Raw genomic sequence first — 68051 nt, forward strand, 5'->3', positions numbered from 1 at the left:
TCCAGTCTTGGACCTAACCCCTCCAAAATGAAGTAAATAGTTAATCAATCATCTGCCATGGAGTCGGAGATGCAGGAAAATGAAGTGCAGAACTGCTTCAGAGACAACACATAAAGCCATCAGGCATTTTAAAAGTCAAAGTTAGGTTATTTCTCCTGGTCCTTTTTTTCTGACAGACTGTTTAGTCACCAGTTTACATATTGTTCTGCTTGTGTTACTGTGTGGTTTAACTGGACTGTGTTGTTATGTTATGTGGCCCCTGTGCTGTGCTGCTTCCTGTTTTTTTTTTTTGTTTTTTTTTCAGATCTGCATGATGAATATCTCTGAACTGAGTTCTCAACTGAATCTATTCTATTTACTGGTTGCTGAGGCTTGCACTCACTTCACTTCTCATTTCACTCTGTAATGTACACAAGAGGAGAACTATTAAGTAACCTGGGTAACCAAAACTTATGTTCCATGCAAATATTATAATATAATCCACACTGGGATAAATGGATGAAGGGGTAGCAGTGTATTTGTGCAGGTGTGTAGTTAGGGTGCCAGTAGGTTTAACAAAAGAAAGCTATGGTATAATAATCTACTGAGAGAATGTCTGTCTAAATCCTGTCCAGATCTCTCTGACACAGCTGACTTACACTGATATATCTTCTATACTGATATAATTAAAAAAAAAAAAAAAAAACACACACACACACAATCGGACACAAAAGAAAATAGTATAGGAAACAAGTGTTTGTGAAAGTGATATAGTCATGGTCAAGTGAAAGTCATATAAGTCAAATATTAATAGTACCTGCTCCTAAGCAGAGAAATGACAGATACTATTAATGATGTGGAGGCTTTAAAGACCCAAATGGAAAGTAACCTCAAAATGTTAGAATATAAGGATGTGAATAATGAGCTTATGTTCTATATCATATCCTGTATCATAACCTTAACATGATTGATAAACCTGACATGACAGGTACGCATGTGAAGGTATCTAACTGCCACAGAACAGAAGGTGAGTGAAGTATTAAAGTGTTACAAATTTTATAATTTAAAATATACATTAGCTATAACGAAAAGTCGGTCTCCTCAGTGGAAGTTCTCGTCGCCATAATATCCAGAAATAATATATTCTTCATTTAGCATGATGAAAGTCTGACAGCTACATAACCACATAACAGTCTTAATTTAATGCTACTATTAGTATGTTACACACTATGTTATCATGTTATCTGCCGCTCCCTCGCGCGTGAGGAGGAGGGCTCGAGGAGTGCTCGTGCTGGGATGACTACAAATCCGTTAGTAGCCACAGCCTCCTCCTTTTCCATCATGGCTCCCTCGATAGAGAGGCAAGGATACTGGGGGCGGCCGACCTCAACGCTGGACTGGTGTGAAGAAAATTATGTCGTCTCTTTCTACATAGCGGAATTTTGTAAGTAGAGTGTCGTTGCATCATTTAAGCTAAAACGTGTGGTTTTATGTTTTGTTTTCGGGGAGGACAAGCCATACTGTGCACGCACAGCCGCCTCTGAATAACCAAAACATGTAGTATGAGCAGCGGCTGTAATAATAATGTAGTTGATTTGTGTTATCTTGCTCGGCTGATATGAATTTTGGTCACTTACTTCAAGCTAAATGTGTCCTCGTACGACGTTTAATTAGCAAGCGTTACAGCTGCAGTGAAGTAAAAGGAAAGCTGTCCGCCGCGGAGACATAACTAGTCAACCTGGTCTGTTTTGCATACAGCTTTCCCGTAGGTTATTATTCCGCACGGTGCAGCAAGTGTTAGCTAGCGCTGTCATGGACACATCACAACTGGACATTTCTCCACATTACCACTCATTTGTATTTCAGATGGGCTCTGGGACGTGGTCTTAAGTGTTTCCCCACACAAGGTGCCTTAGTCATTCAAAGCCACCGCTTGAAACTTGCTGAAACATTTCCTTCATACTATCAGGCGTCTCGTTGCTTTGTCTACCGATAAAAAAACTGGTTCCTCTGGAGGCATTATCTTAGATTCAAACTTTGTTAGAGTCACAGTGTTCAAAATGCTGCCATGTCAACGGTACTTGCAGAAATGGCATATGAGACAGTCCTTTACTGACATGCAGTGATACATACATACTTTACCTCTGAAGCTTTTAGCCAAGCGACACAGGACAAACATCCCCACTGAATTTAATACTTTAAACTTACTCATTGTTGTTCAGCCAATTTAAGCTCTCAGAATTGAAGTAATCTAAGCTTTAAGATAAACTGTACTTCAGTCCTCTTTACTGCTCACGAATTAATTGGTAATACAAGAGAAAACGAACATTACTGTTACATTAACTTGACATTCAACTACAAAGCTTGTATTATAGTCTAATGTGTAGAATTCATATATACCCTACAAACTCACTGTAGAGTCATTATAGAACTAAAGATAAACTCTTTGGAGTAAACTCGGACTTAGGGAATCTGAATCCACCCTGTGTTTGCTGTTGTTGTTGTTTGTGGTACTAAGTGATGCAACAGTCAAAGGCAGACTCAAGCCAAGTGGGTCAGAGTTTAGTTAGACGTCTACTTTTGCGTCTTCTTTATATTTGTCCATGCTAAGAGCCTTTGTCGTATCATTCACTTGATGTTTTTATCCTAAAAAGAGTAAAAGTGTACTGTAAGCCACTAGTTGTGGAGTACATATTGTAGGCCTATTATATTAATTGATATCATTGAAACATTTATAAACTTTGGCACTGGTGTGAATGCAGAATATCTAGGGTGAAGGTTTTGTTAGCACAAACGGCACACGCTGGCCTAGCTAGGCAGTTGTTTTCAGCCACAGACGAATTGTTTGGCATTTAAACGGTGATTCAGGTTACAATGGTTGGAATGTGGCATTGTTCATGTGGAAAAGGGACACCGTCATGACTTTAATCCTTTTTTGATATGTCCTTTTGTGCACTATTTCTCTTTTAAAACATCAGCACATTGTGACGGCAGAAGCAAACACAGGGCAAGGTTATCAAGAGTCTCTCTCACTGGTGATGAGCAATCTCATCGCATTTTTGCAGTTGTCATTGAAATATGAAAACAAAATATTCACGTGCTGCAGTATTCATGGTTGGTCTGCATTTATTATCAGAGACCACAAAGTCCACACATTTTAAACGGTCACTCCAAGGACTCGCCTTGGCTTTTATCAGACATTCACAGATAAAGGTAAAGTGTCATGCCAGTTATGAAAATTCTAGTATGCAATATTAGTTTTTAAACTACTTAACATCCTGGAAAGGCTCCACGCCCAAAGTGTAGAGTGGAGTTTGCACATCACCACACCCTGAGTGAACAAGGTTAGGATCGGTGTTGAGCTGTTTAATCAGGTTCCCTGAGGGCTTGATGATGTACCTAGAGTAAGTACGTAGTGATGGCCCAGGGGAGGGAGGTTTAAATACACAAACACTGACACCGGTTCAACTGTCAGCCGCTTTTGCAGATAAATGTTTTGAGGCGAATGTCAAGATGGTTGTTGAAGCTTTATTCCTCTCCGCTCCTCAGGTTTTCTCAGTTGCTTTCAGGTTTCAAACCAGCGATTCTCACAACATGGCAACAGTACAAACAGTGCAATACAAAAGGGTTCAACAACACATGACAAAACAGTTATGACTGTAACTAACAACTATTTTCATTAGTGCTTAATCCACCGATTATTTTCATAATTCACTGATTAATTTTTGGTCTGTAACACATTAGAAAGCAATGAAAAATGCCCATCACTGTATCCTAGAGCCCAGTGTCAATACATCACATGTCTCTTTTGTCCAGTCCAGTCCAAAACCCACAGATATTCAGTTCATTTACTGATAGGCAAGAGCAAGAAAAGCTGCTCATTTGCACTTTTGAAAATCTGGAACTAACAGATTTTTTTTTGTCATTTTTGGTTGAAAAACAATTTATACAATTAGTCACTTATCAAAGGAGTGGCTGATTAATTTTCTGTCAGTTGTGTAAATGATTAATTAACTAATCACTGCAGCTCAAAAACAACAGAAACATGGCATTAGAGTCCATCCATCATTTACTGTCTGCCCACTTATCCACTGCCTGTAACTGCAAACCCACATCGTGATATATTACCAGTATTACATAGTTAGAATGACGGATGCACAGTAATTCAAGTACTTCAGTGCTGTGAATCAGCAGTACAATAGAAAGTTGTTTGAGGCTGCAAAAATAGGAGAAGACGTGTGTGTGTGTGTGAACTCCCTGTGCAGTGATCAGGTTTCTGTAATAAGATACCATTCATGCTGTTGTTATCATGATCACAACATGTGACCCAGACGTCTCACCGAACTCTCACTGCCATCATGTCACCCAACCACAGAGACATTCTTAGCTCCTCAGTATCACACAGCTCATGTCATCTGGCTCTAATTCATCTCTGCTGTCTTTTTGAACAGGGAATACTGTGAGCAACCTGATTATGATTCTTCCTCCCATCTGTGGGGCCATCCAGACATTTCGTGACGGCCTCGAGTTTCGCTACATCTGCTCTTTCCTCGGACTAGCAGGTTAGTCTGTCGAGACCACAAATTATCTGGTTCTACATGCAAACACTGCTCATGATTATGTATACTTATTGACAACAGTCTTGTCTTGACCGTGACTTTTAATGTTTTGTGGGGTTGTGTGTCACCCAGCTGTTGGTGTTGGTTCCTGGTGCTTCCATATGACGCTGCTGTATGAGATGCAGGTGGGCTACAGTGCTACAGTGCTAATCTGAATATGTGAACAGTATCTTAAACTGAAGCTGCATGAATCAGACTCACTGTTGGAAATGCGAGGTCAAACATCTGTTGCCTGATTTAACACTAAATTATGCTGTAACAAGATCCTATCGTGATGTAAACATATGTGTTTTCTCTTTATTCTCATTTGCAGCTACTGGACGAGTTGCCTATGATTTACAGTACATGCGTCTTTGTCTACTGTCTGTAAGTGGCTCAGTCTTTTGGATTTATTGTTGTTGCAGAGTTCTCAAGTCTGACGGTCGCTGAGAACAAATTTAGTGTGATTGAGGCTAGAAACGTAATCAGTGAATCCCTTGCTGATCACTTGTGTTTTCTGTTTGTAATGGGACTATTGATTGTGAACTGGATCCGTGCATCTCTTTCCACTTCAGCCCAGCTTGTTATTTGCTCTCTGTTCTTTATGGTTATTCAAACTGAAAATGTAATATGAGCATATTTGTGTCTTTTTGCAGATACGAGTGCTTCAAACAAGAGAAAGGCATTAGTTTCTTTCCTATTGCATTGTTATTAATCTTCAGTGTCTTGGTCACTGTGGTGAGTATTCACTGTCACTGTAACATGACCATTTACTTTGTACCATACTGTAAGTGAAACATTGCATCCATCGTGTCCTCTTGACTAGTTTCTGTATTTGTATTTTGTAGGTTTACTTACAATGGAAGGAGCCAGTGTTTCACCAGGTAAGGGAGTGCTCTGTGTTATGGTCACCAGGCTCAGATTGCTCATTGTTTGCTATTAGGGCTCAGTGTGTCTTAAGTCATTTTTACCTTGTGTAAACAATGGGCTTTCCATCACAGCATGCAACACTTAGTTGGGTTCTTGCTGGTTGTTAAATGTACAGTAAAGTAGCAGTTCATATAGAACCATATATGTAAAATGCAGTATGTAAAAGTATTTGTTAAGGTGTATTATTTTTTAAAAATGCAGATCTGAAGTTCGCCTTCACACGTAAAAAAGTTTTTCAGTGAGAAAACCAAATACGATCTGGGAAGTTTAGTTGGAAGAACAGATTTATTGTGTTTAAAAACTTATTAGATGCCAAAACACAGCACAGTGGTGTTTAATTCTCACAGACGGGATCTTACACCTGGAAAGTTACAACAGCACCAACAGTGTTATCTTCCATCACAACAATATTGGGGTAAACAGCGGAAATACAACGTTCACTTCACAAAGTGATCCAACAGGAATGTGCACTTGCGTGTATGTGTTGTGTTTCAGCGAAAGTTTAACCAGATTCAAATTTTTGCTGCATGACACAGCGTTATTTCACACAACGCCTTCGTTACACACCCTCTTCGATGCCCCGCGCCCTACACCCCATCCACTGTATCTGTGCCCTAACGCCACTGAAAAGAATGAGAAGATTTACTTCTTTTCATGAAGAACAAGACCAAAGCTCAGCACTTAAACCTTTAACTATGAGATCAAGCCACAGTTAACATTTGCTGCCAAGAAGAAGTATCTCATAACCTTAACCATATTACCATAGAGAAATCAAATAAAGCTTGAAAGAGAAGTGCAAAAACGTCTGTTATACCTAGTGTTTGTTTGTAACTGCTGAGAGTCTCACACTGTGTATGTGTTCATTTACAACAGTAAGGACAATGTGACAAAGCTGCCTTTGTTTACTCTTTGGACCTGACTTTGTTTACTAAGCACACTGCTCCAGTGGTGGTTCATAACGAGCCTGATACTGTTCCTGGTGGAGTACAGTGAGCCAATAGGTACACAGAGTTTGGTTCAAATGGCAGCTTTCTGTATGAGTAGCTTATGACCTTGTATGGACATGAGTTGTGTGCGGTTCAACCAAAGAGTGGATTTTTCTTTACATATTGTTTCAGACCTGTGAATCACTGTCCACAGCACCGATTTCCCAGAATCAAAGGAATAATGAAGTGAAAATGAAATGACTCTTCAGTCTGATCATCAGGCAATGTAAAAATATCCAGTATTTCACAAGAAAGACACAAAATGACTCAAATGAAACAAAATGAAAAATCAAAACATCATTCTGTATGAATTATTATTTGGGGTCCCAGACACCAGGGTGGGAAACACAGATGTACTGATCTAGTCAGATAAAATTGGATTTTTATATGAGGAGCAGCACGGTGGTGCAGTGGTTAGCACTGTCGCCTCACAGCAAGAGGATTCCAGGTTTGAAACGTGCGGAGTTTGCATGTTCTTCCTGTGCCTGCGTGAGTTCTCTCCAGGTACTCCGGCTTCCTCCCACAATCCCAAAAACATGCAGGTTAACTGGCTACTCTAAATTGCTCCTAGGTGTGAGTGTGTGCATGTGTTATGTCTGTCTTTGTGTGTGTCAGCCCTGACAGACTGGTGATCAGTCCAGGGTGTACTCTGCCTCTCACCCGTAGTCAGCTGGGATAGGCTCCAGCTCCCCCGCAACAAATCAAGCAGTATAGAAAATGAAGGAATAATTTCTATGAAATTTAGAATTAAAGCTGTGTTAATGGTTCTTCATCAGTTTTCCTATTAATCATTCAGTCCACTGAGAGAAGAAAACTGTGGAAACAGTTCTGGTTAAAGATTTAGTTAAAATCATTTATCCTGTAATAAGACTTATAACCAATAGCACAATAAACAACTCTTACTCTAGTAACATTCTGTAAATTGCTTTCCAGGAAACAAAGTTGTTGGATGGGAAAAAGATTTTAGACACAACTGTGCTTCTGTTGGAAAGGCTGTGCAAGACTGCGTGAGCAGGGTATATTAGCATTTCTCTCAGTGTACAGCTCAGGCTGCCAGCTTTTAACAGCAATTAACAGTCATCACACCACAGAGCTGTGGTGACTTGATGAAAATTTGTAAATGGTTGTCAGATGTTTTATCCTCACAACTTCTTGCTGCGTTTCAAAGCCAAATATCTGCCTCTTCTTTTAGGTCATGTATGGTGCCCTTGTAGCTTGCCTAGTGATGCGATCCATCTTCATTGTTACGTGGTAAGTTTTCAAAGACGACCATTCAAATTTAAATCATTACCATGTCAGAGGAGCTGTTGTTGATTAATATGCAATGAGGTAACGACTGGCTAAAGGGTTTTCTTTGTTGTTTTTGTTTTTAGGGTGTACCCGTGGCTCAGACCTCTGTGCTACACCTCCTTAGGTATCTTTATGTTAGGGTTTCTGCTGTGGAACATTGACAACATCTTCTGTGATTCATTAAGGTGAGGAGGCAAAACACTAACAGTCCTGATATCATGCATTAACTTGCACAAAGTTAATTTTAGAATTCTGGGAGCAAAGTTAATCATCTTCCTTTAAAGAGCAGTGGTATGGAAAATGTTCACATTAACAGTCAGGGATGCTAACCTTTCTGTGACATCACAGCATTAATGTATTTTTCCTCATCACAAGGACAGGTCAGGCCAATTCGAAGTAACGTCAGCGCCTGGAAATGTACCAACTCACTTAATGAGGAATGAGAGACTTAAACTTTAGTATTGATATATGTTTAGGTATTGATATCAACATTTATAAAGAACATAAACATAAATAAAGTAATGATCTTTTAGCCATTTTTCAGCACTGTAAGAGATTTTGTCTTTTTTGTTTGGTCATTTATTTAATTTGTTGGGTCAAAACTGTGTTTGTATCTCAGAGCCAGTAGACAAACGCTGCCCCCTGGTGTTGGAGTAGTAACACAGTTCCATGCTTGGTGGCACATCTTCACAGGCCTGGGATCCTACCTGCACATACTTCTCAGGTAATTTTCAGTTTCAGTAGCAGGACATTACAGCTGGAGTCAGTTCTGCTGTGGTGAGATATGTTCATGCACATTGAAGTCAAATATTTATTTTCTTCTAGCCTGCAGATCAGGTCAACCTACCTCAAGTACAGACCAAAAGTAAAGGTATGTGCTTAGCCTTTGCATATATTGTAGCTTTTATATGTTGTCATTCCCTCTTAGCCTTTTTTATGTTGTACTTGTACTGTTGTTTATTATTATTCATTCTTTTATTCAACCATTCATTTGTTAATTTTTCCTTCCCTGCCGTGACTTTGTTCAGTTTGTGTGTGGAGTTTGGCCCACACTGCACATTGAACCACAGAAGACGAGCTGAAGTGAAGGGACGGGGACCAGCTGAAGGATGGTGACTGCCATATCCACACACCATCAGCACAGGAACCCACTGCTGGGAACTTAGCCCACAGGCAGGGGGTAGGTGGACCCCAAGACACCACCCCAGGGAGCCTTTGGTTCTGCACTGTGGGGATTTACTAAAGTACAGTATAGCACTGATTCCAGTTTTAAGAAATGGAAGATTTTTTTCATCATTCATAATTTATTAGACTAGCTTTTGTGTAACTTTATTGAAATGTAATAATTTTACTTGCTCCTTCACTTTCAATGCAGTTATGATATGTAGTCCACTGCAGTGGTAACTGTTGAAAGAGTTATGGGTGTTAGCTTGATTAGGGTTTGGGAAAAGGGAAAACAGCATAATTAATTATTAATTATTAACAACTAAGAATTCATATTAGCATATTTATCATTGTATCTTCGATTCTGTGAATGTTTGAATCTAAGTTTAAAGATATTTAAATAGACTAAAATATAACTAAGACTATTGCTTGTGTGTAGTTTTACATGTAGCTGAGGGAGCTGGACTTACAACTCAGTGCTGTCGTTTCCTGGATGTGCTCACTAATATGGGATAGTAATTACCAGCTAGAGAGTGAAAGTGGTACGGTGTTACTGTAGCTCAGCTGTCTGACCAGAAGATCTTTATCCATTTGTTTGGCCACAGGCTTCATTTTTCACTTGAAGTGTTTCTATCAAAATACGCCAAGACTGGAATTACTCATTTCTTTTTCTTTTTTTTTTTAGTGGTTGTTGCCAAAGTTGGGATTTTTGGGATTTAAAACGTAATGTTAATGTTTTGACCTCATTATAAACAAACAAGAAATGCAGTGCTAACATACAGTTTGGTTACAGACATCATTACACTGCCTTCTAATTTTGTTTAGGACCAGGTTAAACATCGGCCTGCTATACAGAGCAAGTTGGACCACTTTGTGCGTCTCGAGTTTCTGTGGACACTTTTACAATGCTGACACAGCCGTTAAAGCGATACTCCACACAGATTTGTGGTCCGTGAAGGACTAAGACTTTAGAGCCACCTTTCATGCCCACAGGGGTTTTGTATCGGGTTTGTTTCACAGTGAGCCTCCTTCAAGGTGTGTTAGCTTTAGAGACCACTTTGTTGGGATGACCAGCATCTAGCGAGTGTGTGTGTGATCAGGCATAAATAATGCAAACACGCAGAAACATCACTGGAAATGCATCAGGTCAGTCTGCCTATAGTTCATCTCAAGCCATTACCACTGGCCACATCACTGCAGCTGATGTGTTCAGCTAGCGTAGAGCACAGTATGAGTAAATAAGCTGATAGGTGAAACCCAGCAAACTAAGTTTACCTGCTAAACAAAATAATTTTCCTAAATATCCTAATTGTTAATTTTAAGTGAAAGGACCAAGTGAATGAATGGAGCATATCTGGATGATTCAAGCTGCAGAGAACGGGGTGTACTAGACACAGCCAGTTCTGGGTAGCTGTCTGTCTTTCTGTCTCCTGCTTCATTACAGTAAATCTCATTCATATCTGTCGTTGTAAACAATAATGTGCCCCTTTCAAAAAAAAAAGGATTTAAGTCAAGAGTTTTGAAATCCCTTCATCTATAGGTACTCAAGATTTCCACATCTCCCCACAATACTACTACATTTTATTTATTACTCTGTTATTTATTTGTCCTTTTTCTTTTTATTTATTTGCACCATGGTGTAAAGATGGAGAGTCAAATGGCACATAAACGCACCGCAGTGATATCTTTGTGAAACAGTTCACGATACAACCACTAGGTGGCAGAAGTTCCCAGATTATTTCAGACATTGCCAAGCATGCTATAGTGCATCAACAAACTACCTACCAACTGTAAAACGCTTAGGATGTTTGCCTCAGCTCTCATTTGGTGTTTCATATGTGGTGTTAAATGAAGGGCTTTTTATTTACAATATTTCTTTTGCTGCTGTGAAATTGTGGATGTGTAATGGTAACAGTAGAAGCTGGAGTAACTGGGAAACTGGAAGATGCACAACATTATTGTTGTATGGAGATATTTGTATTTGTGAGGCCTCGTAAACTGCCGCGTGCTGTATTATCTCCTGAGACAAACACATTTATTTTTCATTATGCGTACGTGCTGCGTCATTCTTATTATGCTTGGGTAAAACAACTGCTCGAACCCAGTGTTACAAACATTCATAAGCACATAAATACAATGTATGAAAGCTAAGTATTAACGTTGTTCAAATGTCAAATGTGTGAAACCTTCAGTGTATGTTATCGCTGCTCATCAGTAGAGGTGAGCGGCTGTCAAAGAGGGTGCCTTATTGTTATCCTTGCAGCGTAACCCAAGTTGCCTTGATGTTCGTGATAAACCATTCAAGTTGCCCCTTGTGTTTTTGCAATGTGCCCTTTCCCCGATCATTACCAGTTAAAGCATCAGGAGGACGAACAATAACAGCTTCTAATGCAAAGTCTGTGCCTGATTCTTTGGCCTTCCATTCATTTCATGTGCCCAACAACTAAGTCACAGGTTGTTCTGATGTTGTTAACTGTAACTGAAAGTGAGTATACTCATGTGTTGAGGCCAGAAGAGTTCATTTTTTATGTTGAACTTTGTTGGTCATGTGCCAGTCTTTAATGATGCCCTGTATTGTCAAATAAAAGAAAATGTTTCAGACAGTTTGTCTACAGAAGGACTTTAAGTCATTCACTGTATTTCACTGCATGTTTGTAATATGGTGATATTATTTCTGCTCCAAGCAGCCGCTTACAAGAAATGTATGCTGATAGAGTATGACAGAACTCTGCAGTATCAACAACCACTGAAATACTAACACTAACATGACACATAAATCTTTATCTAGGGTTTTTATGCGTGGTATTTTGATAGTGGTTTGATGTGACTCATACAGCTTTAAGGTGTGGCAGTGCCAATGGCACAAATCTTAGAGAAAGAAAGAAGGGCAAGAAATGTGGTTGTAAATGGAGCCTCCTGTAAGGATTGTTTTGGTAGCCAGAGCTTCCTGTGTCGCAGTCGCAGACGTCATAGTTTTGACACACAGCATGACTGTGCAAGCCACTCGGTGCAGAGTTTGAGGAAACTGTCAGCACTTTGAGGATGTCAGCGTAGACCATTAAAAATCCCAACAGGACACCAGGGGCTTGTTCCTGAGTAAATGCGTGGACTTCTCATTCAGAGATAGCTGAAGTCACTGAGTTGCTTTATCGGTCATGAGCTGGTCACAAGCAACAGGGTTCCAGCGAAGAGGAAGGTATGCTGTTTGTGTTTGTGTTAGTGTGTGGGACAAAGATGCTTCAAGCAACATGTCACAAAGATGAAGCATAATGACATGAAGATAAGATGATGATACACTTTAAAACTCTGCTCCCGTTTAGGCAGCAAAAAGCCCAGACATCTGAACTTAGTCTCTAAGTGCTTGTCTGATTAGAATTGTATTCACTAATATTTACAATTACAATTATTTTCTTTCCGAACATCGTTCTAATATTCAATGGTTTTTCACCTCAGAAGTCACCTGTTTTTTTCTCAGGTCCAAGGACGTGTCTAAATTGTAAATGCCAACATATTTACATAATTGTTTACTAAATAAAGTTTGTGGTGTACTTTTTATAAGTGCTTAATATGTGACTCACAGCCCCAGTTTGTTTACCAAACCCACTGGACACCAACAGGTGACCTTCAAGCCCACTCGAAAGCACTGCAGTGGGTGTTAAACTTCTCCTCATCTCACCTTCAAAATACTTAAGAATCTCTCAAACCATTCTCAAATAATTATTTGTTGTTTACACTATAAATTCATTAGTGAAATTTTTTTTTTTTTTTTTAAAGTGCACAGTTCAGCCTGGGTAACACGTTATCCACCTTCTTTGTCTCCTAAATTTGTGATCCTACTTTTCCAACAGCAAGAGGAGTCTAAGCATGACATGTAAAATAAAAATGCACGTCTGTGCTGTTTATTGTTTGGCTGCAATTGTCCCTGACAGTGAGGGCCTCTTGATCTCTTTCAGCGAACTGGAGGACGAGCAAGTTTTGACAAAGAATAATGACAACATTCCTCTCACATTCCTCTCCGGGTATCATACATGAACTCTGTTATGTAAAGGCAGTCGCTGCTGAATGTTCTATATGTGTCGTTATGTTCTTTCCAGTTATGAACACAAACGCATCCTGTCACTGTCAGGTCATTTTCAACAGGATTTTGGTATTTGATATGCTATAAAAACAGAACTGTCATTCACTGATCCAGATTATGTCATGTTGTTGTGCACGCATCAGTCAGGCTTTGCATAAATAGCATAACACACACACACTCAGTCTCGATCAGGGTATGTAGCAGAGGGGAGGTATCCTGGACTTTACAGAGACAACAAGCTGTCATTACATAAAACACAGAGCTCTGGCTTAAACCTGTCAGTTCAGCAAAAAAAAAAAAAAAAAACCTGGCACAGCCTGATGGACGTATTTGAGGCAGCCTCTTTAGTGTGTTGAGAAAAGGAGGAAAGCACCAGTTAAATGCAGTGATCAATCTATAAAAATTCCCTTTCGCCCGCCCAGTTGCCTGGCACACAATGTTGTGTATGTTTTTCTTTCCAATTGAAACCACACAGGGAAAGGTTAGGATTGTGATATTTGGTTGCACACACCTGTTTGTCAGTGTAGGCTTTTAAATAATTTATTATTTCCTCTTCATGTTGACAAAAGGTGGGAAAAGAGAAATGATTCACGCGTGTTACATGTTCAGATCTTTTCAAATGGATTTTCATTTGAAGATGAGTTGGAGCAGTATGCACTGTGATGTGAACCACGGTGTGTACATGCTGAAAAACATTACACAGAGTCTGAGAAAGAGAACTATAACTTTAAATCACAACTTTAAACCACTTTTGCAACTGGTGTTGCAAAACACCAGTGCTCCATTCATAGGATGTTACAGGTTTAAATAGAAACATCAAACCCATGTTTGGCCTGCAGGGACAACGAGGAGACTGTGAGTCAGTGTCAAGCGGTGTGTAATAGAGTCTTAACGAGTGTGATTACCAGGTTTTTCCCCCGGTCTTCTCACTTCCTTTGACTCAGGATCAGTTGTATTTTCTGAAACTGGAGATTAGATTGCATTCAGACATTCAGGTTATGATCCTGGTTCAGGTGCGTGTCCCAGATGTAAGACAGAGTTAGAGATGACTCATGTTGGGAATGCCCACGTTGCCAAAGAGGCTGATTGAAAGCTGCTCCCTCTGACGTCACTGCTGACTCTTGGCATGGTTTTTAGTTTGTTTTTGTTTTAATGTTACTGTATATTGTAAGGCAGAGTGGGTTGTTGCAGCTTTTCAGTCTATTTCACTTCACTGCGTCTGTGCATAAACAGTTCACTGAAAATGTTCTAACTGCACTTTAGACTTCAGCTGTTGTTGGCAGTTACAATTTATAGTAGCCTAATCATAGCTGAAGTCATACAGCACCAGTCAAAAGTGTGGACACACCTTTTCATTCAGTGGTTTTTCTTTATTTTTATTACTTTCTACATTGTAGATTCATACTGAAGACATCAAAACTATGAAGGAACACATATGGAATTATGCAGTTAACGAAGTATATTTTAGATTCTTCGAAGTAGCCATCTTTTGCTTTGATGACAGCTTTGCACAGTTGGCATTCTCTCAATCAGTTTCATGAGGTACTCACCTGGAATGGTTTTCAGTTAACAGGTGTGCCTCGTCAAGAGTTAATTTATTGAATGTCTTGCCTTCTTAATGTGTTTGAGAGCATCAGCTTTGCAGAAGCAGGGTTGGTACACAGTTAACAGCCCCATGTGACTACTGTTATAATCCATATTACGGCAAGAGCCACTCAGCTAAGTAAAGAGAAACAAATTTGAGATTTTTTGTTCCACCTACTGTGTCTTTGTGAGATGCAGAAAAGGTGAACAGATGATTTCTACATGTGTGGTTCCCACTGTGAAGCATGGAGGAGGAGGTGTGATGGTGTGGGGGTGCCTGGCTGCAGCGACATGCCACCCCATTTGGTTTACACTTAGTTGGACCATCATTTGTTTTTCAACAGGACAATGACCCCGAACACACCTCCAGGCTGTGTAAGGGCTATTTGACCAAGAAGGAGAGTGATGGAGTGCTGCATTGGATAACCTGGCCTGTACAATCACCTGACTAAAACCCAACTGAGATGGTTTGGGATGAGTTGGACCGCAGAGTGAAGGCAAAACAGTCAACAAGTGCTCAGCACCTCTGGGAACTCCTTCAAGACCATTCCAGGTGAGAAGCAGAGATAAATATTTTGTTTTCCACTTAGGTCCACTATCAGTCTGACTATGCTCCCTTCTCCAGAAGGCCCTTACAGTGGGAAATGTGTGTTCCCTTGTGACACACATAGATAACATCAGACAGAACGGAAACTGCAGCCACGCACAGTCAATGTTGGTTACAACATTTGCCAAGTAAAATATTATTTATGACTGTCAGTCCTGATGCTGGAATGACATGATAAGACTTTATTGATCCCACCGAGGGGGAAATTTACTTGTTAGGCAGCTCACAAGAAAAACAGGAAAAAAGGATTAAGTGCAGAAAAACAGTAAGTGTGCATGCAATTCAAGAACAAGAAAATGTGCAAAAAATAATGTATTTACAATCTAAAAAAAAAGTTAAGTTACAAAACCAGAATACAAAATACAAAAACAGTAAAAACTGGCTATGTACAAATGTACACGATGATGGAGAAGTGATGAGTAAGCAACAGTGAGAAAGAAAAAATATTGCACAGTCCTGCCATAGACAGATGAAAAGTTAGGCCAGACCAGAGTACAACTGAACAGCTGAGTTGTACAGTCTGACAGCAGAGGGAATGAAGGACCTGCGGTGGTGCTGAATTGAAGAGTGACTAATCTTGAATGTTTGGAATACATGGTCACCAATCTCATTTCAGTAAATTAACAGTGTCTGCTTGATTTTGGAAGCTGACAGCCCAATAACCATGGATCTCTCACATGCTCATCTTTAAAGCTAGACGGCTGTCAACAGGTCTCAGATCAGTTTTCAGACAGCACAAGGCACAGTACTGTATCACGCTCACAGTACTGCATCCTCAATCAATGTGTGAAAGAGACAGCTCTGCTGAAAACGTTCTAGACTTGTGGGAAACAGTGCCCATGTTTTGCTGATGTGTAGTATGCCTTTGGCACCTTCACCTTGGACCTGTAGAGTTCTTTCATCATGAAGTACACCTCTAACAGTATCACAACAGTTTCACAATAACCCACCTTTGCTATGTTGTTCCCTCAAACCAAAATTTCACTGCAACATACCTCTCTTTGGATCAGAGTCATCAGTTACAATTTAAATGCTTCTACACTTTCAAACCGCATCAGTCCTCTGACTGATTTATCGTATTTATCCCCAGTAGAATAATTATTTTATCTGATAATTTGCTCATCTGACAGGATCATTATCTGTGAAAGAAAAAAAAAAAAAAGGATGCTGCACAATAAATCAGATTTTTTTTTAATAGCTTGCAGACTACAAAGGCAAAGACTATAATTAATCTATGCCTGTAGGCTATAACCCAGAGTGTCTAAGGTTTTAACCCCTCAATTATCTGCTGCCATAAAATAACCTGTAATATTCTATAGCACTTCAAATATTCAAATTCACTGCTATGTCCAACTATGCCAAGATATGTTACAATACGCGCGTGTGTGTGCATGTGAGTGTGTATTGCTTGTATTGTGTTGTATTGTATTATATTGTATTGTATTGCTTAATGATTATATATTTTTGACTCATCCAGCAGCTGAATGCACTCATTACGTTCTTTCTACAATGGAAGTGAACAACACTGTTGCAGAAATTCCATGAAAAAGGTCAGTTTCTATGACATTTACATGATTTTTCAGTTTTCCCTTTTTTTCTTTTTAAACTTTCAGCAGTTTACCACTTACCTTTGTATCATTTAAGGTTATTCGCTGGACAAAAACTTTTGACTGGTAGTGCATTTGTGTGGGTTAAATCTTACTATAATCTCATGTAGTGCTGGGGAAGTTGATGAACACGTGGTTTGGAGCTTTAACGTACAATACAACAACACAGAATCACAATAGTTCCATCTCAAATCAGCGCAATTGCAACTGTAACTGACTGTTTGTTATTGTGAAATGAAAGGAGTTGTTTTCTGCAGAGAAGACACAGTTATGCAGATCCCATAACAAGATTATCCCCGACAGAGTCGTTCAGAAGAATTCTGAATTTAATCTTTGTAGCATCCTTGTTAGCATTTTAATTCAGTCTTCCAATGTGCATATTGTGTTTGTCATCATAGTCCACCTACAGGTTAGGGCAGCTCTGCAGTTCCTATGAACATGATAAAAACATGATAACATGTTTTCACCACTAAATCTGAACGTAGGACCAAAAATGTTTCTGAGAATTCTGGGCCAGTTAGACTGATTTTCTACACTGATAAGCAGAGCTGAGTGTCTGATGTTTCTCTGAAGAGACATTAAAAAAGACCCTGTTATGTGCGGAGCCATCTTACTGTTCTTGTTGGGACAGGAGCAGTCACACATAATTAACAGGTGGTCCCCCACAGAAGCTTTGCACACAACCCTATGTATCAACAGCTGCACATCTCAAAAACAGACCGACTCGCTGGGACTCCTGCCGCGCAAACATGAAGATGCTCTGGTTGAGTCTTCTGACTCTTCTGATGCCCGAGCAGACTCTGGTGACTGGCTTGCCAACTGGCTTGCTTCTCCGAGCCAAAGACCTGCCAACGCAACCTGATACCGGACCATCTGAAGCAGACCAGGATTTTGCAAAGGTATTTATCACTTTATGCATGGCATGTGATCCCTGTAAAAAAAAAAAAAAAAAAAAAAAAAAAAAGGCATGAAAGACAGCCAGGCTTCTGTGCTGGGACAGTGTTGTTTTATTTATAGCCCCATTATCTCAGACTGAGCGGTGTAGTAGTTGTTTGTTAATTCAGCTGCTCAGTGAATTCATGGGAAAAATAAATAAATTGTAGAATTGTTTAAATGAGGATATAATTTAACATTGTGGGAACATTTTAGGGGTAATTCCATGTAAACTATTTTATTTGTAGCTTGTTGCACAGATAAATATTTTTCTAGAGGTATAACTGATTTTATTTTATATGGGCATTTTTTCCTCATGATAGTGAATGATGAAAGAGTGTTTCTATTGTTTTGTTTTTCTTTCCACCACTTCATTTCCAAACGTTCTATTAAAATTAAATGACTTGGATTTAGTATCCACAGTATTTAGTGAGAGCTGCTTATACTGTAAGCAAACTGTTTTCTCAAAGTGCAGACAAAATCACATTCAAATCAGATACCTGTCTGACGCTTCTGCCCCTGTAACATCTCACCTGAACTAAAATGAGAAGCAGAGATAAATATTTTGTTTTCCACTTAGGTTCAGTATCAGTCTGACTATGCTCCCTTCTCCAGAAGGCAGTTACAGTGGGAAATGTGTGTTCCCTTGTGATACAGATAGATAACATCAGACAGAATAGAAACTGCAGCCACACACAGTCAGTGTTGGTTACAACTTTTGCCAAGTAAAATATAATTTATGACTGTCAGTCCTGATGCTGGAATGACGTGATAATGATCATGACGATGGCTTTATTGGCTGAGATAAGAAATTTGCATTTTTCATATTTTTCTTTTCAGTAACATGTTTGTTTTTTCTGTGTGTGGCTCCTCACTCCCAGGAAAAAACTTCTGGTCTCAGAGTCCTTTATATTTATCACGTTTTGGTATGTTTCTCACTTTTGTTCATGTACAAATTCAGTCTCAAACAATTAGCTCTCGCATTACAGAGGTGCTGGAGTAAAGAAGGTAAAGAACATCTGGCCACGAAGATTACTCTACAAATGTTTACAGAGCTGCAGGATTCCTTTAAGTCAGAGTGTTTAGGCTTCGTGTGGCCGTCGTCGACACCTACAATTACATGAGCACAGCAACATTTCTGCAGTGAACTGTTATTACAGGTTTGAGAAAATGTTTGGAATGTTTACTGTAATGACTGTAGTCATTTCATGAATGGCTGAGCATTTGTGTTGCTCCTCAGCGAGTGTGACATTGTGAGATAAAAAGAGGTTTACCTTCTACAAATTGTTTTCAAGCTGCTTCTGTCAGCATGACTGTATTTTCTAAGCTTGACAGACTGTCACATCTCAGACACCATTTTGCACCCTGACTTTTATCATCTTCAGGAATATCTACAGCACTTCTATGGCTACCAGCCCAGGTCAGAGAGACAGAAGAGGACTGCAGACACAGATGAAGTTGCTGATTGGGACACTGGACTCTGTGATAAGCTTCAGCGCATGCAGCACTTCTTTGGTTTACCTCAAAGTGGAAAGCTGACCAAAGAGACTCTGGCAGTTATGAAGAGGCCGCGCTGTGGTCTGTCAGATGTGGAACCATTTGGAGACACAATTCGCTGGACGAAGAAGACTCTCAGCTACAGGTTAGAAAGGATCAGAAAGTGTGAGAACTGTCCAACTGTCAAATTCATACTCCAAACAAATAGGGGGCAGCATGCTGCCAGAAAGTTGGGGTGTCCACCCCTATTGTAAGAAACGAGGGAATGCACTCCTCCCTCTTCCTCCCACCCATCCCGCTGTGCCACAATCGGACTTGGGTGTCGGGCATACTGGGACAAATCCTGGTGGGGCGCTGCATTGGTGTGCCAGTGGACCGTCAAAAAATCCATTAAGTTTTTCCTGGCCCTCTCTGTGGGCCTGTCATTTGGGGTGAACATGAGAGCCTGCTGCTTGTGTGTTCCAGGACTGGGCTCACTGCCCACTCACAACCAAATTTCAACCCTCACCATCACACTGATCTAACGTTAGCTTGAATAAATCTAATCTCAACATAGGGGCGTTGACATGTTGTCAAACCTGCATGTATAAGAGAATAATGTTTTCCTCTCATGTTTACCTTGCCGTCTTATGATGTAACTGGTAGGCCATTTTTCTTTGGATGACTGAAGACAAGGATCTCACACCCAGTCTGTCCACTCAGAAAAACATGTCTGACTTAACACAAGGGCTGTTATTTTTCACATTGTGTTGATAGTCATGCGCCCCTTAAAACATGTCAGATTAATAAAGATGAATAAATAAAGCAGTAAAATTCTACATTTGTTCCTCAGGATCACTGGCTCCAATCTCCCCATCTCAGACTCGAAGGTTCACAAAATCTTCAGGAACGCATGGAAACTCTGGTCCAGTGTTGCTCCGATTAAATTTCGCAAGCGCAGCAGGAAAGAGGCTGACATTACCATCGCTTTCCACCATGGCAGTGAGCTCTGCAGAGATTTCCACAGTCCAATAGCACTGCACAACAATCCTGACATTGACACATGACATTTACTGAATGTAATGGACTGTATTGTTTTTTTTGTTTTTTTTGCAGACCATAAGGATGGTGCGCCTTTTGATGGCAAAGGAGGAATCCTGGCTCATGCCTTTCTGCCTGGGTCTGGCATTGGTGGAGACGTGCACTTTGATGCTGATGAAGACTGGAGCTTTAATTCTACTGGTACTAGAGTTAAAAAAAGAAATCTCACACCTACAGTATGATTTTGTTGACATATAGTAATAATTCAGTATGTAAGGAAATATGCTTATTTACCAACTCGCTGAGAGTCACATTAGAAGATTGATACCAGTGTCATGTCTGTCTTAAAACATAGAGATTGGAAGTGGGTGGGAATTAGACATAGATTTGACATATTGTGTATGACAGTATCAAAGTAATCACACCTGGAGTAACCACACTACTTTTACATTTACGTTTATGTCATTTGTTTTGTGCAGCTTAACAACCTCACACGGCTTGTGTTTCTGATAAAGGTTTCAGCCTGTTTGCTGTGGCAGCCCATGAATTTGGCCATGCACTTGGCCTGCCCCACTCATCTGACCCCGGAGCCATCATGTACCCATCATACAGCTTTGTCCCCAGTTATGAGCTGCAGCTGTCCTTCCGTGATGTCAAAGACATCCAACACCTGTATGGTGAGTCCAGCTGGATATAAAAGATGAAGCAGTGTTTCACTGCTTACATTCAGAAAGGTGGCTGATTCTTTTCCAAAGCAAACAAATAGAAAATGAAGAATGTGTCAAACACTGTGACTGCACTGAGAGATCTCAAACAGTAATTTATTCACCATTTTAAACTAAATGCATACACATAGATTTTGCATGTAGAATACTGACATATCAGTATACTTACGTAATCACACAGTGATTTGTTGTAGGTAACAATAATGAGTGTTGGGAAAACAGACCAAACAGCTACAAACCACAGCATCCTCCTTCTAATGTTTCATCATTGTACTGCTGAAATTTGCTCAGTGACAGTGAAGTCATTAAAAACTGCTCAGTGTCATATATTCATTTCAAAATCTAAAATCTCACAGATTCTCACACAATTTTACTTCCTCATTTCGGCTGTGTGTGAACATGTCAGATTTAGCCTCATTTGTTAATGCCTGCTTGAATTTTTTTAGCCATGACTAGAATTTGTGTTTTACATACTGCTACAACTTAAATATATGATATATATAGAGTCAGTTGTATTGTAAAATAATGTGTACTTGTTAAATCACATCAACATGTGCAGTTTATAACATCAGACACTGAGCTGTGCATGTAGGAATTACATGTGGGCTGATAAAACAGGTGAGAAAAGCAGCTCAATAGGAAGAATGAAATCTGAGTGTCAGTGGTTTTGCAGTAATTAATGTTTGATGGGAAACCACACACAAATGTCCAGTAATTATCATTTTGATAAGCTGATCATATAGACTTATTAAACTCTTTGCAGACATATGAGTCTTTGGCTTGGCTGTGATGCGATTATTTGCAGATGATATACTTTTGTAAATCACAGTACTGTATATATGCATTTTTCAGGGAGCTTTTATTTGACTTTACTTGAAAAGAAAATCACATTTCAAAAGACAGAGTCTTGTTTCTGTTAAAACGGCACCTTTATTTCTTGACTTGCCTCCAGGTGTCAGCTCCAATTTTGCTTCACTACTCTCGAAAAAGCCTCCTCCAAGAACACCGGACAAATGTGATCCAGACTTGTCCTTTGATGCTGTAACAGAATTACAACAGGAAGTCCTGTTTTTCAAAGATAGGTAAGTAAAGCTGTCCCAGCATGCCCACATAATGAAGGGTGACGGATTGGGTTCATGTCTGATGTCTCCTTGATACGGATAATGGAAAAAAACAATAACAACAATAATTGACTTAACTTTCTGCCTTTTCAGATTCATGTGGCGCAAACATCCTCAGTTTGACGAAACAGGAATCACTCTGATTAGCAGTCTGTGGCCAGACACTGTACCTGCCTTTTTGGATGCTGTCTATGAAAATGTGGAAAGGAATGTAGTTGTGTTTTTCAAAGGTAAAGTTAAGCAGTATCCCAAAAGAGCACCATGAGTTGTGCAATATATGCACTTTAATTAAAAAAACCAAACATACCTGAATGGGCAGTGGATATGAAATATACAGTAAAAGTGTGTGTGACAGTAGTGTTTCTGTTTCAGGTCATCAGTACTGGATGCTGAGGCAGCTAGAACTCCAGGAAGGTTTTCCTAGAAATATCTCAGACTTGGGCTTCCCCTCCAGAATAAAATCTGTAGATGCTGCTCTTCATTTCAGAAGTACCCGCTACACTGTGTTCTTCACTGGCCATGAATGTTGGAAGTATGTAAGATCCTACAGTTTCCCACCGGTTTCCAGTCTTAATTTTAAACCAAGCTAACCTCCTTCAGGACAGATATAAGGGTGGTACTGATCTTGCTCAGAGACAAGCCAAATGTATGCAAAACTGTCATCTGCATAGAAAAACGTATTTAAATGGAAATATAGGGAACAGAGCTATCTGGGTAAACATGCGTTAATTCAAGGTCTGGGAAGAGGCAGGTGGTATGGGTGAACTGTAGAGACAAATCTGGCTCACAATACATTTCTAAAAGCCTTCCAGTAAAATTAAGCCAACAGCTTAAATAACATAAACTGTTTCCTTTGAAAAATATCATCAGGTGCACATATTCTAATCATGTTCATGTACTTCGTGGAGCTGTATCAACAACCATGATGCCACAGTTCTTTATTGCTCCTGAAAGATTCTTGCATTATCACCATAACTATGTTGCATATGCACATCAACCAGACTAGACCAGGCCAGACTGCTTCCTTCTAAGGTTCTGATGTAAAGGCAATGACGCAATGATAAATTTCCTGTGTGAGTAAAACAGTGGCTTGTTGCGACTGACTTGGATATTTCTCACCCAATGTTGGTTTAAAGCTGTTTAACCACGATGCCTCTGCTGATGTCAAAGCAACAGCCTGTTTGGGGAATATTGTAATCTGTGTGTGTGTGTGTGTGTGTGTGTGTGTGTGTGTGTGTGTGTGTGTGTGTGTGTGTGTGTGTGTGTGTGTGCACTATGCACAGGTATAATGAGCCGGAGAAAAAGATGGAGGGGTCACCGACACTCATTGAGGAGCTGTGGCCGGGGATTCCATCTCCCATAGATGCAGCTGTCTTCTATGAGGGTACTTGCATCACCTTCCTTTGCTGCCTTCAGTTTCATCAAAAGTACTCCACATAGCACATTAACAGTATCCTATCATCAAATTAGATTTAATAAAAAAGGAAATCTACAGGGGGTTTTCATTGACACCGGGCGGTTTTCTGCTACATTGCTTTGTGAAACAAAACAAATACAATTGTGATTTCATGATTATTTCATGATTTGCTTCCCCACAGGGTTTGTGCACTTCTTCAAGGGAAATATCCACTTCAAATATGACACCAACTCCAAACGTGTCGTCTCCACCAGCCCCGCTAATGACCTGCTGGAATGCAAGAAGCACCTCAATGAAATACCGACAGATAGGAGATAAATGAAGGAAGGCACCCTGTGTACTGTAGCTTGATGGTGATGGTGTTGTGTATCTGCTGTGTGTGCATACAGTACCTACAGTGTTACAAAACTTTGTTTTCAGAAATTATCACAATGTACCTAATACCAAAATGGGAACTGATGAATAATGTAGGGAAGTGTTACCTCAGAGTGTAATACAGTGTTGTAATAATGGCATTTGTACCTTGTATCAAAGTACAGCTTTTTTTGATGTTGATGTAACAAATGTGTTTTTAAATATAAGTTTTGGTTTTTTTTTGGTAACTCAAATTTTGCTGCTAGATATTATTTTTAAAGTTGCTCTATAAATTGCAAAATGTATTTTATGGTTCTGTTTTTGCATCACTGTGACCCTGTGATTTATTGTTCACCAATTATGAGGACAAAATTGTTAAGGTTTATATTTTTCATCATTAAAAAATTCAACTGTTGCTTTTTCAATTACAACATATTCATTCTGTCTGCATTTCCAGGTGTTGCTTAATTTACCTGAGACAATACATTGCACAACAAAATCATTTCTGTTCCTCTTTGTGTCCAATATTTGGTAACACTGACCAAAATGTAGCTTTCCATTAACATTCATGTGTGGTGGAAGTGGTTATGGGCGATTACTGATACGTCTGTAGTTGACTCGCACAGCTCTTCCAAAGTGTATCATTCACAGAAGCACCTCAACAAAACACTAAAATAAATAGTCAAACACATGCAAACGGGCAAGTACTGCTGTAAAGGAGACTCCTGTAAATTGAGAATGTCAGAGAGAACAAATGAAAGAAGAAATCATTCATTTTACTGTGTGTGTTCCAGTATATAAAAACCAGATATTTAATTAAATAATATAAACTTTTCCAGCTGTGACTGCTACCAAAGACATTACATTACATTTGAGGTTGTGATGAAAAAAAGGTCATAAAACAAAGTTAACAAAGTACACAGTATCTTTCTTTTTCAGATCTGAGTTCATTTGTAGATCCAGATATTTTTTAAAGTTTACCAAAAACAAAATCACCATGTTGTCCATTTAATAGTAGTTCCAGAGCAAACAGACAGATTTTTTGTGGCATTCTTTATATTGCAAGACAGGGCATATTTCTAACATATTTTAACATAAATATCCTCAGTTCCTAGCATGGAAATATCTGCTACATCTTTCCTATGTATGCTATCACTGCCTCAAGTATTTTGATGCACATCTGGATGCAAGTACAGATTTGAAAAATCTAAATGTTTAGTTTATGTGGTTAGATTTGGTTTTCATTTCAGTAAGTGACATTAAAGCCATTTTTCTCCACATCCAATTCAGCTGGGAAGATCCCAAACACTGTCTGTCACACATAAACAGGTGTCGTTTCGTCATGATTAGTGTTTTAGTAAAGTTGATCACTGGATGAGTAATCAAAACCTGACTTCCTCTGTTATCCATAAAAGGAATGTTGTCTGAGTCACTTACTCAAGAAGCTAATTGCTCAACATGGCCAGTCCTCAGCCTATATAACAGCTGCCTCCAGCACAGAAAGTTGTATTCAGCAAGGAAACATGAAGACTTTCAACCTGAGCATTCTACTGAGCCTGGCACTCGCAGTTTACTGTGTGCCAGTACCACAGTTTACTGACAAAGATGAGAATTTTGCAAAGGTATGTCTGCTTGCTTTGCTTTTTTATTCAAGTATACAAATTGTGCTTGTGGAAATTTTTGAGTTCTCTTAATTCTCCATGTTAAGCTGTTCAGGACACATAGTAAACTTTAGCTGCTTAATCTCTGTTAACAGATCCCTTCTTTCAACGTGGAGTTCAGCACTGATGCATATTGAAGTATCTAACACTTGTTTTCACTTGTAGGAGTATCTGCACAAATTCTTCAACCTGACAGAGGAAAGCGGGCCAACTGTCAAACGAGGAGGGATCAGCCCGGTGAGCAAGAAGCTGGCTGAGATGCAGAGATTCTTTGGTCTCCAGATCACCGGCACGCTGGATGCTGACACCATGGCCATGATGAAGAAGCCCCGCTGTGGTGTTCCAGACACCAACATAGCTGGTTTCTCCACATTTGGAAACAACCTTAAGTGGCAGACAAACAGCCTTACCTACAGGTGAGGGATCTGAGGACAGAATGTGTGAGCCAGAGTAACTAGTGGAAGTCTATCTAATAATACTGTTGACTGTATTTTTGTCCTATAGGATTGAGAACTACACACCTGACATGTCTGTGGCAGAGGTGGATGACTCCATAGAGAAAGCGCTGCAGGTTTGGGCCAAAGTCACTCCTCTGAGGTTCACAAGAATCTACAGCGGCACAGCTGACATCATGATCTCCTTTGGCCGCCAAGGTGAGTACAGAAGAAACACAACTATTTCCCAGCTGTATGCTCTCTGTCAGAATCACACTGGATATTTCTCATTTATAGGTTTTTATATTATGTCAATACTTTGTATTTCTATCTGTTTAAAAACAAAACCTAACATGAATATGTTCCTGTTCAACAGCCCATGGAGATTATTACCCCTTTGATGGTCCTGATGGCACTCTTGCTCATGCCTTCGCTCCAGCTCCTGGCATTGGAGGAGATGCTCATTTTGATGATGATGAGACCTTCACTTTCCGCTCAAATACAGGTAAGTTTGTTATTCATCCTGAATATAGTGTCTTATTTTACTTAGTACTCTGTCAGTGTATGTGAGATCATTTTACTTGAGCTGTAACCCACCTGTGAATCTGTTTTCTGTTGTAGGCTACGTCCTGTTCATGGTAGCTGCCCATGAGTTCGGCCACTCCATGGGCTTGTCTCACTCTGATGATCCTGGTGCTCTCATGTATCCTGTGTATTCATACAGAAACCCTGACACCTTCGTTCTTCCCCGGGATGATGTCAATGGCATTCAGTCTCTCTATGGTTAGTACTAACAGGCTGGACCGTCACTGCCTGTTTACACAGCATGTAAACAAAATTACTGATGAAGAACTGAGTTGACAAGATATTAATGCAATGTGACACTGATTTTGTTGAACCTACAGGTCCAAACCCTGAGACAGATCCTCGTGAGCCCAGACCCACATCCCCCACCACCCCTGATGCCTGTGATTCAACCATGGTCTTGGACGCTGTTGCCACTCTGAGAGGAGAGTTGCTCTTCTTCAAAGACAGGTATTGGAGACATACTGGAAAAGTTCAGATCTCTGAATGCTGAATTCTATGAAGAGTGATTTTCTTCACAGAGTTCTGGCCTCTGAACTAATTTCTGCTCTTTTGTGTGTGTTCTCAGCTTCTTCTGGCGCCACTACCCACAGAGCAGCACTCCTCAGCAAAGTCTCATCACAAACTTCTGGCCCGATGCCCCTGTCAGTATCGACGCTGCTTATGAGAGCCAACTATCAGACAGTGTCTTACTCTTTAAAGGTATGTGTTCTGAGTGTCCACCTAATGCCCATAATGTTACACTGTTTTCAAATCTAGATCATGTATTCACTAAAAAGTCACTTCTTTTCCTTCCTTCATTTCTGCAGATCGTAGAGTGTGGGCTTTCAGAGGCTACGATCTCGTACAGGGCTATCCTAAGTCAATCTCCAGTTTTGGTCTGCCTAAAACTGTGAAGAAAGTCACTGCTGCTCTCTATGACGCAGACAAGGGCAAGACTCTGTTCTTCGTGGACAGCAATTACTACAGGTGTGTTCAAATCATGTGACCTGCAGTGAATTTAGGTTACTGATTTAGCTGTGATGCTGATGAAGATTTTTTAAAAGTTGGATCATTCTAATTACTGTCCGTGTTTCTTCAGTTATGATGAGGCCACAAAGAAGATGGACGAGGGATTCCCCAAACGGGTGGATGAGACCTTCTCTGGACTCACCAGCAAGGTGACTGCAGCTTTCCAGTACAGAGGTGAGTACCATTCAGGTCTGTTGGCAGCTTTCCAAGCCAAGTTTCCAAGTCATTTGCCAGCCCATACCTCACACAGGAACTAACATGGAACGTCTGTGTCCTGCAGGTTTTGCTTACATCTACAGTGGACCCTACATGTATGAGTACAGCCTCAGAAGTGGCAGGATGTTCCGTGTGCTGAAGAACAACTACTTCCTACCCTGCACTAACTACTAGAGCAGTTTTCTACCTAAGCAGTTTATTTAGCTTCTCTGAGTAACAGTGAAGGTACCAAAGTAAAAAAGTGTCTATATCATGTGCTATTTTCTAATTTATAATTATATTGTGACACCCTCATGGTTATGTACTGGATTCATGTCTTTGCTCAGAACAGCACCTTATTATGTTTTGTCAGCCATTACTGTTAACTTAATTTAACTCCATATTATTTAATGTAATTGATGAAATATTCACTCTTTAAATATTTCTACTTTTGTTGCTGTTTTAATTTTGTGATGAATGAAGGTTAACTGGAACTTTGGAACAAGTTGCATTACTTTATTTGAACACATGAATGTATGTACGGAAATTGTTTACAAAAATGTGAAACAGTCACAATGAATTGCTCCATGAATAAACAAATAAAAGTTATTTAAGAACATTTCAACCATGTTTTGCTGTTATTTTGTACAAATAATGTGGATCAAAAAACAATGCACTGTTTGCCTTGATATGGCTTTATTGCCAGTATTTTATTATTATTTTTTCCAGTTAAAACTGGTCACTCAAATGTACTGGCTTTTAAAATTTAATAGACACATTTTTCATCAGTAAAAATCTGAATGTATAAAGTAATATATGGAATCTGTCATGCATAACAAAAACAATAAAGAAAGAAATTAAAGAACATATAAACACATGCAACTGACTATAGTATAAAGATGTCAAAACTACTACACCTCAGTACGTAATTGAACTGAGACCATAGCAGGCAAAATTTTCACCATGTTCACCATTGTTCAGTATGTCAGTGTGCCATAATTTGCCAAGTAGAACTTAAGATAAGGTAAAACTGATACTGATGAAATGTACATTTTAATTTTTGCAATTATTTAGTCATAAACCAAAGTACTGAACAAATCACAGTTATTGACCTGATGATCTCTGGCTGAAAAGTCAGAGAATCATCAAAGTTATCACATAAAACATGAGGGGTACACGAATGCCTGAACCAAACTTAATGGCAGTTCATCCAAATTATGATCAAATATTTCTCTTTAAACCAAAAATGTCTCCCAATCTCCCCATCTCAGACTCGAAGGTTCACAAAAAAACAGCTTGTGTTCCTGCTAAAGGTTTCAGTCTGTTTGCTGTGGCAGCCCATGAATTTGGCCATGCACTTGGCCTGCCCCACTCATCTGACCCCGGAGCCATCATGTACCCATCATACAGTTTTGTCCCCAGTTATGAGCTGCAGCTGTCCTTCCGTGATGTCAAAGACATCCAACACCTGTATGGTGAGTCCAGCTGGATATAAAAGATGAAGCACTGTTTCACTGCTTACATTCAGAAAGGTGGCTGATTCTTTTCCAAAGCAAACAAATAGAAAATGAAGAATGTGTCAAACACTGTGACTGCACTGAGAGATCTCAAACAGTAATTTATTCACTATTTTAAACTAAATGCACACACATAGTTTTTGCATGTAGAATACTGACATATCAGTATACTTACGTAATCATACAGTGATTTGTTGTAGGTAACAATAATGAGTGTTGGGAAAACAGACCAAACAGCTACAAACCACAGCATCCTCCTTCTAATGTTTCATCATTGTACTGCTGAAATTTGCTCAGTGACAGTGAAGTCATTAAAAACTGGTCAGTGTCATATATTCATTTCAAAATCAAAAATCTCACAGTCTTAAATTTTACTTCCTCACTGTGGCTGTGTGTGAACAGATTTGGCCTCATTTGTTGTTGTAAATGACTGCTTGAAATGTTTTTGTTGTTTTAGCCATCGTTAGAATTTGTATTTTATACATACTCCAGACCTAAACATACAAGAGAATCAGCTGTATTGTAAAATAATGTGTACTGGTTAAATCACATCAACATGTGCAGTTTATAACATCAGACACTGAGCTGTGCATGTAGGAATTACATGTGGGCTGATAAAACAGGTGAGAGAAGCAGCTCAATAGAAAGAATGAAATCTGAGTGTCAGTGGTTTCTGTCAAAGTTTTGCAGTAATTAATGTTTGATGGAAAGCATAACACAAACCACACACAAAGAATAAAATAATAAAATCTGATATCTGATCTGAATAAAATCTGTAGATGCTGCTCTTCATTTCAGAAGTACCCTCTACACTGTGTTCCTCACTGGCCATGAATGTTGAAAGTATGTAAGATCCTACAGTTTGTCATGTCTAGCCCTTAAGTCTGGTCTGATGACTCTGTTCCCTTGTGTTGCCTTTTATGTTTGGTTCATGTCTTCTTTTGAAATCTTTTCCTGCCTGTTTAGTTCTAGACTCACTTCCTGCCCTCCGGTGTTTTCCCTCCAGTTCTGATTACCTGCCCGGCCTTCATGGTTTTCACCTGTGTTTAATTGTTCTTCCCGCCCCCTAGTCTATTTAAGTCTTGTCTGCCCCTTTGTCTGTGCCAGAATGTCTTTGTCTGTAGAGTCAAGTGTTCCAGCATTTGTTCCTTGTGTTACTCCTTGTGTGTTTTGACCTGGTTTGTTGTCCTCATGGTTTTTTGCCTTTTTGCCTCATGATTTGGATTCCTCTGCCTGATTTTGGACTGCCTCCCTGTGTAAAGACATTGTTTGTAAAGACCAGCCTTTGCCTCCTATCCCTGTGTCCTGGAGTCGTGCATTTGAGTCCTTTTCTGAGCTCCCTTCCTGACACAGTTTCCCGCCCGTTTCCAGTCTTTATGTTAAACTAAGCTAACAGGACATACATGAGGACATATATCAGGGTGGTATGGAATTTCTCATCTCAACTCATGGCAAGGATGCAAACAAACATATTCCCCAAAACTAAAAGCTTTGACAATTTAAAAATGGTATGAGGTGCTCGACTTGAAATCCTTTATACCTCATTTTATCAATATTGAGCAAAATTCAGTATTGAGTATATATGGAACATCTTGGGCTGGCCAGTCTCAACTTTACCTTTACAAAAATGGTAGCACGCTGTTGCTAGACAGGAACAGACCAGTTTTTCATATAGTAAAGTAACATGCATGATGTTTATCTTCTGTAGTAAAATGAAGTGCAGTATGGTGAAGTGCCTCAAGTTGTTTTAAAGTGGAATGAGTAGCATGTGTGTACAGGATATTTCCCCATTCAAGCATGATGACATGATGTAGCACAGTGACTTTCCTTACCAAAGAGAGACACATGCTTTGTTCTTGTATAGAAAAAAAAAAATCATCATCAGGTTCTGTCCCCTGTGTTCCATATTAGGTTTCAAGATGATTACTGCAACCAGCCAAATTCCCAGATATTCATAAGGGTGAGTAACTTTAAGTGGCAGGACAGTGTAAGATTTATTATCATACGGTCTTGAGAATAAAATACATTTTGTCTTCAGGACAAGTTTAAGATGATTCTTGAAGAATGTTAAGGCAGAATAGAGATAGGGCTTCTGTTGGAGACGAGCCAAATGTATGCAAGACTATCATCTGCATAGAAAAACTAATATAAAAGATTAAATAGGGAACATAGCTATTAACTTTCTGGATAAACAGAAGGGTTAATTCAGGGTCTGTGAAAAGGCAGGTTGAATGGGTGAACTGTAGAGATTAAACCCAAATCTGACTAGCAATGCTTTTCTAAAAGCCTTCCAGTAAATTAAACCAACAATAAACAGTTTCCTGTGAAAAATATCAAGAGGTGCACATATTCTAATCAGGTTCACGTACTTAGTGGAGCTGTAACTACAACTGTAATGCCACAGTTCTTTATTGCTCCTGAAAGATTCCTGCATTAGCACCATAACTATGTTGCATATGTACGTTAACCAGACTAGACTGCTTCCTTTTAAGGTTCTGCTGTGATGAAAATGATGTAGTGATAAATTTCCTGTGTGAGTAAAACAGTCGCTTGTTGTCACTGACTTGGCTATTTCTCACCCAGTGTGGGTTTAAAGGTGTTTAACCATGCTCCCATAGATGCAGCTGTCTTCTATAAGGGTACTTACATCAACTTCCTTTGCTGCCTTCAGTTTCATACGAAGTACTAAACATGGCACTTTAAAAATATCCTTTCATAAAATTAGATGTACTAAAAAAGAAAATCTACAGTGCATTTCTCACTGACACTGGATGGTTTTTTGCTGCATTTCTTTTTGACAGAACAAAATTTAATAAACAATGAACTATGAGCTTTTTCAGCTGTGACTGCTATCAAAGACATTACATTACATTTCAGGTTGGGATTATGACTTTTTAGTTCACGTGTAGAACCAGGCAATTTTTAAAGTTTACCAGAAACAAGATCACCACGTGGTCCATTTAATAATACTTCTGGAGCTTTTCTTCAAATAACTGCTGTTCCTAGCATGGAAATATCTGCCACATCTTTCCTATGTATGCTATCACTGCCTCAAGTATTTTGATGCACATCTGGATGCAAGTACAGATTTGAAAAATCTGTACTGTTTAGTTTATGTGGTTAGATTTGGTTTCCTTTTCAGTAAGTAGCATTAAAGTCATTTCCCGCCACATCAAATTCAGCTGGGAAGATCCCAAACACTGTCTGTCACACATAACAAACAGGTGTCATTTCGTCATGATTAAGGTTTTAGTAAAGTTGATCATTGGATGAGTAATCAAAACCTGACTTCCTCTGTTGTCCATAAAAGGAATATTTATTGAGTTGCTGACTCAAGAAGGTAATTGTTCAACATGACCAGTCCTCAGCCTATATAACAGCTGCCTCCAGCACAGAAAGTTGTATTCAGCAAGGAAACATGAAGACTTTCAACCTGAGCATTCTACTGAGCCTGGCACTCGCAGTTTACTGTGTGCCAGTACCACAGTTTACTGACAAAGATGAGAATTTTGCAAAGGTATGTCTGCTTGCTTTGCTTTTTTATTCAAGTATACAAATTGTGCTTGTGGAAATTTTTGAGTTCTCTTAATTCTCCATGTTAAGCTGTTCAGGACACATAGTAAACTTTAGCTGCTTAATCTCTGTTAACAGATCCCTTCTTTCAACGTGGAGTTCAGCACTGATGCATATTGAAGTATCTAACACTTGTTTTCACTTGTAGGAGTATCTGTACAAATTCTTCAACCTGACAGAGGAAAGCGGGCCAACTGTCAAACGAGGAGGGATCAGCCCGGTGAGCAAGAAGCTGGCTGAGATGCAGAGATTCTTTGGTCTCCAGATCACCGGCACGCTAGATGCTGACACCATGGCCATGATGAAGAAGCCCCGCTGTGGTGTTCCAGACACCAACATTGCCCGTTATTCCACATTTGGAAACAATTTCAAGTGGCAGACAAACAGCCTTACCTACAGGTGAGGGATCTGAGGACAGAATGTGTGAGCCAGAATAACTAGAGGAAGTCTATTTAATAATACTGTTGACAATTTTTCTGTCCTACAGGATTGAGAACTACACACCTGACATGTCTGTGGCAGAGGTGGATGACTCCATAGAGAAAGCGCTGCAGGTTTGGGCCAAAGTCACTCCTCTGAGGTTCACAAGAATCTACAGCGGCACAGCTGACATCATGATCTCCTTTGGCCGCTACGGTGAGTACAGAAGAAACACAACTATTTCCCAGCTGTATGCTCTCTGTCAGAATCACACTGGATATTTCTCTTTTATAGGTTTTTATATTATGTCAATACTTTGTATTTCTATTTGTTTAAAAACAAAACCTAACATGAATATGTTCCTGTTCAACAGCCCATGGAGATTATTACCCCTTTGATGGTCCTGATGGCACTCTTGCTCACGCCTTCGCCCCAGGTCCTAACATTGGAGGAGATGCTCATTTTGATGATGATGAGACCTTCACTTTCCGTTCAAATACAGGTAAGTTTGTTATTCATCCACAGTATAGTGTCTTATTTTACTTAGTACTCTGTCAGTGTATGTGAGATCATTTTACTTGAGCTGTAACCCACCTGTGAATCTGTTTTCTGTTGTAGGCTACGTCCTGTTCATGGTAGCTGCCCATGAGTTCGGCCACTCCCTGGGCTTGTCTCACTCTGATGATCCTGGTGCTCTCATGTACCCTTTCTATTCATACAGAAACCCTGACACCTTCGTTCTTCCCTGGGATGATGTCAATGGCATCCAGTCTCTCTATGGTTAGTACTAACAGGCTGGATCATCACTGCCTGTTTACACAGCATGTAAACAAAATTACTGATGAAGAACTGAGTTGACAAGATATTAATGCAATGTGACACTGATTTTGTTGAACCTACAGGTCCAAACCCTGAGACAGATCCTCGTGAGCCCAGACCCACATACCCCACCACCCCTGATGCCTGTGATTCAACCATGGTCTTGGACGCTGTTGCCACTCTGAGAGGAGAGCTGCTCTTCTTCAAAGACAGGTATTGGAGACATACTGGAAAAGTTCAGATCTCTGAATGCTGAATTCTATGAAGAGTGATTTTCTTCACAGAGTTCTGGCCTCTGAACTAATTTCTGCTCTTTTGTGTGTGTTCTCAGCTTCTTCTGGCGCCACTACCCACAGAGCAGCACTCCTCAGCAAAGTCTCATCATAAATTTCTGGCCCAATGCCCCTGTCAGTATCGACTCTGCTTATGAGAGCCAACTATCAGACAGTGTCTTACTCTTTAAAGGTATGTGTTCTGAGTGTCCACCTAATGCCCATAATGTTACACTGTTTTCAAATCTAGATCATGTATTCACTAAAAAGTCACTTTTTTTCCTTCCTTCATTTCTGCAGATCGTAGAGTGTGGGCTTTCAGAGGCTACGATCTCGTACAGGGCTATCCTAAGTCAATCTCTAGTTTTGGTCTGCCTAAAACTGTGAAGAAAGTCAGTGCTGCTCTCTATGACGCAGACAAGGGCAAGACTCTGTTCTTCGTGGACAGCAATTACTACAGGTGTGTTCAAATCATGTGACCTGCAGTGAATTTAGGTTACTGATTTAGCTGTGATGCTGATGAAGATTTTTTAAAAGTTGGATCATTCTAATTACTGTCCGTGTTTCTTCAGTTATGATGAGGCCACAAAGAAGATGGACGAGGGATTCCCCAAACGGGTGGATGAGACCTTCTCTGGACTCACCAGCAAGGTGACTGCAGCTTTCCAGTACAGAGGTGAGTACCATTCAGGTCTGTTGGCAGCTTTCCAAGCCAAGTTTCCAAGTCATTTGCCAGCCCATACCTCACACAGGAACTAACATGGAACGTCTGTGTCCTGCAGGTTTTGCTTACATCTACAGTGGACCCTACATGTATGAGTACAGCCTCAGAAGTGGCAGGATGTTCCGTGTGCTGAAGAACAACTACTTCCTACCCTGCACTAACTACTAGAGCAGTTTACTACCTAAGCAGTTTATTTAGCTTCTCTGAGTAACAGTGAAGGTACCAAAGTTAAAGTTAAAAGCCCTAACCCTACCCTAATGGATATGTACTGGATTTATGTCTTTTCACACAACAGCACCTTATCATGTCTTGTGAGCCATTGCTATTTTAACTTAATCTAACTCAATGTAATTGATGAAATATTCACTCTTTAAATATTTTTACTTTTGTTGCTGTTTTAATTTTGTGATGAATGAAAGTTAACTGGAACTTTGGAGTTGCATAACTTTATTTTAACACATGAATGTATGTACGGAAATTGTTTACAAAAATGTGAAGCAGTCACAATAAATTGCTCCATGAATGAAGAAATAAAAGTTATTTAAGAACATTTCAACCATGTTTCACTGTTATTTTTTACGAATACTGTGGATGTGGATTACCAATGTTATCACAATTCATATTGAGGGGAACATGAAAGTCTGAATTGAACTTAATGGCAGTCCATCCAAATTTCCATTGAATATTCCTCTTTAAACCAAAAAATGTCTCCCACTTGGTGGGACTACCTCTGTGTACAATGATTTTCTTCAGCATCTCTGTCTGAATGCCTGTCAACATGACAAAAATGACTGAAATCAATATTTCCTATGTCCCATACTTAGCAAGATGCAGAGAAACGCTTTCAGATTTCTGATGACACAACATTTGAAAAAAAATAAAAATAAAAAAATAAATTGAGCATTTGTTTGGCTCCCTGAGAGGAAAAGACACATGAGCACTCCACTGCAGTGACAATGAAGAGCAGCAATAAATCTTTATTTCATCTGGACAAGTTAATTTGCTTTGCTGTCTTAATAAATACTCACAGATGCTTTACATATTGAGTAAAAGCACCTTTAAAGCAAAAATAATGTAACTCAAAATACAAAAAATGATGTCAATAAACATGAATGTATTTTTGACCACTTGGGGGCAGAGAAGCAAAGTAAACACAACATCAGAGCCTCATATTACTGAAGCAAATTAGCATTATTTGGAGCTGTTTTTGTGTCCACCTGATGGATGTCCAGGGCCAATATTCACTCACCTTTCGGTGTTCTTGTATTTTAATCAGACTCTGTCTCACTGATCACCATGATCATTAAACTGGAAGTTCTTTTTTTGTCCTCAGTTCTCGGTTTACTTGGTCTACTTTTGGCTCATCAGATGGATCCGCTGCTCCTCTCTCATTGGCTGTGTCTGAAACTGGGCCATGTGTCACATTATGTTGGGCTTTGCTACATTATGTTGTCAGATGTGTTATACCTGTGATGCTGATCAATTAATACAATGATGTGACTTCGTCAGTCAGTCAGTCAGTCAGCGACAGACATCATTTCGTTTATAAGAGCCAGTCTCGCTGTTGTGGTTGAAGAGATTGAAGAGGAAGGAGTTCTCTGAGGTGTGTGTGTGTGTGTGGGTGTGGGGATTTCCAGCAATGTTAGCCCAGTATCCTTCTGCCCCCAACACCTGAAATCTTATGCCAGCAAACAGCAGTGGTGATTCACACACAAGTAGTTATTGTATGATTTTACTGTAAATAAAGACCTAAACATACGTTTGTTATCAGTGGTAGCACATCAGATTCACACACACACACACACACACACACACAATCAGTTTAACACATAAAAACTAACATTTACCAGCACATGACACATTTCATGAATGCTGAGTTTTTACCATCAGAAGAACTAATGATGTTAAGCAATCATGTGTGTGTGTGTGTGTGTGTGTGTATAATATACATCCAGCATTAACCACATTATGATGAATAATGAACTAGTCATTGTTGTATAATGCAGGGGGGGGGGGGGGGGGGGGTGTAAAAAGAGTTAACATCAGCAGGTAACAGTGTGTAATACAATGCCTACGTCAAACAATGTCCTCAGAATAGATACACATATTGTATTGTCCTGGAACCACAACACTATTTTCTGTCAATTTGTTGTTAGTCTTTTAAACATTTTGATAGTGTTTAACAGACTATTTACTTTTTCATTTTTAATAAGGAAAATTAGGCTTTTCTTTTTCATTGTAAAGGTAAAATGGTAAGATTTATAGTTTGTGGTGGCATAAAAAGATAATGTTTGAAATGAATTAGGTGCTGCTTTTATCTTACAACAGGTTAATCCTCACTGACTGTGTTTTGTGTTGGTCAATCTAGCTGAAACACAAGTTGCACAATCACAACATTGTACAAATGTTACATAAATAGATACATAAACACATTGCTCAATAGATTATCACAGATATACGGATGAAAAATAACTGCCTATAGTTAACATAAACACACACGACTTCTCCATGAAGAGAAAAACAATTAAATGTTACTATGTGCGGTGACTGAAATGCTGCATCATAAATGGACTCAGAGGTTAATTTGACAGAAACTTAGCAGAAACGTGATGAAGCCAAATTACTCAGTCACAACCACAAACTTAACCATTTCACAATGAGGCTGTTCAGGTAGTACAGAATGATGAGTGATCATCAGCGGCATCTACAAATATTCCACAACCTGTCGGAGCAACTGTGTTACAGGTATGAACTCTGGTCTGAGCACAGATGCTTTTGTTCATGGCATGACCCAACTCGTCTGTGTTTGCTCACAAAGCAGCTCTATCTTATTGCGGAAACAGTCGCCTGAGGGTTAGAAAGGACAGGAAAGATTCAGTCAAGGTATCTTTGCTGACTATTCCCATTAAATTGCTCAGAGATAATAGACTGTAGGTATGAGGATGAAGCAAAGCACTGATAATGAAAAGTTTCGATATTCATCTCATAAAACACTGCAAACAAAGAGAATCTTATCACTTATTTTATTGATCCAGTTTATGTGATTTTACAATCTGTTGTTTCAGAATGGAAATGTCATCTATCATGTGCCATGTTATCATCATTACAGTCTGGTTTTGGGAATTGTTTTGGCTGAGCAATCAAAGCCAGTCTTCTGCCCCTGACATCCATGAATAGAACAATCCTTGAGTCAATGACTCAAAAAGCAGAAGTTGCCCAATACGCCCACTCCTCAGCAGTCCTCAGTCTGTATATATAGCAGCTGATTCCAGTGCAGACACACAAGTTGCATTCAACAAGGCAGCATGGGTTCCCTCACTCTGTTGGTTTTGCTGAGCCTGGCAGTTGCTGTTTACTGTTTGCCAGTATCAGAAATTACTGCACAAGATGAAAGCTTTGCAGATGTAAGTGTGTTTTCTTTACCTTGTTTGCATGAATTCTCCATATTTTGCATTTAAGATGAGTTAATGTTGGGCATTTTGGGAAATGTCATTGCTCCACAAATTAAAAAAATAAAAAATAAAAAACATTAGTGAGTACAAGGTATTCAATTCTTCTTTTACAGAGCTACCTGAAGAAATTCTTCAACCTGACAGAGGAAAGCGGGCCAGCTGTCAGACGAGGAGGGATCAGCCCAGTGAGCAAGAAGCTGGCTGAGATGCAGAGATTCTTTGGTCTCCAGATCACCGGCACCCTGGATGCTGACACCATGGCCATGATGAAGAAGCCCCGCTGTGGTGTTCCAGACACCAACATTGCCCGTTATTCCACATTTGGAAACAACCTCAAGTGGCAGAAAAACAGCCTTACCTACAGGTGAGGGATCTGAGGACAGAATGTGTGAGCCAGAGTAACTAGTGGAAGTCTATCTAATAATACTGTTGACTATTTTTCTGTCCTACAGGATTGAGAACTACACACCTGACATGTCTGTGGCAGAGGTGGATGACTCCATAGAGAAAGCGCTGCAGGTTTGGGCCAAAGTCACTCCTCTGAGGTTCACAAGAATCTACAGCGGCACAGCTGACATCATGATCTCCTTTGGCCGCCAAGGTGAGTACAGAAGAAACACAACTATTTCCCAGCTGTATGCTCTCTGTCAGAATCACACTGGATATTTCTCATTTATAGGTTTTTATATTATGTCAATACTTTGTATTTCTATTTGTTTAAAAAAAAACTGACATGAATATGTTCCTGTTCAACAGCCCATGGAGATTATTACCCCTTTGATGGTCCTGATGGCACTCTTGCTCACGCCTTCGCCCCAGGTCCTAACATTGGAGGAGATGCTCATTTTGATGATGATGAGACCTTCACTTTCCGCTCAAATACAGGTAAGTTTGTTATTCATCCACAGTATAGTGTCTTATTTTACTTAGTACTCTGTCAGTGTATGTGAGATCATTTTACTTGAGCTGTAACCCACCTGTGAATCTGTTTTCTGTTGTAGGCTACGTCCTGTTCATGGTAGCTGCCCATGAGTTCGGCCACTCCCTGGGCTTGTCTCACTCTGATGATCCTGGTGCTCTCATGTACCCTGTGTATTCATACAGAAACCCTGACACCTTCGTTCTGCCCCGGGATGATGTCAATGGCATCCAGTCTCTCTATGGTTAGTACTAACAGGCTGGATCATCACTGCCTGCACAAAACACTCAACTGTTTTGGTTTTATTGCTCGGTGATGCAGGTCTTTTTAAATATGTGGTGACTCATTTAATTTACCTTCCAGGTCCAAATCCTGATAAGAATCCATCTACAGCTGAACCTCGACCCCCCACCACCCCTGATGTCTGTGATTCAACCATGGTATTGGATGCTGTCACCACCCTGCGAGGAGAGAGGCTCTTCTTCAAAGACAGGTATCAGACATACTGTACAGAAGAAAGCTAAAACATCACAATCCAAAGTCTGTTAGGATTGTTTGTCACCATAAGCACCTGGCATATGTTCTCAGATTCCTCTGGCGTAGCTACTCCTCCAGCAGCACTCCTCAGCAAAGTCCCATCACAAACTTCTGGCCCAGTGCCCCTGTTAACATCGATGCCGCTTATGAGAACCAACGATCAGACAGACTCTTTCTCTTTAAAGGTAGGTGTTCTCTTTGTCTGCCCAAAGCACAAATCAGACATCATTTAAAAGTTTAAAAGTTGTCTTTTCTTTTTTTCTTTTTTCATCCCCACAGATCGTAGAGTGTGGGCTTTCAGTGGCTATACTCCAGTACCGGGCTATCCTAAAACACTCAAAAGTTTTGGTCTGCCAAGAGGAGTGAGGAAAATTGATGCAGCCCTCTACGATGCACAATCTGGCAAAACTCTGTTCTTTGTAGGCAAATATTACTTCAGGTGTGTTCAGAGTATACATTCATTTCTAATTTAAGATAATCAGTGTTTTACCCTTTACCCTTCTTGAATAGTTATTGTTTGTCTCTGTGTGTGTGTGTGTGTGTGTGTGTGTGTGTGTGTGTGTGTGTGTATGTGTGTGTGTGTGTGTGTGTGTGTTTTGGTTTTTTTTTTTAGTTATGATGATGCCAGAAGGACTATGGACCAGGGATTCCCCAGACCTCTTTCTCAGACTTTCTATGGACTGGCCAGCAGTGTGACGGCTGCTTTCCAGTACAGAGGTGAGAACTAAAATGACAAGATGCTCACAGTGTTTTAGACAAATGAATCCATTCTGCATTAATCTTTTCAGCTTTTGAAAGAAAAGCTCTACATTTTGGGTAACACACAAACACGACTTCTTGCAGAGATGGTCTCATGTCTGTACCTTAAACATCAAGCAGCTTGATCTGTATTACTCTACCAGCACCTGTGTTTGCTAAAATTGTTCCATTAACTATCAGAGACTAACACTAAGCTTCTGTTCTGCAGGTTTTACTTACATCTACAGTGGACCCTACATTTATGAGTATGTGCTGAGGACTGGGAGGTTGCACCGTGTGTTGAGGAACAGCTACTTCTTACCCTGCACTAACTTCTAGTGGTTTCTAGCCACTTATGTAAAATGAGAATGTACAAATAACAGTATTAAAAATATACATTTTCAATTTTGATTCTATTTTAAATATTATATTTTTTAAATGTTTATTCAATCAAGCTCATGTAGCGCTGTAAACATACAGTATTCAAAGAGTATATAAATAAAGTTGCGTTTTATTTCTCTATTTTTATCCACATTTCTGTTTAATGTACTCTGCAGCATTGATGCTGTTTGTGGTCTGTGTGTCTGTAGTGGGATCAACTCATTAATTTAATGAAAATATGAATTTTTATTAATTTCAACTCAATTAAACTTAAAATTTCTAGTTTCTATTTTCAGTTCACTTCAGAAAAAACACAAGCTGCGTAACTTGAGGTCCTATGACTTTAAATGATCAGCTGAATGAACAAACAGCTGAAGTCCACAAGTTTTTATCTTTTAGTTTGTTAGTTCATCATGAGCTGTGAAGCATCTTGAAGATGTTTCCGGAAGAATTTTCTCAGGAACACAGAATTGCAGAGGAAATTGCTTGCAAATGCAGAAATTTCATTTTATGTCTGTACGGCCATTCACGTCGTCATTGCACCCGATCATGGTCAGATCTGGGAATCCAGAGGTTTCAGAGTGAACAGAGGAGGAGCAGAAACCTGAGGCTTGGGTGAAGCAGCGCTGTAAACATCAGCCAGTCGACCCTGGGTTGCAACCAGTGTACATACCTTAACTTTTTGCTCTCACAGCTCCCTCCTTTGGCTTCTGTGCCTGTTGCACCCACTGATACATTTTCGTCCACGTACAAAGCTCTTGAAAATAAATATTCTGGTGACTTGAATTTAGCAGGTTCATACTGATATATTTCTTTCTTGTCCCATTGTGCTTTTCACCATAAAAAATGGGAAATCTGCACTTATTCACACACAGACATACAGTACAGTATAGTGTAATGCACTCTGGTATCGTGCCAGCACATTGAGTTGTGCTTTCCAAATCTTTATCAGGTATCTTCATCAGGTAATTTAACAGCAGTTAAAAGCAACTGAAAGGAATGAGTTAAGTCAGATCAGATATAAGATTACAGTAAAACAGCAAAAGGTAACAGTAGTAGGCAATACAGTTACTTCACCTACAACTTTATAAAACTCAGTGAAACACAGAAACATCTGATGTTAACCCTTGTTGAAAACAAAACACTGCGTTCCTGTTGATGGTACATATAGTGCAATTTCTGATCAACATCATGTTCGTACAGGCCCGAGCTTCTCCACCTCTTGACCTCATCTTAACTTCCAACTCTCTCTCTCATCACTGCAGCAATTACATCTCCTGTTGCTCTAATGGGCCTGTTCAGACACTTGCAGGAATGTCTGATTGCCCCATCATGCATCTTTCTCTGCTCTTGCATCCAAATCACTGAAATTGACTGGAAATAACCAAGCAGTGCAGTCCAACCCAGTATCTGAGCAGAGCCTGAGAGGGAGAGTAAATAAAGTACCTGGAGTTATTTCTTCTCTGCAGTAGAAAGAGGAATCATGGAAGGTGCACTGGCTGTTATAACCATGATGGTAGCGGTGACTGTAGTGACCCTCTGTGGAGCTGTGCCCGGCACTTCACCCACCCAAGAAGAGCTCTCTAAAGCCCAGGTAAACATGAAGTGCTCTCACAGCTGAAACATTGCACAGTTTGTTGGTTTGATTTAACAGCTGATGTTAGAAAGTGAAGAGCATTCAGTAAAGTCCATTCTGTAAAGTTTATCTCTTTCAACCCTGTCAAACAATAAAGTTTCAGTCTTTTTTATTTTGTAGATATAAAAAGGAAAAATGTACTTTCCATTTTCAGAGACATTCATTTCCTTCTAAAGCTTCTATGGCCATTTAAAATAATCACAGCATCAAACTGGTTTGAACAATTCAAAGTTGAGGCTTGAAGATAATAATATTGGCCATGGCTTTCTCCGAAAAGGAAAATTACCTCGGCTGGTATGGTTTGAAAAGTGCCTTTTCACTGCCTCTAAACATGAGTCGGCTCAGCTTTGTGATGCAGAAATGTTTTACATGATGAACAACTTGAAGCACAGATTTTTAGAACGGGCATTTCCACATGGCATTTTCATTAAATGTCTCTGAAATCTTGATTGTTGTAAGATTTCAGAGAGGATTTGGTAATACCCATGGTCACTGGTGGTAAGAGCACATGTGGTTTTATACTGCAGGATCCAGGACTCTGGGGGCTGCTAATGGTCCTTTAGCAGCCAATTTGACACAAATACAACAGAAGAGCAGCTTGTATATCAGTTTACTTTAGAGCTAAACAAACTTGAGGCAGTCAAGAACTGGCCTTTTTCCATTGTGCCATGAAAAACCACAATCTGATCTCATGCTGAGCACAGTACGAGTAGTTTTGCACAGAACAGCAGGACACAGAAAACCGAGCTGTTTTTCTTGCTGAGGAGTCAGAACTGCAGTCTCTGTGAATGACCATGTTGTAGTATGAATGGATGGTCAGAGTTAGCGCTAACCCTGGACAAAAGATAATAATTGCCAATCTGTGTTTTGCCTGTTGAACACTTGAAACACTTGAAATGTGAAAGAGTGACAGGAAATAGCACAACAATAACACTAGATCACATACTGCATGTATGTGATTATATTATGTTGTGTTACTCTGATTCCAGTCCAGGAATTAAGGTGCAGCGAAAAGGACTATACAGAGACACAATTACTGAATGTAAATGCATTGGATGACTGTTGCAGAAAAAATAAAAAATCTCACAAATCAGGTTTCATGGAGATCTTATGGATTATAACTTTCACTTATTGAGATTCTGAGAACTTTATTTGTCCCAGGGGGCAATTTTATTACTTCTAACATTTCACTTTATCTGTTTATTTCCATCTGAACAGGTAAGTTATCAGTCAGACTCATCATTTGTGGAATTTTATCTGCATGTGAGAATCGCTTATTTCTGTTTTCTTCACCCAGGACTATCTGTCTCAGTTTTTCTCTGATGTGGGCGTCAGTGCTCCCAGCACTGTCTGGAGAAGCTCTCTAGACTCATTTGAAGACACTCTCAGAAAAATGCAGGAGTTCTTTGGCCTGGAGGTGACGGGGCAACTGGACTCCAGCACCCTGGAAGTGATGGCTCGCCCCCGCTGTGGTTTCACAGACGTGGCCAGATACAGCCACTTCGAAGGCAGACCAAAATGGGACAAGACCTTGGTCACATACAGGTACTACACAAGATCTCTGTGTCAGAACAAGGGGCAACAAGTCCCTGCATGCCGTTCATCCAAACATAAAACACAATAAAGCTCCAGTCTGGAAGACTCTTAAAGCATTTTCACTCTCACACTAGGATAACTGACTACACACAAGACTTGAGACAGAGTGATGTGGATGCAACCATAGCCAAGGCTCTGAAACTCTACAGTGATGTCACTCCTCTGGATTTCAAGCAGATTGACAGTGGCACCGCTGACATTATGATCAAGTTCAAGAGTCAAGGTAACCCAGAACCTTCAATGCTTTTGAGAAAGTGTTCAATCTAACGATCTAACTTTACTCCTCTGCCCTCAAAACCAGACCATGGGGATTTTGCCCCATTTGATGGACAGAGTGGGGTCTTGGCCCATGCATTCTCCCCTGGAGAAGGTAACGGAGGTGACACCCACTTTGATGAAGATGAAAACTGGACTCTAACCTCAGCAGGTGCTGACATTAAGATACACTGTCACTGAGATGATATGATTCTGTAGCTGATTAAGTTCCCACAGTAACTTTATCAGCGTGTATATGCAGGAACCAACCTCTTCCTGGTAGCAGCCCATGAGCTCGGCCATGCACTGGGACTGGCTCACTCTCAGGTCCAGACCGCTCTGATGTATCCCACCTACCAGTATGTTAACACAGAGGGGTACAAGCTGCCAGATGACGACAGACAGGGAGTACAAGCTATCTATGGTGAGAGCCCAGATAATTCACAGTCTGATTTTTGCAGCTTATGGGGTTATTATATTACAGAAACAGCACTTTTCATGAAAGTGCTGACAAATTCTCCTACTGAAACTCAAAGAGTTTTTCACCTCCTAAAGGAATCAGAACAACATCAGCTCAACCAACTACTGAAACTGACCCAAATCCACAGCCTACCGAAAAACCTGTGCCAAAGCCACAACCTGTGCCTGAACCACATCCTGAACCCACACCAGACAGGTGCAGCAGGAACCTGATTTTTGATGCTGCAACCTCCATCCAGAGTAATCTTTACTTCTTTAAAGATGGGTGAGACATTATTGCACAAATTTTTGATTTAGTCATTAAGGTTTGACATGAACTTACTGCTCCAGATATCTGATATTTCCAAAGTTAAATACATAAAGAAGAATTTGGGGGGGTTTTTTTCTCATTATCTGAGCATCGTCAGGTTACATGGAATATTGTTTCTTTGTCAGATTTTTCTGGAAGAGGAGCAGCTCCTGGGACGGCATCACTATGAAGACAATTCAGTCTGTCTGGCCTGGAATCAGCAGAGTTGATGCAGCTTATGAGTATCAGAAAGGGAATACTGTCATTTTCTTTGAAGGTGCAAAATGAAGTTAACCATTCATTAAAAGCCTTTTTCTGATAATCAAAAATGATGTCAAAGGGCAATAAATAAATGCTGGTAGCAGTTTGGAACAAACATTAGTAATTTTCCAACTTGTCATGTCACAGGGAATCGCTACTGGGGAATCAGAGGAAACACTGTCCTATCTGGTTATCCCAAACCTCTCAGCGACTTTGGCTTCCCTCCATCTGTCACCAGAGTAGATGCTGCTGTCCACGTGTCATTGACCAGCAGAACCCTCCTCTTTGTGAAAAACAAATACTGGAGGTGGGTAATGTGAATAGCCATAAACATACAGGCTGAATCCCTGTTTAGACAGATGTCATGTATTAATGAAATCTCCTCCTCATGTTACTCAAAGCTACAATGACAGGAGGGGCAGAATGGATGGTGGGTACCCAAAATACATTCACACAGAGCTCCCCGGGATTGGCTTCAGAGTGGATGCAGCTTTTGAGAACAAAGGTAGGTCACAGTGAAATGAAAGTCTCTCTGCTGTAGCATTATGTTCCTTTTTGGCATGGTATCAATGATGCACTCCCCTTTTCAGGTTACCTGTACTTCTCATATGGATCCACACAGACAGAGTACCACTACCTACGAAGAAGAGCTCGTCGCACTCTGTTCAACAATAGATGGATGGATTGCAACTAAAGAAACAATAACGCAACTACACAAACACAAACACAGCTGTAAGCATGCAATAGAGCAATGGTCTATTCCATTAATTCATCCTGAGTAGCTTATTGTAGCTTTTCACTAGAAATCTGCAAGGAAGTACATCAATTGAAAAAGAAACACAATATGAAATTGTATATTAGAGCTGTAGGCAACAACTCCTTGTTCTGTAGCTAAGGCTTTCTCTTGGACATGCATCAATTAAACATGATTTAATCAAGCTTTAATAGTGAAAAAAATCAAGTTGAAACGCTTCTTTATTATGATTGAGTATGTTATGTAAATTAGGATGCACTGGAAATGAGGGAAATCTGTCATACTGTTTGTGTGTCTGCGCATGTGTGTTTCAATCCAGGATTAACTGAGTGTTTTGAGTACACAGCACGACCTCAGAGACGTCGTAAAAGGATAAAACAATCACACATAGTTACAGAGCCACACCACAAGTCCGTTAAGTGCTCAAGAGCTGATGAAAGAGAGCACGTACACACTGGGTTTACCAGCTAGTGACATTGTTTATCTGTTGCCATTAGGCTACCTTCAAAACAGCATAAGGAAAAGACATAACACTCTAATGTCTAATGAGCCACAGAGGTCACACAGTAGCCTCATGTGCAACGTAGTAAATAGTGTGCACAGAGCTGCAAATCGTATTATTATTCTTATTTTTTTTAAATGCAAAAGGAAATAAGGACACCAAATTAATGAAGCAAAAACATCCCACACCAGGCTCAGTCCAACATATCCACCTGCAGACTTGCAGCATGAACAGTTTCAGCCCAGATCAGCTACAGTTTAGGGGTCATGTAGCTTAGTATCTATATTATGTATAGATACATATTTTATTGTATGTGTGTGCGTGTGTGTGTGTGTGTGTGTGTGTGTGTGTATACACGTGTTTTAATGTGTGCTGATGCTGTGTGCTGATGTTGAAAGTTATTTATGTTTATATAAAGCTATATTTATTTATTATAAAACTACAACGACCATAATGCCCTGCCAACTCTGACGTCAGGGGAACACACCTCTCACTGTGATTGGCTGACGTATTTATCCCTCCGCTGCATGGCTGAAGGTGAAGCGGGTCCAAGTGTGTGAGTCACGTCACTGTCTCTCAGTCCAAAATGTCATCCAGTGGACTTTTAACCATGCACGCTCAAATCTGTAAACGCCTGGTAAGTGAGGGTGTGTAAAAATAATGTCTTTGTTTGTTATATTGTTATATTACGCAGAGATGTTAGCTGTAGCAGCAGGCTGGCTGCGTGTAAACACAAGGCCCTGGTTAACTTGAAGCAGCCCAGCTACGCTTTTTGTGTCCGTCCTTGACCACAGTCATTAAGCTCACAGCCTGAACACACCTGGTAACTGCAGCAGGTGGCTCAGAGCGCTTCAGTCAAGCTAAGTCATGTCACTGGCTCCGTTCTTGTACACATAAGAAATAAGCTAACAGTTGCAACAACAACAGTAGCTAGCTAACTGACACTATAATGCTAGTTAAGGGTCTTGCTGACAGCTAGATAAAATAGCTGTTTTAGCCCCTGTTACGTGTATGTGCTTGCTTTCTCTGTCCTTATTCTTGGCATTGCTAACATATTTTTTAATACTATATAATGCTAATAATGCTAAATAAGTTTCTGATATTGGTTCACCTCAAGATGATACCAAAGAGTTTCTGGTTGAACAGTAAGCCTGATTGGAAATACTGTAGTAGACATAGGAGGCAAAGATCTCATTCATGGAAGATGACTGATCCATGTCGTTATCCTGGCGTTGTAGGCTCACAAGTACCTGTCAAGAACCTACACATCTCGGCCCTCACTCAATGTAAGTACACAAACTGGAAATATCAAACTCACATAACAGTTACATGCTGGGACTGATCACTTTTTAATGTAGACTTGTAATATGTGTGGTTCCAGGAAGTCGTCATTGTCAGTGCGGTCCGCACTCCAATGGGCTCCTTCAAAGGCAGCCTGGCAGCAGTACCAGCCACCAAACTGGGCTCCGTTGCCATCAAAGGAGCCATAGACAAAGCAGGTATGTTCAGAATGTTTACTTGGAAAAGAGAAATGTGTTTTCCTCATTCAGTAGTGGCTTCATGCATTTTAACAAGACTTCCTTGTATTTCGAAACTGGGCATGATAATACGTTTTAATCGGGCAATATAAGCCACAGCCGACCAACATCAGCTGCAGAAAGTGTGTGCAAGCATGACTAAGCTAATACACCAGATAGAAAATATGAAAATATTCTAATTCTAAGTTTTCCAGGTCTCTCAGTTTCACATGAGTGTGTGGATTGCTGCTTCAGCAGACGATGGCTGTGTATATTTAGTGAGTTAACTTATCGCTTCTTGTGTTTAGGAATCGCTCCTGAGGAGGTGAAGGAGGTTTATATGGGCAATGTGCTTCAGGCAGGAGAAGGACAAGCTCCCACAAGACAAGCCTTGCTTGGCGCAGGTGTGACCACACTGTTTTATGTTTTTAACCACATTCAGATTACTGGCATGGCACCAAAACATTAACATCCAGAAACCAGCAACACATGAGCTGTATTGGCAAAGGTGGGCACACATCCAGGGCTGCCATCTCTCTCCACTATAAGGCTGACTGTTAGCAGCTAATTGATCCTGTTTATGTTTATGTTTTTGATCTGAAAGCCCCGGATCACACATGAGGGCTACGAAATTTGAAAAACAAGAGCTTACTTGCAGGATGACACAAGCATGGTTTGTCTTTATCAGATTGATATAAGTATTCCCAACTTTTGAAGTGGAGCTGTTTTATATCATTACTGACATTAAAAGTCACAGAAAAGTTGGAAACTAATGTGAAAACATGTCAGAAACATGATTACTGCCCAATTCTGTTTTTAGCACACATAACAGATCATTGTGTAGTATAGTGTCAGTGTCACATGTACAGCTCCCCTATGCCAGGCTGATGCACACATAAGCATAACTGAGGGTCGGTCAAGAGGTTTTTTTATTTCATTTATTTATTTTTGCAAATGCAAATATGTTTCTGATTGTATCTCCAGGCTTGACGCTCGGCACTCCAGCAACAACTATCAACAAAGTCTGTGCCTCTGGGATGAAGTCCATCATGATGGCAGCCCAGAGTCTGATGTGTGGACACCAGGTAACATTGGCATTAAATACACTGTAGCTCTGCAGCTTGAAAGAAGCTGCTTGCAGCTAATACAGTGCGCAGTGTGTATGAGGTTGTGTCTGTGGTCTGGGGGAAAAAATAAATAAATAAATAATTATATATATATATAGATTGGTGATTCTTCTCACATGTTGCATCTCTTTCCATCAAACTGGTTTTTCATGATTTGTATTCATGAACACAAATCTGATCCCAGATAAGAAAATGGAGAACTTTAATGTGAATAAAAACAAACTTTGTTTACTGTAAACTCTTCAAATACAATAGATCACTGCAGACTTTGCCTTACTGGGCTACACAGACAGGAATTAGACAAACTACTGTATGGACATGAGACTGTGGCTGTCACTACAGCTTAAGGTGCCTTTAGAGAACAACAACAGTGATTGTTTTAGATGACATTGGTCTGATAAAATCCCGGTTTGCAATGAATGCCTGGTCAATCGTAGCACCACAGTGTAGACAGCAAAGAGCACATGAGAGCAGTGGCACATCAACAGCTCATGGACCCAGTCATGGCTTTGGAAAAGTGTGTGTGTGTGTGTGTGCGTGCGTGCGTGTGGCCGGTGTTTATGACTCATTTTCTGATTAGCTGGTTTGTAAACATGTTTCACAGCAGCAGTCACACTGTGAGACTTTGATCCTGAATGTCACTGTCTGAATTTTGCCCCAGGATGTCTTTGGCTACCAAAGTTCCAAATCTGTCTTCACTGGACACGCCTCCCAGTGTGATCTAGGACCACCACTTTACAACCACAGATTTTTACAGAGTAAAGGGAGCTTTAGAGTGTGACTTTATCTGTGTGGTTTTTAGGATGTGATGGTGGCAGGAGGCATGGAGAGCATGTCCAATGTACCTTACGTGATGGCCAGAGAGACTCCAACCTATGGAGGAGTGAGGATGGAAGATCTCATTGTCAAGGATGGACTCACTGATGTCTACAACAAATTCCACATGGTAACCATCAGCTTTATGTTAAATGTTGCTTGCTGGAATATTTTACAGCTGATGTTGGTTTGTAGCATCGTAATACTGAGGAAAATTATATATATATATATATAGAGTATCATATTTGACGTGTTTGCTGGAACTAACAGGGAAACTGTGCGGAGAACACAGCCAAAAACTGCAGCATCACCAGGGAGGAGCAGGACGCCTTCGCCATCGGCTCATACAGCCGCAGCAAAGCAGCGTATGACTCTGGAGTGCTGGCCAAGGAGATTGTACCTGTCAGCATTCCCCAGAGAGGTACAACAAGCTGGTGAAAGCATGTTCCTCTTGGGCCACACAGGGATGTTGGTCATTTACACAGCAAAGCATATCTGTTGTTGATGGGTTGTTTTTTTTTTGTAGGCAAACCTGATGTGGTTGTGTCCGAGGATGAAGAGTGGAGGAGGGTCGACTTCAGCAAAGTGCCCAAACTGAAGGCAGTGTTCCAGAAAGAGGGCGGTAAATAGGCAGTTGTCATTCATCTTTCTTTGATTGCCACATGTGGAGCTTCAGCATGCACACGCACACATTCTGTTTCCCCAAGAATGTAAGGAAATGCACTTTTCCTTCTCTGAATACAGAGTTAATACGGGATATATAGATATTAGATGTAGATATAGAGATCTATATATATATATATGTTAGATATTCAATAAAACAATAATCATGTGGCAGATCTACCTTGTGGTGGCTTTCAGAATCAAAGCATCTTTTGTCTTTCTTTGCACCTTTTCCTTCTGATTGGTTTAACCTGTTGTTTTAGGCACAGTGACTGCAGCCAATGCCAGCACGCTGAACGATGGAGCCGCTGCTCTCGTGTTAATGACGGCGGATGCTGCAAAGAGACTCAATGTCACTCCACTGGCAAGGATTGTGTGTAAGCTTTACACACACACACACACACACACACACAGGCACACAGTAGGCAATGCTTGCAGAGCTTAACTGAAACTGAGGGTGGAGCACATGGCAGGTCTTCAGATGTTTTCAGAACATGGGTTGCACTTATTCTGCTGAGGTTAATAGAGAAGTATACATGCGAGTGCAAATCAATATTAGGTTGTGTGGATCTTTGAGCATGTTTAGGCACTTTTACACACTCTTGCTTAATAGAATAGTTCAGTGCTATACTGTAATAGTTATACTTTGGCAGAATTTGGAGAAAATAATCTGAAATACCTGTCTGTATTTGTCAAGTTCAAATAAAACTGGTGCTTTATTAATTGCACAGTACAGTTTCAAGTCAGTTTATCACCGTTGTCATGGTTTTTGTTAAGTGACAGAACATGTTCATTTTGTCCCCACGCAGCCTTCGCTGATGCTGCGGTTGCACCCATTGATTTCCCCATTGCTCCTGCATATGCTGTACCAAAGGTGAGTACAGGTGTGATCTGCTTCTGTTCTGTCCGCTGCCTTCAGGGTACTGTGTTGTTATCCCTTTTTAATTTTAATTTGGTACTGTGAAGCTGGTGAAACTGACATGCCACTACTTATTATTATCAAAGATCTTCTCAGTCTGCCCCACACTCTACTTTGTCCATGGGTGTTGTTGTAGTGGAACGTCCTAACACTTCCCTGTGTGAACATGTGTCAGGTGCTGGATGCAGCAGGGTTGAAGAAGGAGGACATCGCCATGTGGGAGATCAATGAGGCCTTCAGCGTGGTCGTCCTGGCCAACATCAAGATGTTGGACATTGACCCAGCAAAAGTCAACGTCAATGGAGGAGCTGTATCCCTGGGACATCCGATTGGGTAAGCAGCTCAGCCTGATGCAGACCGGCTGGTCTTTATTTTTGAATCAAATTTGACCTGGAGAGAAGAGAAATGAACAAAAGCACTGCACACTAAGCTGTGTCCTGTTCTCTAAAAATGTCTCCTCTCTTCTCTGTTTTCCTGTACCTCATCCTTTGCTTTGTGATGTGGGGACAGAGATTTTTGTTTTGATCACTTACAGTCACAAGTTGTTAGATATTTAACTGCTGTAACTTTCTATCACTATCACTTAGTACTTTCTTGGTTTTGTGAAACATAACTAAATTAGTGTATTTTATCATTATTTTATTATAAGCTGGGCTGCATATTTTCACTCAGCAGTACAAGGAATTTGACACATTTCTGGACTGAAGCAGGACTTTATGTATTTACTTAATTCTTTGTTTTCTCTTCTCTCTTCTCCTCCTCCAGTGCTGAAATAGCAGCCACTTGAGAGCCATGAAAATCAGCTTCAGAGCCACAAAACACAAAATAAGCACTTTATCTAGATTTTATTAGTTCTAAACTAAACTACAGGGACTTGAGGATCTCTGCGAATGTATGCCTTTCTTTGCTCAGCACTTTGTAGTCGAGAACAGCATTTTAAAGAACAGGGGTCTTCAGCTCGGGGGTAATAGAAAAATATACAAAAAATGTTGTTCATTATTATTAATACTCGATTTCTCTTTTCTTTGTCAGGATGTCTGGGGCAAGAATAGTGGGTCACATGGTGCACAACCTGAAGTCAGGTCAGTACGGGCTGGCAGGCATCTGCAACGGAGGTGGTGGAGCTTCATCTATTCTGATCCAGAAGTTGTAGGAAACTTGTTGAGAACCTTTTCTCTCACTGATACACTCGTTTAAGTGTGTGTGTGTGTGTTGACGACCTTTTGGTCTGTAAGCTCTCTTCTTACTGTGAAGAATGCATCTGTTACAACTTTAATGCCAGTGGCCTTAATGAAACAGGACATCATGACTCCAGCATTCAAAACACTCCTTTGTTTGAAGAAACATCTTGTGCAAAAAAAAAAAAAGCATCAATATTTAACTCTGTATTAAAATGGTTGAATAAATACTGTAGTTTTTATGAAACCACTGCTGTGTTATTGATCTGTATTGACTGACTGTGTGCTTTGGTTTGTAAAATTGATATGTGTAATCTAAAATTGTGATCACAGTAATGTAGAGTTGGCACTGTAAATTTCAAGTTGGCCACTAGATGCTGCCATTTTCCCTTGGGATGTTTAGTGCACGCCACATTGCAGCAGACTCAGTAACTTGTCAGAGTTGAGTTTTATGATGTTCATATTGCCTTTTCACAGCAGACACATATCTGTATAATTCAATATCTATACAGTGACTGAGATAAATTCAGTTATGCAAAAGCTACTTAATCTTGATGTGGGAGTTTTATGTTTATTTTGTACAATCCAGTACTCCCACCCACATGTACTTAAAATGTATGTTTAAAAAGTAAGGTTGAGCTGTTGTCAGTCATTAGGACATTATGTTTCTCACATGCTCTCTCTCTCTCTCGATGGCTTTTCCTTCATTCCTTACTTTTCCTTCCAGTTAACAGTGAAACACGGGTTAAATATTGACAGGGTCTGAAAGTCACCCGGTCTTCAGTATTTGTGAGTCCAATTGTTTGGATGTTACTTATTAAACACAGAGAGGTGACGCTTCTCTTTAGAAGAAAGGACAGCAGCAGCAGTGTAAGAACTGAATCTGTTAACTTTTCACCTGACTAAAATCTTTTTTATCTTGAATTGCAGCTGTAGGTCAAACAAGCAGTGACCACCTAGTACCTGTTGACTCTTCTCACTCCTCCTCTCAGTCACGCTCTGATCCTTGTCAGCATGGCAGCTTTGGTTATATTTGGTTATATTGAAATTATGAAGAAAGGTAGTTTCTTTAAACTCAATTACTTGGTTACACAAACAGAAACTAGTGGGTGTGTGTTTTTGAATGTCTGCAGTTTGAACAGGAAGGCTGAAAGTTTTCATAAGGTAAAAAATGAGAGATTAAGACTTTGCACATGTACAAATGTTTGTTGCTCAGGCGTGTAGCCAAGAAATACTGTAATACATAACTGCACAAACTGCTCCATGAAATCAGTATGAGAGAGCTGATGGTTTGAGAGGGAATGCCGCTGATGCACAGTTATACCACAAACTTACAGATGACAATGATTCATGTAAATCACAATATACACATATATCACACTGATGAACTCAGTCTCTAAATTGGGTTTTCCTAATGACATCAAGTAACAGGTCAGTGGACAGAGCACAGTGCTGTGCTCATTGTTTTCCCTACATTCACCTTATCCTCAAGCAGAACAGGCCATAATGAGCATCAGAGCCGGCCTTCATCAATACCTGCTGTTTGCCCGTGTCATTTTGAAGTGGCATATTAGTCAAGTGGAGTACATCACGCTGGCCTATGCACACAGCACGAAAAGGTGTGGCCACGGCTGTTGATTACATGGAGGAATGGAGTGAACAGACAGGAAAACAGGGAGTGGAGGGACAGATAGAGTCAGAGCGCTGACGGACTTTGTGGGAAGTTGAAGGTAGGTAGAAGGCTAATGGAAATGTGGATGAATGTCTTTGTAAACTCTTAGTAAATCAGTCTACTCAGGTGATGTGTGAGCTTGTGTGGAATTGTAAGTTGAATTGTTGAAAAACTGGAAATTCTTGGTGTTTGTGATGAAAATGAGTTTTTCCTCATATGTTTGATGTTTGTTCATGTGTTTGGATAATATTTATGGTCATCATCATTTTTATGGATGAGACTATCATTTTTTTCCTGTTTTGTGAAAAGCTTTTAAACCTATTTTCCAGGTGTGACAGTCTCCCTCCCCAGATTATGTCCAGTTTTCCAATATGAATAATAATCAGGTATGCTCAGTTTCACACTTAATGGCAACATTTTTTATGTGTGTGTGTGTGTGTGTGTTAAAATAAGAATATATATATTCTTTTCTAGCAGTTTTAAGTCATCATGTGATCTCTCTGTTTTCACACCACATTTGCTAACATAAAAATAATGTTTTTCTGAATAAAGTCAGGTCACATATGTACCTCATTCTCTGTCACTGTTAACATTTTAAAGAAGAAATACAGAAACTTTTTGTCTTTGTCTTCACCTCCAAGGCAAATGCTTCCATCTATGACAACAGAGGGTTCCAACACGATGACGGAAGGCCCCCTCCATACAACCCACAGAAGGGGATGTACCCCTCCCTCCCACAAGAGACCCCCACCTATGTTGCCATGACTCCCAAAACTATCAACACCCACCACACCGTAACACCCGGAACACCACATAATATAGGACAAAAGAGAGGTACAGTAACTGTGATTTATTAGGAGACTTTGTGAGGAGGGTTAAGGCCGAAAATACATAGTTGTATGATCGAAAAACGTCTGCTGCAGCTTCCCAGCATCGTTAACTCATTTTTATTTTCACCTCAAACGGACAGTGAAGCTTCCTCAAAGCAAGACGATGGAACTTTTTAAAGAAGAGATAAAACATACTTCCTGATGAACAGTTGCATCATAAGAAAATAAAACACAGTCGCAATAAAATTTTACCTGGTCTGATATGACAAAGTAGAAAGTACAAAGCTGAATTATCTAATATTAAAAACAGGAGATAGACAACGCTGTGTGCCAACACAAGAGTGAGTTTGCAATTTGTATGACTAAGTTGTGCTACTGTAAAACTCTACTACTGTGCTACTGTTTTCTAATTTCCAGTTATTTTTTTGTAATTATTAAATGTGGTCACAGTATCCATCGTTACATAATCTCACTAATGAATTTGCCTGACAAAGACTCATATTTCAGCATGAAAGGAGGGTGAACTGGTAAACTGGAGAACATAAACTGTTTTGAAGCAGAAAGACATATATGGAAACTTATATGTAGCAGGAAGTGACTTTAATCCATCAGTTCAGTGCGACCTGTGTAGATTATATCTGGAGCGCAGGATCATCTAAACATTCATTTGCATGTGTTATAGTAAGCAAATCTTGAAGGGCATGCAGTCATGCAGTGACTCAGCCATGTCCATGTCTTTGTTTTTATCTTGCCTTACAGGAATAAAGAAATGTCAGTGGAAATACATTCTTTGTGTATCTCTGTGTGTGGTTCTTGTCCTGGCAGTTGTCGGCCTCTTGCTCTGGTACTTCTGTAAGTTCATTTGATGATCTAAAATGTCATCACAGGAATTTTGTGTTAAATGATAATCTCTACAAAGTCCTTTATGCTGTTGTGTGTGTACTGTACACCGAATGTGTGTGTTTGCAGTGTACTACCAGTGTTTACTGGGGAAATCATGTAGAAATGGTGGGAAGTGTCTGAGCTCCTCACAGTGGTGTGATGGTGTGAGGGACTGTCCACACGGAGAGGATGAATCTCAGTGCTGTAAGATATTCAACTCCCCAGTCTTCTTCATACACATACTGTACTAGCATCTGTGGTTTTTGGATGTTAGTATCAGTGAACAGCATGGTCAATGAAGCACACTGTCCTCTCTGCTTCACAGTTCGCCTTCACGGGACCAACTTCATGCTGGAGAGCTACTCATCAGGCAGCCAGACGTGGATGCCCGTGTGCGCTGACAACTGGGACAACAACTATGGGACAGCTGTGTGTGAGCAGATAGGCTACAGGAGGTAATGATTGTCTTCTTCACCACTGTTCACACTGTCCCACTTCTGCAGGCTCCTGTCTAACTGCTGGATAAAAATTACCACATACAGCATGACCTATGAAAGCCAGAGTTTATTTTGCTGCTGGTAGTTTCCCATCCCTGAATTTCCAATAACAATATTAAAAAAAATAAAAAGAGAAAATGTTTTTCAGATTGTGCAGATTTACACACAAATTCTTGTGGTTAAGTGGTTGATCCAAACTTTATTTTTCAAATTCCAGCTGAGTGTGGTATGTTTGTCTTACTTTAACGATCATGATTGTCCTTGTGTTGGTCCCACAGGCAGGACTATGTCACCTACGGCCAAACCACTGCAGGTTCTTTGGCTTCTAAAGGATACATGAAGCTGAAGCCTGGGAGTGACCATAAATCACAGATACAGTCACAGCTCACTTACAGGTAGAATTTTACACCCAGTGTAGCACTGATGCAATTTCCACAGTGAGCTGAGCTGAGTCAGTCTCATTTCTCTCCGTGTGTACTGTGGAACTCCTACAGAAATGTTGAATAGGCTATGTTGTTTTGGATTTGCTGTCTTGAACATCAGTTTTTTTGTCATCCTTTCCTTTGCAGCCAAAGTTGTTCAGCCGAAGCTGTCACACTTCATTGTATTGGTAAGATTCTGTTTTAACCGGGACATAACTACAGAGCTGAAATACATGGGAAATCATGTGATGTGTGCAAAGCTGTTCCGACAGTTAGATTTAGCCAGCCAAGTCAGTGGGATTTCCTGTGGACAAGGGGACTAAATGTCCAAGAGTTTATACTTTTTCTGAATGAAAGTTTTTTTTGACTCATGAAAAAAAAGGAGTTCTATTAAACTCTGCTCCTCCATCTTCAGGCTGTGGGGAGAGTTCAGCAGCCCCCAATACTCGTATCGTAGGTGGTACGGAGGCTGTAAATGGAGCCTGGCCATGGCAGGTCAGTCTCCAGATTCTTGGTCAGCATATTTGTGGAGGCTCCATCATCGGCCCTTACTGGATCCTATCCGCTGCACACTGCTTCCAAGCGTGAGCCTCTGCTCTTTACACCATTACTCATCCTTCATGCCATTTGCCTTGTTTGCTTACATGTCGGGACTCATCACTGATACATATTTAGGAAGATAATTAACTGCCTATTTCACATCATTTTATTTTCCATGGCAGGTACTCTAATCCTCATCTATGGAAGGTATACTCTGGCGACGTGAGCTTGCGCAGCATGAGCTATGGCACTGGCATAAGTGTTCGCAAAATCATTAACCATGAGAAATATGACCCAGAAACTAATGACAATGACGTTGCCCTACTGAGGCTCGATACACCTCTGACTTTTACAAGTAGGTGCTCTCCAGTAAAATTCATATTTCATTACGTGGAATGATGATGTGACCTGTCATTTCTGTATTTAAAATGACACTTAAGCTCATGGTTGTTTATCCCTCAGGTTTGGTGAGGCCAGTGTGTCTCCCCAACGCAGACGTGGACCTCTCTGCTGGACGTCAAGCCTGGATCACAGGATGGGGAGCCCTGCGCTCATCTGGTGAGCCCTGAGCTAAGTGAATATGTCCAAAACCTGTTTGTGAACCTTACTTTTCATTCATCCCTGTAGATTATTTGTTCAAATGGGTTCAAATTTATAAGGGTTAAAATACAAGAAAAGGAACAGTGTTCTTTATGCTTGGCTGATCTAACTGTGAGTGTAAAATTATTAATTTTTCTCAGGACCATCCCCTGACAAACTAAATCAGGCCCAGGTGACCATTTACAGCAGAGAGACCTGTAACAGTCCTCAGGTGTTAAACGGACAAGTCACTCAGACCATGATCTGTGCAGGCAGACTACAGGGAGGAGTCGACACATGTCAGGTTAGTCTGAGTTTGTTCTCTCCGTCATACACACACACATTAACCTGATGTACAATCTTTCTTGTATGCTGCAGGGTGACAGTGGAGGGCCCCTGGTAGTCAAGGAGGGAAATGTATGGTGGCTGGCAGGAGACACTAGCTGGGGGATTGGATGTGCTTGGAGGAATAAGCCGGGAGTCTATGGCAATATAACCTACTTCACTGACTGGGTTTATGGGCAAATGCAGGTACAGAACTATCTCTCTGATGAACTGAGCTTTAGTGAATGACAGCTATTCTGTGCATTTGAGTTTACAATTTAACACATACTTTGTTGTTCTCTTTTACAGTTGATAGTTATTTTAGTCAGATGCTTTAAAATTCAAGCTGCATGAACTGAGGTGATCCTCGGATAATAAAAGACTCTTAAACAGCAGTGACTCTACATTTATTGAATTTTTATAGCAAATGTGTTTGCAACCAGCAGTTAGAAGCAGAGCAACATGACATTGTGCTCTATGTGCTTGCTACCAGTTGAATTCCAGTCCAGTCCAGTGTTTTTCTTTAGTTTTTTTTTTTTAAAGTTCTGGTTTGGTAAACGTGAGTAACAGTTTAGGAAAGGGTAAATCACAGCACATGATGCTTTTAGAATCTAAAATGCAAAAGTCACATGTAATGATTTTAGGTTTAAGCTAATTATTCCAGCTGACAGGTTCATGACAAACGATATCCTCATACCAGTTCTAACAGTATTTTTTTTATCCAAACAGAACGAGTGATGGAAACAAAGAACATGAAGATGAACCTGAAGATGAACCTCATTCATTAATCACTTTGCACTTTGAATCTGAAGCTCCGTTGGAACTTAATGATCAGGAAGAATTTTTTTGAAAACAAAACCTGTACAAATAAAACTGACACATCATTTTATTATTTTTCTGTACTAATTGTAACTACAGACTCAATGTTTGTTTTTGGAGAAAATCAAACTATTTTGTTGTAATAAAACAAATTTTGCTCAAAGAGCTGAGTTTCTGTTTGATGTTGTGTGACAGATGTCCTGTAGGGATCAGCAGACAATGCTGTATGTCCAAAGCTCCCTTTGCAAGACGGCTAAACTCCACTGTACATTCACACTGTACATCCACCTGTTAGCTCTCCCCTCGGTGCAGTACAGTATGCTTGAAGGGGAACAGGAAGGTCAGAGTCTGGACAAATGATATATGCTCATCCAGCACTTTACTAGGAGTGCCTGTACACCTTCTTACTCATGCAATTATCCAATCAGCCAATCACCTGTTGCAATTCATTCATTCAGACACAGGTCAGGAGCTTCAGCTAATGTTCACATCAAACATCAGAATGAGGAAAACAGTGACTTTGATACAGAACATATGTGGAGAGCCACAGATGTTCTGTGGGGTTTAAGTCTGGTCTTTTGCTGGACCAATCAAGGACAGCCAAAGACTTGTCCCAAAGCCACTCCAACATTGTCTTTGCTTTATGCTTCATTGTCATGGTGAAATGTGGACACACACACACACACACACAGACTGATGCTACCACCATAATCAACAAATAAACTGTGATGTATATTCGTTTAGATACAATCATTTAAGGAGAAATTCACAAACTACACAGCAGTATAAATTAATTGAATTAAGTTGACATAATGAGTACTTCTATTTATTGATACCAATACTTTTGTACTTTTTCTTAGGCAATGTTTTGAATGCAGGACTTTTACTTGAAACTGAGTATTTCTACTCTGTGGTTCTGCTACCTTTACTTAAGTTAAAATCTCTGTAAACACATACAGCAAGGGCTCACCTCCACAAGTTAAAACTAAAACTGAACCCATACAGATTTGAGGCATCAATTGTTTTACTTTTACACATATTCCTCAATTGGTTCAAATTTAAACATACTTCAAAACAGAAGCTATACGTGGCTGAAAGAACAGCATTATTACCTGAATGTAAGTGTTAGATGTGGAAAGGTTTCTCTCTGTTTTCCTTGTTGAAAGTGTGTGTGTTCATCCATCATTAATTTCTATTCAGTGGTAGTACCAGTGACCGTCCAGCAGGTGTCAGTGTCACTGTGTGAACTGCATGGACACACAGACAGGTCCGCACCTGATCAGCCTGTGAGGATGATCAGGTGTGTGTGTGTGTGTGTGTGTGTGTGTGTGGGAGGAAAGGCTGAAGTTTATCCAGCTGAAACCTGATTTTCACAGTGAACAGGAGAGCAGGTAACATTTAACATTAGTCGTGTCTGCTGTGATAAAAAAAAATGTTCACTGCTCGACTTTCATTATTTTGTCATTGCTGCGCGTGTTTTCTTGGAAAACACAGGAAACTTATGACAAAGTATGAATGTTAGCAAACTAGCAAGGAAAAACAGTGTTACACTGAGTGAAGTGTCTCTGTTGAGACATATGCTGAGATACTTTAACCTGAGCTGACTGTAGGATGATGTGTGTGTGTGTTTGTTTTTCTTCATGTTTTTAAAGGCGGCGCACACCCACACAGGTGTTTAAATTCACCTGGCTAATTAGATCCCTGCATGAGGGAGAGCTATGCTGGGAATAATGTGAGGTCACCAGTGTCAACAAACCAGTCCCACCTTTTTCACAGCAGATGTTTTGAATTCTCAGAGCAACAGAAGCACTGGTTTAACTGACAACATTAATTATGGCTTTGTTCCATTTAGGTGTTTAAAGGCCCTGGTACTGAGCATGTGGGCTCACTGGGTTGGCTTACTAGGACACCTAAATGGAACAGAGCCATTATTTATATCTTTAGTAACACCTGTGCTTTACCTGCAATGACAACTCAAAATATCTGCCATTAAAAAGGTTTGTAGGTTAGTTATCCCACCTTATCATCGGCAGCTAGAGCCTGAGGGAGATGTCAGTCAAGCACATTTTAGCTGTTGTCCCAAGAAAAGGAAAAATCAAGCAAATGAAAAGTGAAAACACCTTTTTTAGGTGGATCGTGGTTATGTTGGGCCTTTACAATCTGTGTATGCACACAGAAAATGGTTTCAGAACAGTCAAACTAAAACTTCATTTTCACATTTTGCAGAAGAACAATTGAACGTGAGGCAGCCAGGACACAGATCCGAGCAGTGGTCCATCCAGAAGAGATGAACCCATGTCAGTGTCACTGACAGGAGGGAACCCTGGAGCAGTTACAGGATGAAGTGAGAGAGCCAGGTATCTGTATCTTATGTATAACTGTGGTGGATGATGCTGACAATAGTCTGAAGCCAGTGTTTTAATGTCCAAGCATGAACTCATGATTTCTCTCTTTTTCTTTGTGTGAAGCCATTTGGAGAGTACACACCATATACTTTACAGAGCAGAACAGCAGAAGAATCTGTAGTAGTATTAGTATTAGGTGATTCTTGATTCCTGATCAGGCCTGAGTAGTTCCTCACGACTGAAGAACTGATACAGTTAATTTCTACCTGGTTTAGGTGGAGTAACTGAACTGTGCTGGCACCAGACAAGCCCCTCCTCCTCTTCTCCTCCCATCTCCACTTGTCTCGTGTCCTCTCCTCCTCTCTTCATCTCCTCTCCTCCTACTCTTTTTGTCTTGTCTCCTCTCCTCGTCCCCCCCTTCTCTCACCTCATCTCATATCCTCTCCTCTCCACGTCTCCTCTCACCTCCACTTGTCTTGTCTCCTTTCCTCTCCTGTCTTATTCCTCTCTTTGTCTTGTCTCCTCTCCTCCCCCTCCTCTCCCCTTGTCTCCTCCTCCCCTCACCTCAACTTGACACCTCAAATTTCAGGCCAAGCTATTTTTTCATCAAGAATAATCAAAGCAGTGGTTGTGGTCTTGAAAGATGAGCCTCATGTTCATCATCTGGTAGAGAGTGGCGTGTTACTCAGGGATTGTTGTGCAGGTTGTTGTCGTTGTCAGTGCCTGGAGCATGTGCAGTCTTTGAGGCGTTCATGTTCCTGGACTCGCCTCCACAAACCCTGGAGGTGTCTTTCAGAGTGGACCATGGTGATGGCTATCAAACAGTTCATGCCAGTTCAGGGCACTTCAAAAGTTGAAGGCAGTTGAAGACGAGTGTCTGTATCAGCAGCAGGTGGTGGCTCACTCTGTGGCGGCTCCACAACCAGGAGTGTGGTGGGGGATCACGATGTTGCAGATGTGGCTGTCCACATCCCACTGTGCCACTGGGTCACATTCTGAGAATAATGATTTAGACAGAGAAAAACAGAGTCAGCCTGAAAAGTAACAGGCTTCTGTGGCTGCAGAGAACCTGAGTATCTCTCAGTCTGCAGGCAGTGAAGTACATTCACAGTGAGCAGAAAATGCTGAGGAAGCAGCTTCCACGTTCCAAGTTCTGCAGGCAGAGATCACATGACGCAACGAGTATGACTCTGAGTCAGATATGGTATCGATTGGTGAAACTTCCATCAGGAAGACAAATCACAGTTCTTTAGAGGAAATGAATCAATTTCTGGATGAAACATCTGGAGCGTCTGTTAGAGTGAATGATTACTTTAGATGACAAATTCATCAGATCTGTTAGAGCATTGTCTTTTTTTATAAAATACTGGTTGGTTTTGACCTCTTGAATGAAAAGAAACACTAAAGTCCAAAAAGTCAGATCATACATCACACAGTGTTACTCTCTTTTTACTGTGCCCTGCTTGTCTCATCTTGTCTGTCTCCTCTCTGACCGCTCTATGCTGAGTCTCAAATAGGGTCTTTGAACTTTAATGATGGAGGTGACAGGATGTAATTTTCTTTTTGTTTACATGGATCTCATTAAACTGGTATCAAAGTTAAAGTATTGGTACTGGTAGTGGTATTTAAAAATTTTTTTTAATGATACCCAGTCCTAGCGAGCTGGACAGCTAGTGCAACCCAACCTAAGCTGTAACACAGCTGCATCCATTATAGTGTAGTTTTTGCTGTGTCACAGTAATACATGACCCTAGGTCAGTGATGTTCAAATTTCATTTCCGTAGAACTGAGAGGCAGCTATCTGTTGGAGGTGAGTGGGGACTTCTCACGGCTGAGCAGCAGACTGCCCTGGTGAATATGGTGATAGCCAGTAATGCCAAAGGAACTGACATCATCAGCATTTCCACCACTGATTGGATTGTTCACAAAAACCATATAAGGACAAAACAGCTGTACCATGGGCCCTTTGAAAGGAGTTCAGATGATTATAATACAGTATGTGCCGGTAATTATATATACTGTACAGGATTTTTACAGTATGTAGAGTATGGCTCATCTCTATAGCATATCAATACAGTACTGTATAGTACTGTAATGTGTTACAGTAACTGCAGTACACAATCTTTCATTCCAGCACAGTAGTGTGTCACAGTACTGTATTCGTAGTGAAATGTGTGTTTTTTGTCTTCTGTAGAGTCTGTGAGCTGGATGCCATGGCTGACCCACAGGAGTACATCTTCATCAGTGAGGCAGCATTCAACCTAACATCACTGGTCACTGTGTCATCATACAAGTTCCTGGCCAGAGGGGAGGCAACGTCACCCTGTGTGCAGACATCAGCAATCATGGCGTCTTCCGCCGCCATGTCAAAGTGGGTCCATACATACAACACGACACAACTCCTTTATTTTCTAGATCGGCTGCACAATAATATTCTCCAACAGGAGGGGGAGCCAGAGCAACCAGAGCCACCCCAATATATTGTTCACTGTTAGTTTTTTGTCCTCTTATTCCCAATTTTCGATCGAGCAGATTTTCTCATCATGGTGGTGGAGAATGTGTGACCACAGCCTCCATTCACAACAAAACCTCCTGGAGGCTGACGCCTGTAGAGTCTATTGGTTAAGGCGCGCAAAGGCATTTTTCTCACGCTGCCTGGCAAGAGCAATCACAGTGTGTGATATTAATGAGAAATTATGGTCTGGCTCAGACCTGAGACGAGATGATGAGAATGCTGATGCTGAGAAACTTGCACATTTGCTGCATTTGGAAATACTGTAAAGCTTTTGTAAATTGTGTATTTAACTGTGCCTGGACTCTTCCTTACGTGTTTTGTCAGTGTGACATTGCAAAGGTCAGGTTTTAGACCAAAGCAGCATAAACAGTAGTGTCCCTTCACCCACTAATGTATTTGCAGTATTACAGTACTGTTTTGAATTTCCCCCATCAGGGTGTTTCTGAAAAGGTTATCTGGATAGTCAGTGCTGGGGTTTTACAAAGGGCAAAGTGAACTGGGAACCACAAGTGAGATATTTGTACCTTTGGGTGTGAGTTTTTAAAACTGTGTGTCAGAATCTGAGTAAATGGTGAATTGTTCAAGGAATTGTGTCAAAGCAGTTGAGGAAAACTGTATTTGTTTTCTGCACTTATGGCTTTTGGTGTTGGAGATGATGCTCTGGCTTGGATTGATTTATTATATAATGTTGCTCAGTGTATGGTGAACATAGGGGTCGGGCTGAGTGGGCCAATCCTTGTACAGGGTGGGGTAAGACGTGGTTGTCCTGTCTCAGGTCACCTATATAGCTCAGCCACTGAGCCCTTGCTGTGCCGACTGGGAATTCGGCTCAGTGGTCTCTCACTGCCTTGGTCCTCTTGTCTTGTATGTCTTCCTGTTTCTGCCTATGCAGATCTAATAACCCGATTTACATCAGTTATATGTGGAATATTTCCAGTTATGGGTAAGATCCATAACTCCTATTCAGCTTATGTTATAAGAAAATGTCTAACAAAATGAAACTAATATATCACTGATAAAAACAAAATTGTCCGTTTTTCTTCACTAAAACTACACCAAAACTAACAAAATCAAATGACCAGAATTTGACTAAAACTAATACACAGTTTTGTCAAAGGACTAAGACTGAAACAAAATTAAAGCCAGTTGTCAAACCTAACACTGGTTTAAATAGTGACTGGGAATGGAATGGGAAACAGGTGAGCAAGTGGTGGAAACAGGTGACATCTGGTGTTCACATGGAGAATGGCAAGTCTGGGGAGATGAAGGGATAAACATGGCCCGGAAGAAGTGAGCACGGGCTGGAGACGGGCAGAGGGGGACTGAGGAGCAGACTGTGACAAGCTGGTAGTCCTTGTACAGATGGACTGCAGCATCTCCAGTGGAGGGTTGCACACAAGGCAATAGCTACAAACAGATCCAGAGTGCACCTGGATCCAGAGCTCGGGGAGGAGTGTATTTAATGTTCTCAGTCTCAGTTCTTCAGATTCAGAACACTGGGTCTCTGTGAGGATTTTTCTTGTTTGTTTGTTTATTTTTGGCCTGAAATATTGTGCTAATGAGACCACTGTGTGCACATTGGTGACATTTTTATAGGGTTCTGCCAAATTTGCCATCTGGCTGACATGGAGAAACCGGGCTCAGAGTACTGGCAGTTTGTAGCCAGTGCCGGTTCTGTAGGGACTGCTGGAGGCCTGACTGAGAGTGGAACACACTTATTATCAGATGATGGACAATATGCAGGCCTTCAGTCACATATGGGCTGTTAGGAGGGATGTGTGTGCGCGTGTGTCTCCTCTGCTCGTCTCTCCTGTCCTTGCCTCCTCTCATCTCCGCTCATTTTGTCTTGTCTCCTCTCCTCTCCTCTCCTCTCCTCTCCTCTCCTCTCCTCTCCTCTCCTCTCATCTCCTCTCCTCTCAGGAACAGGCTCAGGAACACTCCTGTTGGCTCACTAATTGGCAGATGCTCAATCCCAGAGCCTGCATCTGCTACCTGTTTGTACCAATTAACAGACCCATGATACTGCACTGACACCTCTTCAATGGGTTAACAGATGCCACAATTAGCCACTCATTTGAATAGCTGCCTGCTTAGCGTGAGGACCCTTGTTGCATCATCTCCCACTGTGGGGACTGCCTTTCATCTATTTGCCTTTTTTCTTGTTGCCTCTCAAATGAGGCATGGGAAGACCAGGGAACCCCTGAGTGTTGAGCAAACAGTATTTTTCACTAGATCCCTAAATCAGTTCTCCAGACTCGCTGTTGCAGCGGAGGGGAAGCTGTAGAGTTGCATGGTAAAAGGCACTGCATGCATGACAGATGAGGGGGCTTGTTCGCATATGCTCACACTGAGGATGTTTCTGTTTTGATGTGGTTCTGCTTATGGGTCTTAGAAAGTGCTTTTTAGCCTTGCTAACTATTTGCCACTGTTTTCTTGGTTCACAAAAAAACTGTAAAGTCAGTGTAAGTTTGATTCTTTCAGTGTCCTGAGCTGGAACAGACTCAGCCATGTGGTCAGCTGAAACTCCCATTTGCTCTTTCCCTGGTTCTGATTGTCTTTATGTTTCTCTCTGTGTGTTTGAGGTGGATACTGCTGTGCTCCCAGCTTTGGCAGATTTTAGTGTTGATCACATAGTCTTACACATTTCTTTGGTGTTTTATGATAAGTTTGATTTTACATTTTGAAACTAATACGTTATCACCACAAGACTAGAGCATGCTGAGTACAGTATGTGTTCTCTCATAGGGGATGCTATAGCAGCAAGCTCTCTGTCTGTTTGCACTGGACAATGAAGACCAAGTCTTGAGTTCCTCCTGAGGAAGAGACGAGGAGACAGAGAGACAGAGACGAGGGCCACATTGTGCAGTATATACGGTGTACAGCATCTTTCTGTAGTTTTGCTGGTCAGCTCACACATACTGTAACCTCTTTAGGGCAAATGAATTAGTGTGACTTGTTTTAAAATGTCAAGTATTGATGTAAACAAAATCCACTATTTATTGGGCTGTAGTTAACGTACAGTACAAACGCAACAGTCCCATCCCTGTTACTGTACATGGAAATCATGGCTGACTTGCACTGGTCTAAAGATCATTTAGTATCAAATGTTATTGGTACATTTTTCATAAACACGGTCTGATAGCAAATATTTTACTTAAAAAAGATGAGATTTTGGAATTAAACTAATTTTCCAAATTGAAAAACCTCTCAACAAACCAGACATGATCAAGATCATTTAAAATATCTCATTTTTGTTCATGAAATTTCAGTTCTTAGTCATGTTCTCAGTCAAAGGCATAAACTGTTGTTGTGAAAAGCAGCCAATTATTGAAGCAGAGGTAAAGGAAACAGTGTTGACACAAAGTATGAACCATGGCGAGTGATGTGTAACAACACAATGACAGCACTGTTACTAGGGGCTAAGTGCTAATCTTGGGTGGGGAGAAAACTGAATTCTCTGAGGATATTTAAGGAAAAAGAGGCTTACTGGTGTGATTCTGCCCTA

The 68051-nt window shown here is 40.4% G+C and overlaps 8 protein-coding genes across 10 annotated transcripts; all 8 read left to right on the forward strand.

Annotated features, from left to right (window-relative positions):
* The first annotated feature begins 1319 nt into the window (after window positions 1–1319).
* Window positions 1320–11548, forward strand: acer3 (alkaline ceramidase 3). Of its 2 annotated transcripts, none has more exons than XM_041050774.1 (11): window positions 1320–1423; window positions 4431–4541; window positions 4671–4723; window positions 4912–4964; window positions 5234–5315; window positions 5426–5461; window positions 7686–7744; window positions 7867–7968; window positions 8403–8507; window positions 8609–8658; window positions 8712–11548. In XM_041050774.1, the coding sequence occupies exons 1-11, from the start codon at window positions 1321–1323 to the stop codon at window positions 8897–8899; spliced, it is 942 nt and encodes a 313-aa protein (XP_040906708.1). In that variant the 5' UTR covers window position 1320; the 3' UTR covers window positions 8900–11548. The 2 variants fall into 2 exon arrangements, with proteins under 2 accessions (XP_040906708.1, XP_040906709.1); XM_041050775.1 differs by having other exon boundaries at window positions 8609–8654; window positions 8812–11548.
* A 457-nt stretch (window positions 11549–12005) lies between these two features.
* On the forward strand, window positions 12006–24402 carry LOC121190213 (collagenase 3). The gene is made up of 13 exons (XM_041050764.1): window positions 12006–12143; window positions 14954–15162; window positions 16694–16766; window positions 17542–17722; window positions 19142–19398; window positions 20086–20234; window positions 20349–20474; window positions 20789–20950; window positions 21951–22080; window positions 22213–22349; window positions 22492–22651; window positions 23403–23503; window positions 23718–24402. Exons 4-13 carry the CDS (start codon window positions 17573–17575, stop codon window positions 23852–23854), a joined length of 1509 nt encoding a protein of 502 aa, XP_040906698.1. The 5' UTR covers window positions 12006–12143; window positions 14954–15162; window positions 16694–16766; window positions 17542–17572; the 3' UTR covers window positions 23855–24402.
* A 1008-nt stretch (window positions 24403–25410) lies between these two features.
* mmp13a (matrix metallopeptidase 13a) lies at window positions 25411–28395 on the forward strand. Its single transcript, XM_041050769.1, has 10 exons — window positions 25411–25512; window positions 25717–25967; window positions 26056–26204; window positions 26362–26490; window positions 26607–26768; window positions 26891–27020; window positions 27139–27272; window positions 27380–27539; window positions 27652–27755; window positions 27862–28395. Exons 1-10 carry the CDS (start codon window positions 25414–25416, stop codon window positions 27969–27971), a joined length of 1428 nt encoding a protein of 475 aa, XP_040906703.1. The 5' UTR covers window positions 25411–25413; the 3' UTR covers window positions 27972–28395.
* A 4316-nt stretch (window positions 28396–32711) lies between these two features.
* On the forward strand, window positions 32712–35330 carry LOC121190219 (collagenase 3-like). Its single transcript, XM_041050770.1, has 10 exons — window positions 32712–32810; window positions 33015–33265; window positions 33354–33502; window positions 33660–33788; window positions 33905–34066; window positions 34189–34318; window positions 34437–34570; window positions 34678–34837; window positions 34950–35053; window positions 35160–35330. Exons 1-10 carry the CDS (start codon window positions 32712–32714, stop codon window positions 35267–35269), a joined length of 1428 nt encoding a protein of 475 aa, XP_040906704.1. The 3' UTR covers window positions 35270–35330.
* A 3056-nt stretch (window positions 35331–38386) lies between these two features.
* On the forward strand, window positions 38387–41269 carry LOC121190216 (collagenase 3-like). The gene is made up of 10 exons (XM_041050768.1): window positions 38387–38505; window positions 38667–38917; window positions 39006–39154; window positions 39310–39438; window positions 39555–39716; window positions 39836–39965; window positions 40061–40194; window positions 40289–40448; window positions 40623–40726; window positions 40977–41269. The coding sequence occupies exons 1-10, from the start codon at window positions 38407–38409 to the stop codon at window positions 41084–41086; spliced, it is 1428 nt and encodes a 475-aa protein (XP_040906702.1). The 5' UTR covers window positions 38387–38406; the 3' UTR covers window positions 41087–41269.
* Window positions 41270–42460: 1191 nt separating this feature from the next.
* mmp30 (matrix metallopeptidase 30) lies at window positions 42461–46615 on the forward strand. Its single transcript, XM_041050765.1, has 10 exons — window positions 42461–42722; window positions 44062–44309; window positions 44435–44583; window positions 44662–44787; window positions 44878–45039; window positions 45171–45360; window positions 45531–45661; window positions 45793–45952; window positions 46047–46150; window positions 46236–46615. The coding sequence occupies exons 1-10, from the start codon at window positions 42612–42614 to the stop codon at window positions 46337–46339; spliced, it is 1485 nt and encodes a 494-aa protein (XP_040906699.1). The 5' UTR covers window positions 42461–42611; the 3' UTR covers window positions 46340–46615.
* Window positions 46616–47385: 770 nt separating this feature from the next.
* Window positions 47386–53306, forward strand: acat1 (acetyl-CoA acetyltransferase 1). The gene is made up of 12 exons (XM_041050771.1): window positions 47386–47538; window positions 48140–48187; window positions 48283–48400; window positions 48727–48822; window positions 49403–49503; window positions 50348–50491; window positions 50632–50782; window positions 50888–50983; window positions 51288–51401; window positions 51834–51898; window positions 52119–52276; window positions 52976–53306. Exons 1-12 carry the CDS (start codon window positions 47488–47490, stop codon window positions 53094–53096), a joined length of 1263 nt encoding a protein of 420 aa, XP_040906705.1. The 5' UTR covers window positions 47386–47487; the 3' UTR covers window positions 53097–53306.
* A 189-nt stretch (window positions 53307–53495) lies between these two features.
* On the forward strand, window positions 53496–59843 carry tmprss2 (transmembrane serine protease 2). Of its 2 annotated transcripts, none has more exons than XM_041050766.1 (14): window positions 53496–53991; window positions 55123–55179; window positions 55435–55627; window positions 56383–56475; window positions 56593–56709; window positions 56831–56960; window positions 57281–57397; window positions 57572–57612; window positions 57840–58008; window positions 58147–58319; window positions 58427–58522; window positions 58705–58847; window positions 58922–59074; window positions 59597–59843. In XM_041050766.1, exons 2-14 carry the CDS (start codon window positions 55165–55167, stop codon window positions 59603–59605), a joined length of 1449 nt encoding a protein of 482 aa, XP_040906700.1. In that variant the 5' UTR covers window positions 53496–53991; window positions 55123–55164; the 3' UTR covers window positions 59606–59843. The 2 variants fall into 2 exon arrangements, with proteins under 2 accessions (XP_040906700.1, XP_040906701.1); XM_041050767.1 differs by lacking the exon at window positions 53496–53991 and adding an exon at window positions 54786–54851.
* Window positions 59844–68051: the final 8208 nt, after the last annotated feature.

This window comes from Toxotes jaculatrix, chromosome 12 (assembly GCF_017976425.1).
Source record: "Toxotes jaculatrix isolate fToxJac2 chromosome 12, fToxJac2.pri, whole genome shotgun sequence".
Classification (NCBI taxonomy): Eukaryota; Metazoa; Chordata; class Actinopteri; family Toxotidae; genus Toxotes; species Toxotes jaculatrix.

What these genes read in the sequence shown, in the direction of transcription:
- acer3 (XM_041050774.1), top strand. Translation starts at nt 1,321, where the DNA reads ATGGCTCCCTCGATAGAGAGGCAAGGATACTGGGGGCGGCCGACCTCA. An exon ending in CGCTGCTGTATGAGATGCAG is followed by an intron (nt 4,724 to 4,911) that starts GTGGGCTACAGT and finishes TCTCATTTGCAG; the next exon opens with CTACTGGACGAGTTGCCTAT. An exon ending in AGGAGCCAGTGTTTCACCAG is followed by an intron (nt 5,462 to 7,685) that starts GTAAGGGAGTGC and finishes CTCTTCTTTTAG; the next exon opens with GTCATGTATGGTGCCCTTGT.
- LOC121190213 (XM_041050764.1), top strand. Translation starts at nt 17,573, where the DNA reads ATGAAGATGCTCTGGTTGAGTCTTCTGACTCTTCTGATGCCCGAGCAG. An exon ending in GTCCTGTTTTTCAAAGATAG is followed by an intron (nt 22,081 to 22,212) that starts GTAAGTAAAGCT and finishes CTGCCTTTTCAG; the next exon opens with ATTCATGTGGCGCAAACATC. An exon ending in TGCAGCTGTCTTCTATGAGG is followed by an intron (nt 23,504 to 23,717) that starts GTACTTGCATCA and finishes GCTTCCCCACAG; the next exon opens with GGTTTGTGCACTTCTTCAAG.
- mmp13a (XM_041050769.1), top strand. Translation starts at nt 25,414, where the DNA reads ATGAAGACTTTCAACCTGAGCATTCTACTGAGCCTGGCACTCGCAGTT. An exon ending in AAGATGAGAATTTTGCAAAG is followed by an intron (nt 25,513 to 25,716) that starts GTATGTCTGCTT and finishes TTTCACTTGTAG; the next exon opens with GAGTATCTGCACAAATTCTT. An exon ending in TGGCATTCAGTCTCTCTATG is followed by an intron (nt 26,769 to 26,890) that starts GTTAGTACTAAC and finishes TTGAACCTACAG; the next exon opens with GTCCAAACCCTGAGACAGAT.
- LOC121190219 (XM_041050770.1), top strand. Translation starts at nt 32,712, where the DNA reads ATGAAGACTTTCAACCTGAGCATTCTACTGAGCCTGGCACTCGCAGTT. An exon ending in GATCTCCTTTGGCCGCTACG is followed by an intron (nt 33,503 to 33,659) that starts GTGAGTACAGAA and finishes CCTGTTCAACAG; the next exon opens with CCCATGGAGATTATTACCCC. An exon ending in CACTTTCCGTTCAAATACAG is followed by an intron (nt 33,789 to 33,904) that starts GTAAGTTTGTTA and finishes TTTCTGTTGTAG; the next exon opens with GCTACGTCCTGTTCATGGTA.
- LOC121190216 (XM_041050768.1), top strand. Translation starts at nt 38,407, where the DNA reads ATGGGTTCCCTCACTCTGTTGGTTTTGCTGAGCCTGGCAGTTGCTGTT. An exon ending in CAGACTCTTTCTCTTTAAAG is followed by an intron (nt 40,195 to 40,288) that starts GTAGGTGTTCTC and finishes TCATCCCCACAG; the next exon opens with ATCGTAGAGTGTGGGCTTTC. An exon ending in GTAGGCAAATATTACTTCAG is followed by an intron (nt 40,449 to 40,622) that starts GTGTGTTCAGAG and finishes TTTTTTTTTTAG; the next exon opens with TTATGATGATGCCAGAAGGA.
- mmp30 (XM_041050765.1), top strand. Translation starts at nt 42,612, where the DNA reads ATGGAAGGTGCACTGGCTGTTATAACCATGATGGTAGCGGTGACTGTA. An exon ending in GATCAAGTTCAAGAGTCAAG is followed by an intron (nt 44,584 to 44,661) that starts GTAACCCAGAAC and finishes CCTCAAAACCAG; the next exon opens with ACCATGGGGATTTTGCCCCA. An exon ending in TGCAGCTTTTGAGAACAAAG is followed by an intron (nt 46,151 to 46,235) that starts GTAGGTCACAGT and finishes TCCCCTTTTCAG; the next exon opens with GTTACCTGTACTTCTCATAT.
- acat1 (XM_041050771.1), top strand. Translation starts at nt 47,488, where the DNA reads ATGTCATCCAGTGGACTTTTAACCATGCACGCTCAAATCTGTAAACGC. An exon ending in CTCAAATCTGTAAACGCCTG is followed by an intron (nt 47,539 to 48,139) that starts GTAAGTGAGGGT and finishes CTGGCGTTGTAG; the next exon opens with GCTCACAAGTACCTGTCAAG. An exon ending in AGGAGCCATAGACAAAGCAG is followed by an intron (nt 48,401 to 48,726) that starts GTATGTTCAGAA and finishes TCTTGTGTTTAG; the next exon opens with GAATCGCTCCTGAGGAGGTG.
- tmprss2 (XM_041050766.1), top strand. An exon ending in GGGAGCCCTGCGCTCATCTG is followed by an intron (nt 58,523 to 58,704) that starts GTGAGCCCTGAG and finishes AATTTTTCTCAG; the next exon opens with GACCATCCCCTGACAAACTA. An exon ending in GAGGAGTCGACACATGTCAG is followed by an intron (nt 58,848 to 58,921) that starts GTTAGTCTGAGT and finishes TGTATGCTGCAG; the next exon opens with GGTGACAGTGGAGGGCCCCT.